Source organism: Lycium ferocissimum, chromosome 7 (assembly GCF_029784015.1).
Source record: "Lycium ferocissimum isolate CSIRO_LF1 chromosome 7, AGI_CSIRO_Lferr_CH_V1, whole genome shotgun sequence".
Classification (NCBI taxonomy): domain Eukaryota; kingdom Viridiplantae; phylum Streptophyta; class Magnoliopsida; order Solanales; family Solanaceae; genus Lycium; species Lycium ferocissimum.
In genome coordinates, this window is record NC_081348.1 from 35,619,099 (window position 1) to 35,684,694 (window position 65,596).

General features: G+C 33.2%; 5 protein-coding genes and 5 pseudogenes across 5 annotated transcripts in view; 3 read left to right on the top strand and 7 right to left on the bottom strand.

Annotated features, from left to right (window-relative positions):
- Positions 1–1,304, bottom strand: part of LOC132062162 (uncharacterized) — a 1,470-nt gene extending 166 nt beyond the window's left edge. The window contains exons 1-2 of the mRNA XM_059454792.1: positions 865–1,304; positions 1–744 (exon numbers count right to left, since the gene is read on the bottom strand). The exon at positions 1–744 is cut by the window's left edge and continues 45 nt beyond it. Coding sequence (XP_059310775.1) covers positions 1–744; positions 865–1,093 — 973 coding nt within the window. The 5' untranslated portion in view covers positions 1,094–1,304. The remainder of the gene's footprint in view (positions 745–864) is intronic.
- Positions 1,305–6,259: 4,955 nt separating this feature from the next.
- Positions 6,260–7,615, top strand: LOC132064658 (chlorophyll a-b binding protein CP24 10A, chloroplastic). Its single transcript, XM_059457721.1, has 2 exons — positions 6,260–6,594; positions 6,955–7,615. The coding sequence occupies exons 1-2, from the start codon at positions 6,374–6,376 to the stop codon at positions 7,502–7,504; spliced, it is 771 nt and encodes a 256-aa protein (XP_059313704.1). The 5' UTR covers positions 6,260–6,373; the 3' UTR covers positions 7,505–7,615.
- Positions 7,616–10,192: 2,577 nt separating this feature from the next.
- Positions 10,193–16,745, bottom strand: LOC132064659 (protein WHAT'S THIS FACTOR 9, mitochondrial-like; annotated as a pseudogene).
- Positions 16,746–17,464: 719 nt separating this feature from the next.
- On the top strand, positions 17,465–18,875 carry LOC132064660 (chlorophyll a-b binding protein CP24 10A, chloroplastic-like). Its single transcript, XM_059457723.1, has 2 exons — positions 17,465–17,760; positions 18,207–18,875. The coding sequence occupies exons 1-2, from the start codon at positions 17,534–17,536 to the stop codon at positions 18,754–18,756; spliced, it is 777 nt and encodes a 258-aa protein (XP_059313706.1). The 5' UTR covers positions 17,465–17,533; the 3' UTR covers positions 18,757–18,875.
- Positions 18,656–23,178, bottom strand: LOC132064661 (uncharacterized). The gene is made up of 4 exons (XM_059457724.1): positions 22,765–23,178; positions 22,602–22,662; positions 22,262–22,406; positions 18,656–19,684 (listed from the first exon to the last, which is right to left on the bottom strand). The coding sequence occupies exons 1-4, from the start codon at positions 22,982–22,984 to the stop codon at positions 19,433–19,435; spliced, it is 678 nt and encodes a 225-aa protein (XP_059313707.1). The 5' UTR covers positions 22,985–23,178; the 3' UTR covers positions 18,656–19,432.
- A 2,038-nt stretch (positions 23,179–25,216) lies between these two features.
- Positions 25,217–25,971, bottom strand: LOC132062163 (cationic peroxidase 2-like; annotated as a pseudogene).
- A 52-nt stretch (positions 25,972–26,023) lies between these two features.
- LOC132062164 (peroxidase N1-like) lies at positions 26,024–26,775 on the bottom strand (annotated as a pseudogene).
- Positions 26,776–26,827: 52 nt separating this feature from the next.
- LOC132062165 (cationic peroxidase 2-like) lies at positions 26,828–27,537 on the bottom strand (annotated as a pseudogene).
- Positions 27,538–29,167: 1,630 nt separating this feature from the next.
- On the bottom strand, positions 29,168–30,943 carry LOC132062778 (peroxidase N1-like). Its single transcript, XM_059455275.1, has 3 exons — positions 30,417–30,943; positions 29,971–30,136; positions 29,168–29,824 (listed from the first exon to the last, which is right to left on the bottom strand). The coding sequence occupies exons 1-3, from the start codon at positions 30,819–30,821 to the stop codon at positions 29,406–29,408; spliced, it is 990 nt and encodes a 329-aa protein (XP_059311258.1). The 5' UTR covers positions 30,822–30,943; the 3' UTR covers positions 29,168–29,405.
- A 14,191-nt stretch (positions 30,944–45,134) lies between these two features.
- Positions 45,135–46,605, top strand: LOC132062779 (putative EG45-like domain containing protein 1; annotated as a pseudogene).
- The last annotated feature ends 18,991 nt before the right edge of the window (positions 46,606–65,596 follow it).

Genomic DNA, 65,596 nt, shown 5'->3' on the forward strand with positions numbered 1-65,596 from the left:
GTTCCGTCTGTTGGACAATCTCAATATCATCTTCCGCTGCCTCAATTTCACTCGAAACCTCAACATGAGTTGAATCATCATGGAAATCCTTGTCATCATCATTCTCTATCAATTGACTTGAACCTGCTTCCTCAGATTCTTCAATTTCCTTAGTGTTTACCAAGTCACAGTATTCAGGCATTGCTGCAGATGAACCTAAAAGAGGTGATTTGTCATCATTGTCTGATTCTTCAAATGATTCATCACTTGATTGACCCTTCATTTCTTCCTCAACTTCCAAAGAAGGATTAGAATTCTCTGGTGCTAGAATTGAAGCTTCACTATCATCTTTCTTTTCGAAAGTCTCCTCGACAAGTTCTGCATTCTCAATATAGACTTCATCTTCTGATTGATCTTGAATTCCTACAGCTGAAATTGAGCCAATTTCATCCGTCGAATCTCCTAGAAAATTTTCACTCAATCCAGTGTTTATTTCTACATAATCACTCTTTTGATTGCTAGTTATTACTGATTCAGAAATACCAGCATCAGTGGCCACCATCACAGCCTGACCCTTGGCTTCTCTATCTACTTTCTGGACAATGACTTCATTCTCATTATCACCATCAAAAACTTTCACCACACTAAATTCCTCTTCACCATCCCTTTCCACCTCTTCAACCCCCACATTGGATTCCTCCAATTCATCATCTTTTGCATCACTTGGGTCCCCAAACCGAAACAGTACAGTGCCATCAGAATTCTCTGCCAACAGCAAGATATCAAAACCTCACCAATTTGAAAAAGCAATAAATCTCAAATGACATGTAACAAAAGAGTTCAAACAACTTATCTTTATCAAGAAATGTATAAGAATAAACGTACCATGAGTGGAGATGATATCAAGATTTGAAGAAGTGGGTGTGGAACAGAAAGCAATGGGAAGTGATTTTCTTCTTCTTCTTCTTCTTCCTTTTCTTCTGACAAGACTTGGGTAGTGAAGGGAAACAAGTGGGAGTAAGAGGAAGGGCTTTTGGGCAGAAAAATAGGTGGCAAAGTATTGAGAACCTGTTACAGAACGAGCGTCAAAGAACTTGCATAGAGGATCAGCCATAACTATGACAACAAATGCTATTACAACTAAGATTATTTAGATTGAAGATGAGTTGTTTCTCTGTGGATAGAGGTTGATGTCTTTTCTTGGGAGAGGTGATGATCGTTATTTTCTGTTTGGTTTTACCCGGGAAAGGGCCTTTGGCTACCTGGGAACAGTCAAAGACCACCACTGATTCTCAATTTGCTATATGGGCCGCAAACCCATAGGAGATCTTCATTTTTTTGCACGGATTGCCCTTCTTTTGGGGTAGTGTTTTAAATTCTTTTCATATTCATGTTTTAAATTTACTTGCATTTCCGATTGGATACCGAGGTTCTGGGTTCGAACCCCCGCTTGCATAAAATAAAAAAATAATTTCGCAAGACGGGGGTGGGAGAGTGTATGCTTAGGATGCAAGCATACAATCCTTAAGGAAAACCAAAGTTATCTTGAATAAAGACTTTGCCTTGAGACATTTTTTTTTTTTTTTTTTTTAACTTTTCAAGGCACACTTTTAGTTAAGGCATACTTTTGGTTATGCGCTAATTAAAAGTATGCCCATAAGGCATAGTTCCTTAAGGAAAATTTTTGCCCCATAAGGCAAAACTAAATTATGCTTGAGGAAAGTTATGCCCCCTCCGCATAACTTTAGTTTTTACGTAAGGAGATTATCTTGGGAGGGCGGACTTTGCCTCGAGACTTTTTTTTTTTTTTTTTTTTTTTTAACTTTTCAAGGCACACTTTTAGTTAAGGCATACTTTTGGTTATCACCTTAATTAAAAAGTCTACCCCATAAGGCATAATTCCTTAAGGAAAAGTTTTGCCCAATAAGGCAAAACTAAATTATGCCTTGAGGAAAAAAGTTATGCCCTCCGCATAACTTTAGTTTTTCTTAAGGAAGTTATCTTGGGAGGGGCAGGACTTTGCCTTGAGACATTTTTTTTTTTTTTTTTTTTTAACTTTTCAAGCACACTTTTAGTTAAGGCATACTTTTGGTTATACCTTAATTAAAAGTCTCGCATAAGGCATAATTCTTAAGAAAAGTTTTACCCCACAAGGCAAAACTAAATTATGCCTTGAGGAAAAGTTATGCCCTCCGCATAACTTTAGTTTTTCCTTAAAGGAAGTTATCTTGGGCGTACTTTTCCCGAGACTTTTTTTTTTTTTTTTTTTTAAAACTTTTCAAGCCACGCATACTTTTGTTAAGCGTCTTAATTTTTTAGTCGCCACTTATACGCGCATAGGCCTTAAGGAAAAGTTTTGCTCATAAGGCATAACTAAACTATGTCTTGAAGAAAGTTATGTATCGCATAACTTTTTAGTTTTTCCTTAAGGAAGTTATCTTGGGAGGGCGAGACACCCCTCCACTGCGATTAAATTATTCTTTATTTTATGCTTGAGCGGGGTTCGAACCCAAAAACCTCGGTATCCAAGTAGGGCAAAACTTAAAGACCCGCAAATATGAGGGCGAAATTTAAAGACCCATAAATATGAGGGGCAAAATTTAAAGACCACCCCGAAAGAAGGGCGAATTCCGCGAATTGCAAAATGGGGCAATTGGCGAATGCCGCCAAATGCGCAGTGATGCTAATTTTTGCCCCGTAATGCGTGTCTTTTAATATTTCTTGCCTAAGCTAAAAGATAATAAGAAAAAGACTTTACTATCCCTACCCATAACATATAAAAATCTAAAAAGTCTGTAATGAACCCCAAACATCCAATTAAACCTATCCATCATTTCAACAACAAACCTTTCAATCGTTCCATCGTTCCAACATTTCACCCAGGAGAAATCTCCATTGATTTTCTTGCTACAACATCGAAAAAGATAAAATATATAATATATAGCGTTTCAATTGAATGTAATTCAACTCAATTTCATGCTTTATTAAGTTTAGATTTGTTAATATTTGAAAATAACAACAAATCATCTTCTATGAACTAAACAGCGATATATGCGGTTGAGATTCAACATTGCGAATCATAATTTTACTCAACAACATAAATTGATCAAATTTATTGCTTTGTTCGATTTTTATTAGTTTATACGTTCCATTTGATTAGTATACAATGCTCAATGACTTAGACTTGAAATTATAGTAACTTCGGTTGACAAAAAATAATCGAGCAAAGTTACGAACAAGTATGTCGGAGGAGGCGAAGTTTACTTTACAAAAGAACAAAGTATCTTTGTTAGAGGCAAATTTCATTTTCATAAGCAAAATAAAAAAAATACACAAGTATTAAGAATTAGACAAGTATGCGGAGGAGCGTGAAGTTTACATTAGAAAAGAACAAAGTATGCTGTTAGCGGCAAACTTTCATTTTTATGAGCAAAATAAAAATTTACGCAAGTGTTAAGAACTAGAAAAGTATGTCGGAGGAGGCAGAAGTTCACTTTACAAAAGAACAAAGTATGCTGTTATAGGCAACTTTCATTTTCATAAGCAAAATAAAAAATTACACAAGTGTTAAGAATTAGACAAGTATGCGGAGGAGGCGAATTTCACTTTACAAAAGAACAAAGTATCTTTGTTAGAGGCAAGTATCTTTGTTAGGCAAACTTTCATTTTCATGAGCAAAACAAAAATTTACGCAAGTGTTAAGAACTAGAAAAGTATGCCCGAGGCGAAGTTCACTTTACAAAAGAACAAAGTATCTTTGTTAGAGCAACTTTCATTTCATAAGCAAAATAAAAAAGTACACAAGTGTTAAGATTTAGACAAGTACGGAGGAGGCGAGAAGTTCTCTTTACAAAAGAACAAAGTATCTTTGTTAGCGGCAAACTTTCATTTTCATAAGCAAAATAAAAAAATACACGAAGTGTTAAGAATTAGACAAGTCTGTAGGGGGCGAGTTCACTTTAAAAAATTACAAAGTATGCGTGAGAGGCAAACTTTCATTTTTCATAACCAAACAAAAAAATACACAAGTGTTAAAATTAGACAAGTCTGCCGGAGGGCGGAAGTTCACTTTAAAAAATTACAAAGTATGCCGTGAGAGGCAAACTTTCATTTTTCATAACCAAAACAAAAAAATACACAAGTGTTAAGAATTAGACAAGTCTGCTTGGAGGCGAGAAGTTCACTTTAAAAAATTACAAAGTATCTTAGTGAGAGGCAAACTTTCATTTTTCATAACCAAAACAAAACATTATTAACAAAACAACACCAAAAACACATAAGATTGCATAAAAATCAAAATTATTAACAAGAAAACACCATAAAACCAAGCACACATAAATTAACTTAATTCATGAAGTTATGCGAACAAGCATAACTTTATGCTTAAACCGCATAACCAGGTTTCAAAAATCAATAACTTCTGCCGGACCAGGCATATGTTGCCTCAAACAAACACATTCTTCACAAAAACCGATTATTAAATAAAAAACGAGAAGACAACATAAAAATGGATTCACAAAAAACTTCATGATTCAACAAAGAGAAAACCAAAACGCATATCAAAATCAACTAAAACATATTACGACATTCATAATACGACATTCAAAAAACTAAAATATATACATGGGGAATGAAACTAAAGTTCAAAAAATCATACAGACACTATAACAAAACATTATCATTTTAAATAAAAAAGGATCAATTAAATATAAAAAGCGATGAAGACAAAGATATTAATTCAACAAATAACAATTTAACATAAAAACAAATATTGAAACGAGCAAAAGATCTCAAATTCGTACGTTTTAGAACATATGAGACAAACACAAAACGAGAGGAGGAAAGAAGGAAAAAAAAAAAAAAAAAAAAAGGGGGCAAATGACGAAATAAAAAGGATTTTAATGGGGTAAGGATAATTTCATCAAAAAACTTTCATTAAACGGTAAGCAAGAAATGCAAAATTTAAAGAAGACATAAATGAGGGGCAAAATATAAAGACCAGCCCAAAAGAAGGGCACTCCGCGCAAAAAAAAGAAATGGTACCATCTCTTTCTTTTCTTCCATTTTTGGAATAATCAATCTTTATAGAATTTACTAAGAGCCTGTTTGGATTGACTTATAAGTTGGTCAAACCAGCTTATAAACTATTTTTAACTAATTTAGATGTTTGATAAAAATAAATAATAACTTAAATTAAGTTAACAAGTGTTTAAAATAAGCCAAAATCAAGAAGTTATTCAACCCCAACTTATTTTTTTGGTGTAAAAGCAATTTTAGTTTGACCAACAACTTTACCTTCTTATCCCTTATATTTTTTGTTAATTTTAATATTACCCTTACTTCAAAAAATCCTTTAAGCACTTTTATCCAAATATGTCGCTATTTATAAAATAACTTTAAAGATTCTTAAAAAAGTCTTTAAGACTTATGCTTAAAAGCCACTTTTTTTCAGCTAATCCAAACGGGCTCTAAGACTCTATTTTAATGAGTTTGTTTAACTTAAATACGCTGATACTGTTAATAATTTTTACACTTTTCGATCACTTTTACCTGTTGTAGGACTTAATCTACCTTGATCCCAAAGTTACAAATCCCACTTTTTCTGAAGAACTACATGTAGATATTAGCATATATATAAGTTTAGCTCTATTTTGGGTGGATCTGCATTTGATGTTACGCACTTCCATATTTTTCATGGGCATTCTTTTGAAAATATAAATATTAAGTCGAACACAACTAAATTGGGATTGAAGTGTTGTAGTTGTTGCTAAACATTTGAAAAGGGAATATATAAATGCAAGCAAGGAGTCGAACCACATCCTTTTCTCTCCTAGAACTAGAATTACTAGCACTTGCCCCAAGACTTTCTAGATCGTAAGTTCATGGGCTGCATTTTGCAAGAGTCATCATGAGTAATGTTACTAAGTGTAGATATACTAATTATGAAAACTATGGCTTTTACCATAAGCAACCGCACGTCAGCTTTAAAGAACTTCGTAGAAGCTGAGATGTTCAATATCTTACAATCAACCCAACCTTTTAACGGCATTTGTTGCCACAAAAAAGAAAAAGATAATTACACACCATGTAGAGGCATACACTACAAGAATAACAGCTAAGACAAAAGAATCAAAACTAACGGAGAAGGAAGTGTCCACGTGGATGGTACAAATAAGGGACATAGAGATGTAAGTCAAGACCTCATTGGTCCGAAATCTATCCACCAGATATCTCAGATTTCATTTATCCTACTTGGCTCCTTCCAACGTCCCCTATTGATCTCATACCCTTATAACCAGGAATCTCATTTCTTCATTCAGAAAAAAACAGAACTATCTACAACTTTGCTTTGCACCTTAGAACTATCAGTCTATTCTACACATACAAAATAAGCATGGCTACAACATCCGCTGCAGTGTTGAATGGGTTGAGCTCCTCTTTCTTGACTGGTGGCAAGAAAAGTCAGGCCTTGTTGGCAGCCCCCGTCGCCGCCAGAGTCGGCGGTGCTGCCGCTCCCAAGAGGTTCATTGTGGTGGCTGCTGCTCCCAAGAAATCTTGGATTCCTGCTGTTAAAGGTGGTGGCAATTTGATTGACCCCGAGTGGCTCGATGGATCGTAAGTTCACTTTATATATCTCCGACACTCAACCCCCATCCCCTATAGATGAATCTAGGATTTAGAATTAGTGTGTTTAGCACATGTATATATGATTTAAGCAGAAAGCTTGAACCTTGAACATGCTCTAGATTCTCTCTTCTGCTCCCTCCCCCTCTCCTCCTGTTTCATTTTTTATCAAGTAACTTTTCCATCAAGGTTAGGACAGATCGGAAATAATCATGTAGTTTTTTTTGTCTCTGTTGGGATTTGAACCTGAGACCTTATAATTTTCAACCTACCTCATTGATCACTAGGCTGCACCCTTGAGTCCTACTGTTTCATTCTTTTGCAAAGGCTTAACCATATTTGTACCTACAGGCTCCCTGGGGACTATGGTTTTGACCCACTTGGTCTTGGCAAGGACCCAGCATTCTTGAAATGGTACAGAGAAGCTGAGCTCATTCATGGCAGATGGGCAATGGCTGCAGTAGTGGGCATCTTTGTTGGTCAAGCATGGAGTGGTATTCCATGGTTCGAGGCTGGTGCTGACCCTGGTGCTATTGCACCTTTCTCTTTTGGCTCACTTCTTGGAACTCAGCTTCTCCTCATGGGGTGGGTTGAGAGCAAAAGGTGGGTCGACTTCTTCAACCCTGAATCTCAATCTGTAGAATGGGCCACTCCATGGTCAAAGACTGCTGAGAACTTTGCCAACTTCACTGGCGAACAGGGTTACCCTGGTGGAAAATTCTTCGATCCTTTGGCACTAGCTGGTACACTCCAGGATGGTGTTTACATCCCTGACACAGAGAAGCTTGAGAGATTAAAGGTTGCTGAGATCAAGCATGCTAGACTTGCTATGTTAGCCATGTTAATTTTCTATTTTGAGGCTGGGCAAGGGAAGACACCCCTTGGAGCTCTTGGTTTGTAAGGAACTTCATATTAAACATGTCATTGTAAAGAGTCACTGGATGTAGAAAGTAGAAGCCAAAGCTTGGATTTAGGATTTATACCCTCGAGAAAATTCAAATTCTTCCCTTGAGACAGTTCATCACTTACATTAATCTAATTTATGACAACGTTTAAGATTGCTCTGGCCCAAGTAGAACAGTAAAACAAGTGCAACGATGCAGAGGCAGAGAAATGGAGTCCGGAACCAAAATGACCTAAAAAAAAAAACTTTTTGAACCAAAATACTCCAATAAAAAAAAAAAGTGACAAAAGTACCTTTAGCGCAGTAAAGGATTTAATCGTAACGGCACGGTTAAGTCCTTTAACATAGTAAAATACTGCGTTATAGAATCAGTTAAAAAAAAAAATCTATAACGCAATATTTTACTGCGTTATAGAAACAGTACCAAAAAAAAAAAAAATTGGCCAACTTTATTTTTTACAACAATTAGTGTTTTTTTTTCATAATTTGATCAATGATTAGTCGTGTGTCAAGATTCCAAAACGTCAATATTTTATATAGAACCTGCTATTTTTTTAAATATAATAATGTAGGCTCAATACATCAAGGATACGTAAACGTTCGGATCGTCATTTTAGGAATTGAAAAGGTGTCTGAAGTAAGTTTTGTTTGAAAACTTTAGGTTTAAGTGTTGTATATACATAAACGTCTATTTTTGTTTGAAGAATTGTTGTCATTAGCTTAAAGTTTTTTATGTTTAGGGTTTGGATTTAAATGTGTTATTTTTTAAAGCGTAACATTATTTCGAATATAGGCGATTTTTTGCGCTCGAACGTCCGATTTAAGCGTTTTTTTTTTGCAACATATTCGAAATAAAGTTACGCATTAAAAAATAACACACTTAAGGAACACTTAGTTTTTTTTTCCATAAAAAGATCGCAACGTCTTATTTTAATAAATCTTTTCTTTGCAACGCTTAGAGTTTTTTTCATACTTTGACTAACGATTAGTCGTGTGTCAAGATTCTGAAACGTCAATATTTTATATAGAACCTGATATTTTTTTTTGCATACTATAATGCAGGCTCAATACATCATGGATACGTAAACGTTTGGATCGTCGTTTTAGGGGTTGAAAAGGCACCCGAAGTAAGTTTTGTTTGAAAATTTTAGGTTTAAGTGTTTTATTTTTTAAGGTTTTGATTTAAGCGTGTTATTTTTTAATCAAGATATAACTTTATTTTGAATATAAATCTAGTTCTAAAAAATATAAGGTGAAAAACTAGTTGTAAAGTAGTCAAACTTTAGTTGGGCATAACTTTGCGCTCGGACGTCCGTTTCATGCGGTTTTTTTTCATCTTGCGTATTTTTTCGAGATATATGAGGGCAAATAGCCATAAGGCGGTTTGGCCGAGCCGATTTTTAAAAAAACACCTGTTATCCTATTCAATTTCAATTTTCCCCCAAATTGCCGTGAAGTTTTTAGTTTTCTTTACTTATAATATGATGATCCGCAATAGATTTCAACGTAAAAATTCCGGAGCAATGTAGCTGTAAATGTCAATTTCACTTTTGTGGTTTCAATTTTCAAAAATAAAGCTGACTAATTTTCTCGACATATAAAGTTGACTAAAATAACCTTATAAAAATAGAACACTTAAATCTAAAGTTTCCAAATAAAACTTACTTCGGGTACCTTTTCAACCCCTAAAACGACGATCCGAACGTTTATGTATCCTTGAGCCTACATTATTGTACGCAGAAAAAAATATCAGGTTCTATATAAAATATTGACGTTTCGGAGTCTTGACACACGACTAATTGTTGGTCAAAGTATGGAAAAAACACTAACTGTTGCAAAGAAAAGATTTATTAAAATAAGATGTTGCGATTTTTTTATGGAAAAAAAATATTAAGTGTTCCTTAAGTGTGTTATTTTTTAATGTGTAACTTTATTTTGAATATGTTGCAAAAAAAAAAAAAAAATCGCGTAAATCGGACGTCCGAGGGCAAAAAATCGCGTATATTCGAAATAAAATTACGCTTTAAAAAATAACACACTTAAATTCAAACCCTAAACATAAAAAACTTTAAGCCAATAACAACAAGTCTTCAAACAAAAATGGACGTCTATGTATATAGAACACTTAAACCTAAAGTTTTCAAACAAAACTTACTTCGGGCATCTTTTCAACCCCTAAAATGTCGATCCGAACGTTTACGTATCCTTGATATATTGAGCCTATATTATTATACGCAAAAAAAAATATCAAATTCTATATAAAATATTGACGTTTCGGAATCTTGACACATGACTAATCATTGTCAAAATATGGAAAAAAAACACTAATTGTTGCAAAAAATAAAGTTGGCCAATTTTATTTTTTTTTGGTACTGTTTCTATAACGCAGTAAAATATTGTTGTCACTTTTTTTTTGTTAGGATATTTTGGTTCAAAAGATTTTTTTTTGGGGTCATTTTGGTTCCGGACTCCAGAGAAATGGTAGTAAAAATTCCAATCAAATGATCCAAGAATCATGACTTAACATATGGAGAACTAGTTCAATAGTGAGCATAATTTGCACTCACAAATGAAAATTTGATCAAAATGCAGAAGAAACCTTCAAGACAACATAATTCAACCAGCAGGGCAACATTGTCATTGAGTTGCTGCCTTACTGGTTTATAAGTCCAAAAACTCATAGTATAATCAGAATAAGGATTGTCATACCAATCCACGAAAGGACAAAAAGCCCTTTGCTCACAGATATAGGAAATTTGCATTCATCCTGAAGGTAACAAACTACTTCATTTAGCCTTTTTGAATAGGTTATTATTTATTTATTTTTGGCAAGGAAAGCAACCAAAAGCTCATAGTACTACTCTACAGATGATCTTTTTTTTTTCTTTTTTTTTTTTTTAAACAAAAAAAGTTCCCTGGTTTAACATTAATGGGATCAGATGGAGGGAGAAAACTGATCAAGGTGCCAGAAAAGTTCCTAGTAATAGACTAATAGCTGCAAAACATTACTCACTGCCTGTAGCCATCAAGAACTCTCCCTAACAAACCACATCCCCTACTACGCATGCCATTCCTTCCATGTTTGCTAGTCCAAATTGCTTTTGCAGCTTGATCAGTGTCATTCTCATTGCCAAAATATCTCCAGCCACCACTGACTTCCTGAACCTTTGTCTAATTACAGCAAAAAGAAGTTCTCTCTGGAGCCTGCCACTTCAGGTTACAAGGATAGCCAAGCCAGCAACTTGGATAAGAGTAACTCTTGAAAATCAAGTACTTCGTCTATCTGTTCAGTAATGACATGAACCAACATGCTACATGGAAAAAGTTCAAAATGATCATCAGTTAAATTAGCATTGGCGTTAAATTCTGAAGTTGGTAGTAAGACACCAAATTTATCCAATTACTTAGAATTTGAAAAGAGGAACTCTAATATATGCCACACTCAATAAGGAAAGACCATCGAACCAACACAAATGCACATTCAGTCTTCAGTCATGGAACGAGGAAACTAATCATATACCTCAAGAAGTTATCTTTGATAATCACAGCTGACACTCCTAGATTCTATTCAATCACTCTATCCACTAGGAAGAAATGGAAAACTGAAAATAATGCATCCCTCCTCACTAATCCCATCAAATTACTGAAACAAATGAATCGACCAACTACGCCTTCATCCCAAACTCGTTGGGGTGTGTATGTAAGTCCTACATATACTTTCCACTCTATTCGAGTCCATTTCATTCCAATACTAAATAATTTGTCATTTTAAGTCATTAATGAAAGAAACAAAACACATGTTTTCACAAAGAGATAAGAAATGCATACCGGTGGGGCAAAATCTCGCAAATCTGATTGATATCCATCACAGTAGGAAATGCAGGGTATGCTAGAAACAAATCAAGATTCCAGACATTTGAAGGAGCTAAAGCAAATAATATAAAAAGAGAAGGGAGTAATTTCACTAATGCATATTCAATTCAATTGGGGTTTCAGTTTTGGGCATCATTCTGGAGAAGCACAGTTGGTGATGAAACTTTTCCGGGCCTTCTTGAAATGGGTTGGCAACGAATGATATCCGGAGACAGCAACTGTGACATCGAAGCCCAATGTGAAGGTGTAAGAGAGATTTGTGACAGGTAAAAGCACTTGCAAAAAGAAAGGGTAGTCGGAGAAGGATTCTAAATTCAAACGTATATTTTACTCATGAGAATTTGATCTTAGCAGATGTTACCACTTCAGAAAAGAAAATATATATATTTTAATCTTAGTATACCAGAAAGTACAAGGTGTAGATATCTTATAATTTTTCCCAGGGGTATCACTTATAGTCAACAGTTCCACTTCTTGTTCTGGAAATGTGGGATATCTTTGCATCCTAATCCACTTAATAGGGTACCGAGCATTACATAAAATGCTTACTCCTGTAATTTAGAAGAAACCCAAATAAGACTTTATCCCAAAGAAAAAGGAGAGAAAGAAAGAAACAAACAAACAAACAAAAAACAGTATTCAACATTCCAACGGATATATGTTCCTCCTTAAACAGCCGTAAGAACCATGTTTCTGACAATCTTGGAATACGGGATCAAGCTAAATGAAATACCTTATACCTGAGAGTTATACATCAACAAAAAGCACACAAATCATACAAATTTAAAAGGCAATTAAATGGCTAAGAAAACTGTTATAGCAGCTTAATGGTTGAGTCCATGTAGAATTGTGCTCTATGTATTATACATAGACTAGGAAGATATTTGCTATTAATTTCTTTATCAAAAAACGATATTTGCTACATCCATCTTTTCTCTTCTTTCGTTGCATGATATGTTTATAATTGTCAATGTTATGTAACTGAAATATCCTTCCTTTGTTGTACCAATTCTCAAAATTTACCATGTCCATGATTGATCATTTATTGCCTACATCACACCCCCTCCTCTGGACCTTGCTAACGCGGGATGCTTTGTGCACCAGGCTGCCCTGCCCACATCCATCTTCCTGCTTTCTAAATTACTAGATGGCGTAGCACGGGCCCAACACTTTGGATTATAGTGTATCTATGTGTATGTAGTTGTGTTTGGGTAGTGATAATATATATATATATATAATATTCAAAAAACGATTAATATAACATTATAGTTTGTGCTCCGTATCCAAAACTTTATTATATTTGTGTTTGCTATGAATACAAAGTTTGCAAAAATTTATTAATACTTTTTAAAAGAGAAGACTTGTTTATTAATACTTTATTATATTCTATTGTTAATGTACGTAGATTGGACCTAAACAATACTTATTATTTTTTATCAAATTTTGATTTGGATAATTCTAGTTCAAATTATTAAATTAATTTTACATGTTTAAAACGAAACAAAGTAGAAATTTGATTTTCTATTTAAATGAAGAACTACTATTTTTTAATTTTTAGTGAATGTTCTTGGTTTAGCTTATTTTACTTGTCGTGTTGTCCTTTGCACATTTTTTTTAAGGAAACGTCAATTAGAATTATAATTTGACTAATTTACCTTATTTATTATTTGATCTCCATTTAATTTTTTTTTTTTTTTACTACATTAATCTCTTTTCACATTTATTAGAGTAAGAAATATATATATGTATGTATGTACATATATATATATACATATATACATATCTACATATATACATATATACATATACATATATATATATATATATACATATATATGTATATATCTATTTTAGTAAACATAACAAATAAATGACATGGCGGAATAACAAATATAACAGTTAAATATCTAGATTAGATCTCAGGCTAATATACGAAAAGAAAGGAAATTGTATGGTTTGGCTAATTAACCTTTTGAAGAAAAGCAATAATATGGAGTCCACGTTTTTTGCTGTACAATAATTTCATTTTCTCCCACTAATGGGTTGATACGCATGTGGCAATGAATCCACCATTATTGACTTAATGAGGATACTTTGGGAATTACATGGATATTTCTTGATTTTTTAATATGGGTCCACGTTTTTTTTTAAATATTGCTTGTTTTTTAATATGGGGTCCACTTTTTTTTTTTTTTTAATAACATGAGTTGGAGGTGGACGACGAAACCACCTCCACTCATGCTTCTAATATAGTAAAAAAAATGGATAGAGGAACTCTCATTGTATGAACTGCAATATAACTGTACCCTCTACAGACGTTATATGTAGAAGTAAAAACTTCCATAGCGACAACGATTATTCAGTGAACGCAAAAGAGTTGCCAATTTTCAATATTGATCCATCATATGCCACTGGAGATCTTCAAGTAGAGATTCCATTTTGACATATATATATATATATATATATATATATATCCAATTCAATATAACCACTCAAGAGAGACAATAACAGAAGTCAAGGTACCTCAAGAGCTTGAAATTCTCTATGTTGAGGGGATGCTAGTCTTCATCACTACCTGTCTCTGCATCAAAAGTTCCATCAGTCAATTCAATCTCTTCTTCATCAGTCAATTCAGTCTCTTCTTCATCAAGCACATTGTCCAGCTGCGGCAAAATGTTCACTCCTTTGCTTCGGTAAATTAACCCCGTCCTCATAACATGATGAAACTTATCCCTGTGGTGTGTCAGAGGATGTGGATTTACAAGTCTCCCACGACGGTACCCCTCTCTCAACGCCACAGTTGTTGTCTTGCACTTGAGTGAGAGGTAAAATATTCCTGGATACCTAGTAAATATCCGAGTAAATCTATCTGGAAGATATAAATCCTCTCTCAGGCTCCTCAAGTAATTTCTCTTTGTTTTCTTGTATAGTGTCAAGCTCAAGAACTCATGTAAAACCCCAACTAATCTCTTTTCCGTAAGATCACTATTGAGGTCGATTCCCCTTGAATCCCCATAAGGTGAGATGTAAGGCAGCTTCTGAAACTCATCCATCCACACTTTGACCTTCTTCTGTGCCCCATATCCCTTGGGAAACTCATCGGGAATTCTAATGCAGCTTTGCCCCTTTTAAATTCCCTATACCCCAGCGCTGGAGGACTGCTAATGCTATCATCATTCATCTTTTGCAGCTCAGACACAGCATATTTTTCTGGCCACTGAACAAGCTTTAAGCAAGCCAACCCATTTGTTCCCTTAACTATCCTAAAATGATCTGGAAACTTCTTAACTAATTTCTTGTCAAAATCATCAGGCAATCCTAAATCCCATTTCAAAGGATGTAAGGATTGCAGCGCCACCTGCAAATATTAAAGTCAAATTTGACAAAAACAGCTCCGCATAGAGAAGAAAAAGAGCAGTACTGGTACTGTATTTTGAAATTCACAAAATGGCATTTTATCTTGATACCTAAAAGCTACATCAGCAAAGTCTTTACAACTAAGCCAAATTAATCCACCAACAACTATCACATACCAAAACCACGATTCGCAGATATTAAGCATTTTCGAATTAAATAGAAATCCACCAGCTCCTCCACGTTGGGTACATGATAGGTAAAATGCAGTGACACAAGTATACTTACATTGGCAATAATCCCAAGAAAAGCTCCATTCGTCATATAATAATTACTCCCTCCGTCCCAATTTATGTGATATAGTTTGACTGGGCACGAAGTTTAAGAAATAAATAAAGTCTTTTGAATCTTGTGGTCTAAAATAAGCCAAAGATATTTGTGTGTTTATAGATCATCTCGTTAAGCGTAAAAAATAATGTTTAAAATTAAATTGTTGTCAAATAAGGAAAAATACTATTCTTTTTTGGACAGAATAAAAAGAAAAATGTATCGCATAAATTGGGACACAGAGAGTACTACTTATTTAAAAATAAAAAAAATAAAAAAAAAGATCCTCAAGAAAATTTCGAATCTTCTTCCTAGTTTTGCTTCTTTTTTTTTTTTTTCTTGTTGGATATGCTATGACATTCACAACCATCACCAAATATAAGAAGAGCTGCAATATCTATGTTGGACACAAATCCATCCTTTTTTTGCTAAGTGCAGCAACAATCTATGGAACCAAATGATTAAACAAAAGTGTACCATTCTGTTGGTTGTCATCATAAGAAGTTTTGAAAGCCTTTCAACCAAATCAGTTTGGTTATCTTCAAACACCTTCAATTCTTGATCATGAAGAATCTTGGCAATATGGGTAAGCTTAAAACAAGGCAAAGAAGGGTACTGTGGGTGAGGAAACTCTTCCAAAAGAGTTGGGTATCTTCTAATAAACCTAAGTGTAGGAACTGTAAGCCCAAGTAGTTTTTGGGAATCAGCAAGTGACTTAGCAGTCAGATAACCAACTGGTGAAGGCAAAATAGCGTCTTTTAATAAACAAGTTGCTTTAAGATCCGTTTGAACATCAATAATATGGTCTAAGCCTCTGTTTTTCACCCATTTCAAACGTACTTTTACTATGGTTCTATGTTGCTGAAGATTGTGACAAAGGTTTTGGGTGGCTATGGATTTTAGGGTTGAGAATACGGATTTTTCTAACAAATTCATATGTAGGTTTTGGGTGGCTATGGAACTAAGCAGTGGGTTTTGCAGAAGGGAAGGAAACAAGAACTGAGGAAAGAAAAGGATTAATTACACTAAGCACTAGTACCTTATGTAATATAGGAATCTACACTTAACCTTTATGAGGGGTATATTCATAACTAAATATAATAATTAAAAATTAAATTAAAATTATAACTAACAAAATTTTTATGTATTGAAGCAAAAAGTATAAAAAGAGAAGGGAATAATTTCAGTAATGCATATTCAATTCAAATGGGGTCTCAGTTTTGGGCATCATTTTCTGGAGAAGCACAGTTGGTGATGAAACTTTCCCTGGTTTTCTTGAAATGGATCGACAACGAGTTATACCTAGAGACAGCAACTGTGACATAGAAGCCATTGGTGAAGGTATAATAACAGATTTGTGACAGGTAAAAGCACTTGTAAGAAGAAAGGTTATTTGGAAAAGAATTGAGTTCGACAGATACAATGTGTGTTTTAGGCTTTAAGGTGAATGTTCGACTGGGAGTTGAGATTTGAAGACAAGTATGGAGTGGAGTCGAATCTAGCAACGTTGCTGACACGGAAAGAACTGAACAAGTTAAACAACGTATCATAAATTTCATGGAGAGTTTACTGTTTGATAACATTAACAATTTGTTTAAGCTGGATCCATCTAGCTTGAAATTAAGGCATAGTGATTGTTGATAAATATACTTTTAAAGTAAAGATACACTACAGATTAAAATGTGGAATTATGACCGTTTACTTGAGTTGGCCTAAGAGTTCGACGTCATAAGTTCATGGGTCGCACTTTGCAAGTGTTGCCATGAGTAATGTTGATTAAGTTTGACACAATAATTATGAGAAGGGGTTCTATCTATTGATGGTGTAATATTTACACAAGTCAATTATAAGCTAATATAACATTAGTCTAATAACCTAGTGAAAATGACAAAATAAACCTAGTATGGCGAGTATTTTTTATCATGTTTGTCATAAATCGAATGCAAATTATTAACTATGGTTCATAAATTTCACCATAATGCCATTTATAATACTTGTTTTCCATACTTTCATTGAAGAAATTATTTTCTTGATGTTTTAAGAAAGTTGTTTTTCGAGAAAAAGCATTTTTCAAAAGATTTTGACCAATCAAACATGTAAAAATTGGAAAAATATTTTCTAGATTATGTACCAAACACACCCAGTATCTTCTTATCAAAAACTCACATCAAGCATTTGAGAGGTTGGAGAGTGGGGCATTACAAACCATATAGAGGCATGTACTGAGTGTCCACGTGGATGGTTACAACTTGCAAATAAGGGAGACAGAGATGGAGCTCAACACCTTATTGGTCCGAAATCTATCCACTAGAGATCATAGATTTCATCTGCAGATTTCATTTATCCTACTTGGCTCCTTCCAAGGTCCCCTTTTGATCTCATGACCATATAACTAGGAATCTCACTTCAATATTCAAAGAAGAAACAACCATCCACAACTTTGCATTGCAGCTTACCACATACAAAATAAACATGACCACCACATCTGCTGCAGTGCTCAATGGCTTGAGCTCCTCTTTCTTGACCGGTGGCAAGAAAAGTCAGGCCTTGTTAGGTGTTCCAGTTGCCGCCAGAGTTGGTGGTGCTGCCACTCCCAAGAGGTCCATTGTGGCAGCTGCTGCTGCTGCTCCCAAGAAATCTTGGATTCCTGCTGTTAAAGGTGGTGGCAATTTGGTTGACCCCGAGTGGCTCGATGGCTCGTAAGTTTACTTCATATCTCCTATCCTTGAACCCGTTCCACTGGAGATGAATCTAGGATTTAGAATGTGCATTCTGAATATGTAGTTGGAGGACTTCTTTATAACAGTTATCCTTTATAACAATACTTCACTATAATAGCCATGTTTTCTGTGAAACTGACCTTTCATGTTATGATATATTATATGTTCTCTATAACAACATGATATAACAACCAAAAAATATCGGATCAAACGACGTTGTTATAGAGAGGCTTGACTGTATATGGTTCAAGAGGAAAACACTAAGTTCAACCGAACTTGTAGAACCCGCTCAATAACCGAACCTGTAGAGCCCGCTCAATAACCGAACTTGTAGAGCCCGCTCAATATCCGTCTCTGCTCCTTGCCTCTCTCCTTTTCCGGTTTCATTCTTTTGCAAAGGCTTAACATCATATTTGTACCTGCAGGCTCCCTGGTGACTACGGTTTTGACCCACTTGGTCTTGGCAAGGACCCAGCATTCTTGAAGTGGTACAGAGAAGCTGAGCTCATTCATGGCAGATGGGCAATGGCTGCAGTATTGGGCATCTTTGTTGGTCAAGCATGGAGTGGCATTCCATGGTTTGAGGCTGGTGCTGACCCTGGTGCTATTGCACCTTTCTCCTTTGGCTCACTTCTTGGCACTCAGCTTCTCCTCATGGGGTGGGTTGAGAGCAAAAGGTGGGTCGACTTCTTCGACCAAGACTCTCAGTCTATAGAATGGGCTACTCCATGGTCAAAAACTGCTGAGAACTTTGCCAACTTCACTGGCGAACAGGGTTACCCTGGTGGCAAATTCTTCGATCCTTTGGCATTGGCTGGTACACTTAACAATGGAGTGTACATCCCTGACACAGAGAAGCTTGAGAGACTAAAGGTTGCTGAGATCAAGCATGCTAGACTTGCTATGTTAGCCATGTTAATTTTCTATTTTGAGGCCGGACAAGGGAAGACACCCCTTGGAGCTCTTGGTTTGTAAGGAATTTCATGTTAAACATTTCACTGTAAAGAGTCATTGGATGTAGAAAGAAGAAACCAAAGCTTGGATTTGTCACTTCAAGCTTTTTCACCTTGAGAGTATCCAAGTTCTTCCCTTGAGATAGTTATCTCTTACAAAATCTGTATGCTCTGGCCCAAGTGGGACAGTATATTAATTGTAACAATGCAGAGGCAGCAATATGGTAGTGGAGGTTCCAATTAAGTGTTCAAGAATCATGACTTAAACTGAAGAACCTAGTTCAAGAATGAGTATAATTTGCAGTCACAAATGTAAATTTAATAAAATGCTGCACAAACCTTCACCAACTAAATAATTCAACCAGGATGGCAGAATTGTCAGTGATTTTCTGCCTCCTGGGTTATAAGATTAAGAAAATCATACAATCAAAGTCAGGATTGTCATATCAATGCACGCAAGGACAAAGGGACCCTTGTCAAAGATACAGAAAGTTGACATTCATCCTGAATGTTACATACCATTTGGTTCAGCTTTAGCAAGGAAGAAACCAGCAGGTCATAAATTGCAACTATTCCAACTATTCTTTAGACAAAAAAGAAGTTTATGAGATTCCCTAGTTTTAACATTAATGGGGGCAGATGGACCCAAAAAAACTGATCTAGGTGCCAGAAAGTTTACTAGTAATAGATTGAGAGCATTACTCACTGCCTGTAGCCATCAAGAATTCACCCTCGCAGACCACTTCCCCTCCTACATATGCCTTTCCTTCCATCTTTGCTATTCCAAACCGTTTTTGCAGCTTGGTTAGTGTCATTCTCATTACCAAAGTATCTCCAGCCACCACCGGCTTCCTGAACCTTACTTTGTCTATTCCAGCAAAGAAGAAGTTCTGTTTGGACCCTCCAACTTCAGGTTGTAGCATGACCAAGCCACCAACTTGGGCCATTGCCTGCATTGACAGAAATAGACACCCATAAGAGTTTGATAAAATTAAAATCTTACAGCAACAAAGGTAAGATACCACAGAACTAAAAATTTAGACAATTTCTTCATCTTAATAACTTAAAAGAAGAAGAAAACGGGTGATCAGCTTTGCACCCAATGTTGCATGATTCTGCAACAACAACTTTTCCTACCTACACATCCCTAACTTCCCTCCCTTTCCTCGTGAAAATTGTTATAATATTCTTTCATTCTAGAAATTCCTTTCAAAAAAGAAAGATTTACACTTGTAGTTCTGCCTGTATTTAGTATACCTGAATCCTGATAAATCTAATACACTAGGGTCTGGGATAGACTGACGTGTTAGAAACAAATCTGAAAACAAGTTAAAGGCATTTGACAAGAGGAAAAAGAGTGTAAAAAATTCAGAATAGCCGGTATAGTGCTAGCATTATTACACATAATCTTCCCTGTTATAATGGCATTAGGTCCAGAAGCTCCAGTAAAGAAGATTTCCAAAAAGGATAGATCATAATAGTTGTCAAAGGAGGAATCTTGGGTCCATGTAACAATTAGTTTTCCCACCAAAATGGCAGGCACACAATTTTCATTGTTTAACAAATCTTGGGAAGCAGGCATTACATTGTAGAACATAGCTTAGAATTTTATGGTAAGTATTAAAACTCGAAAACTATCTCCACATTAGCAGTGATATCTTCCATGCTTGGACAACATTAAGTTTATGAATCACCATCCAGGAAGGGTAACATATAATAATAACCCATGGAGGAAATATGTATCAGTCAACCGCTATTTTCTCTCAATAATCACAGATGTTTTACAAAAGGCCAAATTGGAAGCTATGCTTATGACAAGGAATTCTAAAGGTTTCAAATGGCAAACAAATGTCTGAGCCATATATACTTTTTTACTACTTATCAAAAAGAGCCATCACTTGAAAAGTATTAACAGGGACTCTTTTTCGAGCAATGAATTGATATTGTTCAAAATCTTCTTGAACTTCATTAAGTTTCTATTATAATGTACTTCCAATCACCATTCTTATACAAAAGACCGTGCACTATCATTTGTAAACTACTGCAATGTGATCTCAGTATTTGTCAAGCCTGAAGATCTCTTATCATTGACTCTTTATTGCAACTCTTTCCCCATTCCTTTAGTTTCTGGGCGAGCTATAAGTAACAGTCCCGCAAGTTTTATCCATCTCATTCTCTCTCTCTCTGTCTCTATATGTATATATATGTGTGTGTGTGTGTGTGTGTGTGTGTGTGTTTATAAACTTGAAATATCCTCAGCCCTAAATCCCACTTCTGCATGTCCTGGGGACGACAATTGACAATGAGTTCGGCCTAAAACTGACACCCTGGAAGATATAATGAATCAGTGCACATGGCTCTTAAGCACTCTGTTATGGACATCACAAATACCTTGTCTTTTTCAAATTTGAGATAAAGATTGGTGTGATTACACTACTATATGATTTAATTTTGAACTATGGTAAGAGTTTGGTTTTTTCAAATCTGTTGTGACCTAAAGATAGGTGTGCTCTGCATGATCACAGTCGAAAGACGAGAAAGAAAAAGGGAAATGAGCAAAAGGTTAAGGCGAAGGACATAATATGTCATGTTTTTGTTTTCTGATTAGACATAGTATGTGGTGTTTTAAAGCTTGCCTTAAAAATCTACTATTGTAAATAGCATTTCACTCAAGTTCCAATCTCACAAAAATGACAGGAGATCCTTACTAAGAACTATTTGGTCATAGTGAAAATTCAGTTAAAAATTCATTATTTGTAAGAAGAAACTTCGCTCAGCAGAGCATAAAATCCTATTGGCTTTCAATTTCCTATTAAATTGAGGATTAACTTAGTTATCTTCTGGCTCCCAAGGTAGGGGTAAGGTCTGCACAGACACTCTACCCCCAGACCCCACTTGTGGGATTATACTGGGTATGTTATTGTTGTATCTTCTGGCTCACACAATTTTACTTGGACGAGAAAACCAAGTGGAGAAAATAGCTAATTACTTCAGGAAGAAGAGAATTCTGAAATGATAAAAAATCTTTAAGTGGATACCTAAGCGATCAAAGAAAAATCCGATTTAATGAATATGTCAAAAACTCTAAGTCCAATTCAGCCAGTTAGCCCCACTTTCTGAATAGATTTATCCAAAGATTTGCTTATTATCTTAAGTGCGGAACACTAGTAATCAGTTGTTGGACAAGTTTCCAAGACGAGTCAATTATCTCATGTACTTCATAACTGAATAGACGCACTTTTCGAAGAAATATTGAAAACCAAGCCACAATAAGAGTAATTCTTGAAAGAACAAGAACCAACATGCTATATGGAAAAGTTCAGAACAATCATCAGTTATTAATATCAGCATTGACATGAAAATCTGAAGTAGGTGATAAGAAACTAAATTTATCCAATTTTACAGTTTTGAAAAGAGGATTCTATTCTATGCCACATCCAATAAGAAACCAAAAAGGTAGAACCTTTAACTAACGCAAATGCAAATTCAGTCTGTTTCACCGAACAAAATACGAGTCATACACATACCTCAACCATGAGGACACCAGGCATGATTGGCCTCTCAGGGAAATGCCCAGGAAAGAAGTTATCATTGATGGTCACATTCTTGATAGCCACAACTGACACTCCTGGATTGTATTCAATCACTCTATCCACTAGAAGAAACGGAAAACTGAAAAAAATACAGCCCTCATCAATAATCCCATCAGATTACTGAAAGAAATAAAAAAATTCAATCAACTATGCCTCAATCCTAAACTAGTAGGTGCAATTCGCGTCCATTTCATTCCAATACTAAAACTTTGACTTTTTAAGCCATTAAAGAAACAATTACACAATTGTTTATCAAAAGATAACAAATGCATACCGATGGGGCAAAATCTCGCGAATCTGATTGATATCCATCACAGTAGGAAATGCCGGGTAACCTATAAACAAATCAAGATCCCAAACATTAGAAGGACCTAAAACAAAAAAAAAAACAAAAAAACATAACAACAAAGAAGAAAGTTAAATGCACTAATACATACTCAATTCAATTGGGGTTTCAGTGTTGGTAACATTTTCTGGACTAGCACAATTGATGATGAAACTATTCCGGGTTTTCTTGAAATGGGTCGACAAGGAATGAGATCTGGAGACACTAACAGATTGTTTGAGCATTGAGCTTGGCAAAGGGAAGGAAACATTCTCAAATCTTTGAGAATTAAGAATAGAGAGGATAGATTGAGATAAAGCCATAGAAGCCATTGATTAAAAAAAAAAAAAAAAGACTTGTAAAAAAGGGTTCTTTTAACTTGTAAAGATTTGAGGCTTTAAGATGAATATTTGACTGAGTGTTCAAGATTTGAAGGACAAGAATGGAGTGGAGGCGGAGCTAACGACGTTACTGACACAGGAGAACTGAAGGAAGTTACAACAACCTTATTAATGTGACCAATGCTATGCAAGCAAGTGCAACTACTACAGAGTTGTTTTGGTCCTGGTACTATTCGAAACTAATGATTCTTTTTTTTAATATATAATAATTAATTGGGAGTAATAGCTTAGATCAAGCTCATCAATTTATCATACTATAATTTAAAGGGGAATTTGCACTTTTAGTCTTTGAAATATGGATAAACTCTAATTATGGTCCTTGTAATGTCTGCTTTAGAAAATTTAATCTTCAATTAATTAAGGGGAAATTTCAGTAATGTACAATTCAACATATAAAATTACATTTGCATAGCCATATTTTTAAATTACACCCGGCTAGCCACTTTTTGACGATATACAACATTATACAACTTTATACACCTACTGTAGAAAATGTATAAACCTTTTATAAAAGTGTATAATAATGTATAAGACTATTATACAGTATTGTACAAACTTATACAAGAGGTGTTTATACATAAAAAGGGTTTATACATAAGTATAGGGGGTGTTTATAGGCCGTACAGTGGTGGCTCGTGGTGGAGGAGTTGATCGGGCTTGGAGCTCGCGGAGATGGCAGAGGAAGGAAAAAACTGAAGAGTGAAAATTGGCTATAGCTGGTAATAAAATAAAGATGGGCTAAACCGGATAAATATTTTGTCATAATTGGCATACAGTGTTATTTTTCCATTAGTTAAAGCACTTTTGATCTTGTAAATCTTCATAAATTTAATGAACTATTTACTGTTAACCAATTTAATTACTCATATGTTAGGTATAATTTCGTATTGTTGTTCCATATTTAAGACTAATGTAATTGTAAAGATAATCTATGTATTACATAATTCCTAGTAAACAAAAACATGCACATTTAATGGATTCAGCTTTAAATATGTTTAATATCATGATGATTAAGATCATAGTTTATCAAAATTAAGGAATCAAAAGTGAACTTAACCCTGATTTAAATTATTATAATTAATAACCAGAGTGCTCCTTTGGAGAGTTAAATGAATGATTTGATTAGCTTTTCCCTGAATAATTTCAATGTTTACATAGTTATGTCTATTATAAATTATCTTTTTTCTTCCCAACTTATTAGGTTATATAAAATTTTACAAATACTACGATATATTTATTATTTCAGACTGGGTACAATTCAAGGTCATCATTCCCTTTGATTTTCACAACCAAAAATAATTCTGAAGATTTACAAGAAGATCAAAAAATAAGAAATTGTATCAAGAAACACAAACAATATCCACAACTGTATACCATATGGCAAGAGCGCAATCAGAGAATGTTACAAGCCAAACAAAGGAACCAGGAAATAGTCTTGAGATTGATCCAGTATGTAGTTTTCAGAGCAAGTTTGAGGCCAAAAGCTAGCTAGAGATTAAGGGACCTAAAGTTTTATACTTAGCTCTAGTATGTAGTAGATTGAGTAGAACTGGTTCAGTTAGTTTACTAAAACCTGGGACTGTGTCCCGAGTGATCAGAATTTGAGAGATTTTTAACATCATCTTAAATCAACTTTCAGTATACATATTGATTCAGAACCGGTGCAGACTTAGGGTAAAGCTGATAAAGCAAATGTCTTAGGCCCCAAAAATTTTGGGGCCCCATTTTCACTATTATAGGTTTATAAATTAGTTTTTGAAAAAAAAAAATGAGTATTTTAAATTAAAAAATATAATTTTTAATTCAAAAATAAACGTAGACTTTAAAATAGATTTGAACAATTCGAAGCATATGAAAAAATTATAACGAGTGATATCCAGAAACCGATTGATAAAAACAACGATGTGTACTTTTCATGAGAAATCATACTGGCCATATTCCAACTAAGTTTATTTCATGGGATGCACATGCGGTGCACAAGATGCACGTGCATGAGCTAATTTTATTGAATAAACTAGAGACCTCTTGTTAAGATTTTGCTTTAGACCACCAATTTTATTGAACCGCTCCCGTTCAGAGCATAAGCTAATAGTACAGACTACTGGACACATAGATTTATCACCAACACTACTCTAATAAGTATTGCTCATTTAATAGTCTTCATCAATTGAATGCAGCGCAAACTTTTTGAACTTCACCCTTAGTCCCAGTCTTAACTTCAATGTTGCTCATTTTAACCATGGACCTTCCAAATTCCACAGCAAATATCAGTCCAAGCAATCCCCTAACACCCAAAAACCTTTGGACCAAAGGATTGGTGGAATTATCGCTCCACAGGAATTAGCCTGATAACAGAATCCCACGTTGATCCTTCAAATATTTTTAAAAAGAGTTTTCAAAACTCTTTTCACTGCCATCGTTTAGTGCTACTTACTTCAAGGCATCGTCATCTTCTGGGCACAGTGATTGAAGCCGAGGAAGGAAGGTTGCGTCTATCGAAGGGTCAGGACGACTAGTGTTGTTGAATTTGTATAGCCTGTCATTAAAGAATCTACAAGTTGTTGTTCCTATTGTGTGTGCCCCTGCCCACACAATGCATTAGGTCATTTTGTTCAAGAAAAAAAGGAAGCGCGAATTTTACTATAACGGAAACGTTCATGGAAAAACAATTAGTAATTTAGAGAAATACTGATGAAAATATATGTGATGCTTACTAGCAAGGGTGACAAGATCTTGAGTGTTGAGTCCCTTAGCAGCAAATTTTTGCTTCTGATCATTGATGGAATCAGAAGGACTTGGAAGGTTACTGACATCAAAGGCTGATGAAACAGACCATCTTTGCGTCCCAAGTGATCAACTTCCAGTATACATATTGATTCAAAGCATAAGCTAGCAGTACGTTTGACTACTGGAAACATAGATTTATCACCAACACAACTCTATTAAATATTGCTCATTTTATAGTCTTCATCAATTGACTGCAAAGCAAACTTTGCAAATTTTACCCTTAGTCCCCGTCTTAACTTCAATGTTGCTCTTTTTAACCATGGATCTTCCAAATTCCAGAGCAAATGTCAGTCCCAGTAATCCTTTAACACCCATAAACCTTTGGACCAGAGGATTGGTGGAATTATCGCTCCACATGAATGGGTCTGATAACAGAATCCCATGTCAAGCCTTCAGATTTTTAAAAAAAAAAGTTGTCAAAACTCTTTGCGTCGTCTCGTGCCACTCGCTTCAAGGCATCGCCATCTTCTAGGCACAATGATTGAAGCTGAGGAAGGAAGGCTACATCTATCGAAGGGTCAGGGTGACCAATGCCGTTGAATTTATATAGCCTATCGCTAAAGAATCCGCAAGCTGTTGTTCCTATTATGTGGGCCCCTGCCCACACAATGCATTAAGTCTTTTGTTCAAGAAAAGATTGGAGTACGAAAAGAATTTTACTATAATGGAAACGTTCATGGAAAAACAATTAGTAACTTAGAGAAGTACTAATGAAAACATGTAATGCTTACCAGCAAGGGTGACAAGATCTTGAGTGTTGAGTCGTATAGCAACAAATTTTTGCTTCTGATCATTGACGGAATCAGAAGGACTTTCAAGGTTACTAACATCTGAGGCTGATGAAACCGACCATCTCTGCGTCCCGAGTGATCAACTTCCAGTATACATATTGATTCAAAGCATAAGCTAGCATTACGTGTGACTACTGGACACATAGATTTATCACCAACACTACTTTATTAAATATTGCTCATTTTATAGTCTTCATCAATTGAATGCAGAGTAAACTTTGCGAATTACACCCTTAGTCCCCGTTTTAACTTCAATGTTGCTCATTTTAACCATGGATCTTCCAAATTCCATAGCAAATGTCAGTCCCAGCAATCCCCTAATACCCATAAACCTTTGGACCAAAGGATTGGTGGAATTATTACTCCACATGAACAGAATCCCACGTCAATCCTTCAGATTTTTGAAAAAAGAGTTGTTGAAACTTTTTTCACTGCCATCGTCTAGTGCTACTCGCTTCAAGACATCGTCATCTTCTGGGTACAATGGTTGAAGCCGAGGAAGGAAGGTTGGGTCTATCAAAGGGTTAAGGCGACCAATGCCGTTGAATTTATATAGCCTATCGCTAAAGAATCTGCAATTGTTGTTCCTATTATGTGTGCATCTGCCCACACAATGCATAAAGTCTTTTGTTCAAGAAAATAAGGGAGTACGAAAAGAATTTTACTATAACAGAAATGTTCATTGAAAAAACAATTAGTAATTTAGAGAAGTACTAATGAAAACATGTAATACTTACCAGCAAGGGTGACAAGATCTTGAGTGTTGAGTCCCTTAGCAGCAAATTTTTGCTTCTGATCATTGACGGAATCAGAAGGACTTGGTAGGTTATTGACATCTGAGGCTGATAAAACCAGACCATCTCTACGTCCCGTAGATACAACCAAGCTTGCTCTATTGGTCTGCATCAACCATACTCAAAACCCCAAAATTAGTGTAAGCATCAAGATTTACTAGACCACTACAATTATGAAAGCTAGAATTATTTACTAAATCATATAAACTATTCATGAACATTCAAGCCATAAAGCTACTGCTACCATTTGTCCTTCGACCACATAATCCTCTTAATTAGGTACTAAGAGCGCAACTTCTTTTATATTTTTATTTCTTATATGTGTTTTTTTTTCTCTATTTTATTTTAATTGTAGCACCAAATAATAATTTATTTTAAAATATACATATATATAACTTTATTTTCCATGAAGGATTCACAAAATTAAATTAATTGTAATTATACAAAGCCACCATTAATGAATAGACTCAAGAGAAATATTCAACAATTGAAATCCTTTAACAACCCCATAAAACTGGAAGTGTCTGTTCAAATAATAATAAGCTAAATAAAAATTTGTGATTTACATTTAACAAAAGTGAGAAACTTATAAAGTAAACAGAAAGCTGAGGAGAATAATTATTTGTGTTTTCGCGGTGTTTATGCTTTATAATATGGATATGTGTGATTTTTAAAAGATTTTACTAATCGACACAAATGCACGTACGAGCACGGGATGCACGTACGACGCACAGGATGCGCGTGTGTCACATGAGATCCGCAATAGAATGATAGAAGTGCACAAAACATTTTTTACATTGGTAATGCCATTAACAACAATTTGGAATAGCATTTTACTACTTAATAAAATCCTAAACATCTACGGTCTTTGTCAGTTGAAAGCAGAACAATTTTTATGAATTTCACAATTTTTATGATAACTAATAACTAGATTGCGCCTTTGGAGAGTTAAAGGAATTATCTGATTAACTTTTTCATGAATATTTTCAATTTTTACACAGTTAATATCTATTTACTTACCCTAATTTTCTATTGTAAATGTACTCTTTTTCTTTCCAACTTATTTGGTTTTTTTTAAATGACATTCTACTAATACTACATTATTATTTAACACATACAATATCCATGACTGTATTGTGTGTTTTCTGTAACTCAATAATTTTCTTAAAACTTTAAACTAGTTACCTCACAAAAAAAAATTTTGCGTCGCACAAAAGTTTGTTGTTTTACCAAAGGCAAAAAGTAAAACAATGCTTCTCTCCTTCCTTGTATTTTGGATAGTTTTCCGGAAATATCTTGCAAAATATTTACAGGAGAAGCTTTTGAAAAAGCAAATTTACAAGCTATCCTTCACCTTGCTATACTATCCTCCTCGACTTATTTGGTACTCATTCTTTGTCTAGAAATATTTGACCTACTAAGTTTAATTTGTTTTTGCTATAAGCTTTTTTTTTTCCTTCATTTTTGTAGCTATTGTGCAGCGGTTGAGACAGTTGTTTCATTAATGAATTTATGTAATTTGAAACAACTTTTACAGTATCGATTTACTGTAATAAAAGTTTAGTCAATTTGTACGACCAAATGATCGAATTTGTTGTATAGTAAATACTTTAGTTTCAGAAATTGATAAATCCATTTTAGTTAGCACATTTGCTACATAAGGTTAGACCAAAAAAAAAAAAAGGGGGGGGGGGGGGGGTGGTGGTGGTATTTCTGATAATTGGATTCATATTGTCTTCATTGGGATGCTTGAACGCTGTGTAAAGTAACATCATTTTAATTCAACCTTCAGTATACATAATTGGTTCAAAGCATAAGCAAGGAATACATTTGACTACTTGACCTTTAGAATCATCTCCAAGCACCACTAAGTTCTCTAATAATTTTTTTTAAACTGGTACAGCCATTAACAACAATTTGGAATAGCAATTTACTACAAAGTACATAGAATCCTAAACACATATATATGTATAGTCTACATCAGTTGAAAGCAGAGCAATGTTTACGAATTTCGCCATCAGAATCAGTCTTAACACCAATGTTACTCATTTTAACCATGGACTTGCCAAACTCCACACTGAATGTCAATCCAAGCAATCCCCTAATACCCAAAAACCTTCGGACCAAAGTATTGGTGGTATTGTCGGTCCACAACAACTGGTCTGATAACATAATCCCACGTTTATCCTTCAGATTTTTGAAAAATGAGTTGTCGAATCTTTTTTCGCTGCCATCGTCTAGTGCCACTCGCTTCGAGCCATCGCCATCTTCTGGGCACTGTGCTTGAAGCTGAGTAAGGAAGGTTGCATCTATAGAAGGGTCAGGGCGACCAGTGTCGTTGAAGTTGTACAGCCTGTCTCTAAACACTATGCAAGATGTTGTTCCAATAGTGTGTCCCCCTACCCACATAATGCATTAGTCCTTTTGTTCAAGAATAACTCTATCGTTTCAATTGTTTAGCTCTATATCTTTTTTGTTTGTTTTAAAACAGGTGCTTAGGAATTAATTTAGAGAAATAATGAAAATATATGTAATGTGCACTTACCAATAAGAGTGACAAAATCCTGAGTGCTGAGACCCTTTTCTGCAAATTTTTGCTTCTGCTCATCAATGGATTCAAAAGGACTTGGAAGGTTACTTATAACATCTGATGCTGATGAAACTCGCCCATCTCTACGTCCCATAGGTACAACCCAGCTTGCTCCATTGCTCTGACATCCAAAATTTAAAATTAGTATATATCAGCTCGCTCCAATTTTTTTATGTGTAAGTGAATTATTACACTCTCAAGTAATCACCTAAAATACGATAAATCTACATATCTGCCCATAATGATTGAAACTAGCTAGTAAACTGAAACTAAGTTAAGATAACTAGATATGTACGACATGTTAAATTATACTAAAAGTGTAACCTGATATAACATGTTAAATTATACTGATAGTGTAGCAATCCAGATTGAGAAGATTTATTAGGAAGATAATGATTTACCAAGGCAACGGAATCACGGGCAGCAAGAGCAAGAATGTCAGCACAAGAGACAACTCCAGGACAAACGTCTTCAAGTTGCTTCTTAGCATCATCAATAACTTCATATCCTCTTAAGTTACCATTTGGGCCAGCACTTTTCTCTGTGTCTGAACCATCAATAAGGATAGAACCATCACAACCTTGTACAAAACAATCATGAAAGTGCATTCTCAGTAATCCTGGCGCCACCGTTGGATCAGATTGAAAATGAGATTTCACCGTTGATTGAACAATAGATTCGACTCTAGGACATGTGCTAGAATAAAATCCAACACGAGTCCCTTGGCCTCGTACCATGGTTGTTGCCATGGCTAGCATGACAAGAACCATTATCATGGTTAGTTTGCTTGGGAAATTATAACTCATAATGCTAATTTAATTATGGTCTTCGAGTACGTAAATTTTGTATAGCTATTGTGGTGCTTAAGGTAGAAAATGCTTAAGTCTCTGCGTATATTTATAGGCAATGGGAAATGACTAGCTAGTAAGCAAGGCTGACCGCGCGCGACTTCGAGAAATTTCGCAATGGGCAATGGGGAATGTTTCTTTCTTTCTTTTTTTTGTTTCTTTTCTTGGCTTCGGTGGGTGAGGCAGGAAAATAATTTAAAAATTAAAGAATTTAAATTGTCTATAGTAGTTTAAAGAATTTTTGAACTTTAATGTATTTTAAATAATTTTTTGTAGCCGGTAAACTGTCCTACTTTCCGGATTACTAATTCCCTTATTAGTGATGACGATTACATGTTGTTGAGACGTATTATATTTAAGTACTCCATGCGTTCCATTTTGTTTAGTATTAAACCGTTTAAAAGAGAATGACTTAATCCTATATTTTTTTAATGAGAAGTTTTTATAGTACATAAATACAATGACATTTTTAAGAACACAAATTTCAAAAGTTTTATAGCTACACAAAATATTATGACATATTTAAGCTGTAAATTTTAAAAGTTTTCATAATATTCTAGTGAACGTTTTGACAAGTCAAAATATATAACAAGCAAAATGAAACAGAGGGATTAATTAAAAATATGATCTCTCTAACAACTCAATTTTTTAGAGGAGATGACCATACACCTAATATGGCATCAGAGCATGGTAAGAGGTCCTGAATTCAAGTCTTATTGTCACTCAAAAAGCAAGAAAAAAAATCATTTGTTAGACCTATGAAAAAAAAAAAAAGGGTTGCATGTGAGGGGATGTGTTGAGACATATTATTATTAAGTTATTAAAAGTATACATCCTAACAACTTAAACTTTTAGATGAGATGGTCACATTTCAATACTTATACCCTGTAGGTACTCTGATCGTGTAAATATACTTTACTTGTATCAAAATTAAACTCAGTAAAAAAAAAAAAATTGTTTGAGGAGGATGACTGGGAATGTAATTACAGCTAGCAGCCTGATCAATTAGTTAGATGCATTTATTTTTTTGTTTATGAGGAATTAAAATTTAGAGGAGGATAACATTTGTGTTTTTTATTCCAATAATAGGAAGTTTTTATATTGGAAGACGCTCTGAAATCATAACTGCTAGGGGTTGTTATTCATTTGTTTGCATATACTAGGATAATTTTATCATATACAATTAGCTAGGTGACCTTTTGGATGGATCTCATACAGTTTGAGAAATTATGATGACCTGGCAATTCTAGTATTCATTTATAGATTTGATTAAGGTTAAGATCTCAATCTAATAATAATAATTTCAAATGGAACATAATTATAAAGAATTTTGACATCCATTAATGGAAATATAATTGGCTTAATACGCTAATTATAGTAGCGGCACTGCAACTATTATTTGCTACATTTGTGGTTTCAAAACTTCAAATGTATGGATTTTGTGTTTATACATGATCTACTAGTACAATCCATTTGAATTGAGGCATTTGAGCAATTTAAATTTTAACGGAGGATTTCAAATAAAATTTTAAGATTTGACCTTTCATTCTTCCAGAATTATGTTACTTGAGTTTGCATTTCAAATCCACATGTACTTTTGACATACTCAAACGGGTTCGACTACGTTACCTTGGAAATTGGGATAAAAGAAAACTTAGTTCCTCTTCCAGAAAATTATTCTCTACCCTTTCCCTCTTAATTTCAAGAAAGTAAAATGGAAAACTATTCTTTATTATTAAAAGCATACAAAGAGTTGCATCCCATGCATGGTGCTGTTTGTATTAAGAATTTTTTAAAAAAAAATTCTCAGAGCGCTATCTTTTTGTTTTTACATTTACTTTTTTGTTGCTATTTCCATGCAAGGTAATTTTCGGTGGAGGTTGGTGGGATTTTTTTTTTTTTTTTTTTGAAGTTGAATTTGTGTATGTGCGACAAAGAATGATTAACAGAATAATGTAAAACTTTGACTAAGGTAGGTTCGAGAAGAAACGTGCAGTAACGTATTACTTTCAGGTTAATATATTTACAAGCAATTGCACATACACGTAGATTCACTAATAATCCAATAAAATTAGAAAAATAGTATAACTTGTATAGTTGCAATAGATATTTAAATAAAGTATAGTTATTTGAGATATTAGATCCTAATACCTTAATTAATTCACATCTCACCTTTGTCACTTTGGCGAATATTCGTTGGAGGCTAAGAGACTAGAGAATAACTGGGCCTTTTCTCCTTATATATTAATCTTCATTCCTTGAATTCAGAACTTCTCCTTGTATATATCCTATATTTCAAATTAAACAGTGGATTCATAACAGTTTTGACCTAACTTTCCAGTTCCATTGAAAACCCCACTATCTGGAAAGTGGTGTTGGTAATATTGCAAAAAGGTTTTGTGGTAATTGTAATATTTCAGAACAAGTCATACCTCATAGTAATAAAATACAACTTATGGTAATGTTTCAGAACAAGTCATAACTCATAGTAATAAAATACAACTAGTAGTTAATTTGATTTTTTTAGAGATTGCTACATTCACCAATAATACATTCTTTCCTTTTCGGGTCATAGGTCACTATGTGAAACATAGCACTTATATATTCAAAATTACAACTTGTATACATTTTGCTTTTTATTCACGAATAGGTACTCCCTCCCTTCCAAAATAAGTGTCCTTTTAGGCTTTTTATTTTGTTCTAAAATAAGTGACACTTTAGGATTTCAAGAAGAAATTAATTCTATTCTTTCAAACTTACCCTTATTTATTATCAAGAATCATTAAATAACTTTTCTTTTTCTAAGCATTAATTAGGGGTAAGTTAGTAAAACACTCTTAATTTTCTAGGTGAGTGAAGAATTTCTTTATCGATTTGCGTGAAATTTAAAGAACACTTATTTTGAAATGGAGGGAGTATTATACAGAACCAAAACCAACAAATGCGCATTGGTATCGCCTTGCATATACTTAACTTCTAGGATATACTAATTGGGCGAATCCCGATAGAGATAATAATTAGAAGTATCGATACTTTCTACCTTATATCAATAGGGAAGAAACTGGAAATTCACACTTATACGAGAATTTGAAGCGGAGACTTCACGATCTTAACACTTGCACCAAGTTATAGATAGTTATTAATTAGAGGTATCGATACTTTCTAGCTTATATCAATAGGGAAGAACCTGGAAATTCACATTTATACGCGAATTTGAATTTGAGATTTCACGATCTCAACACTTCCACCAAGTTATAGATAGTTACCTCACTGGCTACTAAGAAAATACGGATTTCCACCTGACTATATTTCTGATAGCGTTAGGACAATAAGTTCTCAAAAGTTTAGTTCGTTTAGTTTAAGTAGTTTCGTTTAGTTTAAGTAGTGCCTTTAATTGGTGTTTAGTGACTTAATGTTGTAAAAATAATATATTAAAATTAATGTAAGAAATTAGAATTATCTATCCTTTGTATTCATTATGTTTTTTCTTAACTAAGTTTGCATAGATTTCTATGAGATAGAATACATTTCTTTAAGTAATTTTTCTCCGTGTGATTTTTATTAATTTATCTCACCTTCTTTCCGCATCTTTAAGTCATAATACTCTAATTGTGATTTGTGAACCGGCTCATGCAACATATCATTTTGCGTGCGTAAAGTATTTGTCACCTTTTCTTTTGGCACAAGCTAAATAATGTAATTATTTACATCAACTAGGAGTGTCAAATGGCGAGTTTAATTGAATTTGCACGAGTTAAAATGAATGGAGCAAATAAATGAGATGGCTAACTTAAAAAAATTGGGGCAAATTGCACGATTGTCCTTTGTTGGGGGTGGTCTTTAGTTTTTGCCCCTCAAATTGCTAGTCTTTAAATTTTTCCCTTCGCCTAAAATATCCCGAGGTTCTGGGTTCGAACCCCGGCTTAATCATAAAAATAAAAAAAAAATCGCAAGGCAAGGCTTTGCAAAAAGTTCTGTCTTATGCGGCAAACTTTGCCTTAAGGCATAACTAAAAATCTGCCGAAGAGGCTAAAACTTTGCCTTATGATGCAAACTTTTAGTTATAAGGCAAACTTTTAGTTATAAGGCAAAGTCTATGCCCTAAGGAAAAGTTCTGCCGTATGAGGCAGATTTTTAGTTATGCCTTAAGACAAATTATGCTGCATAAGGCAGAACTTTTTGCAAAGCCTTGCCTTGCGACTTTTTTTTTTTTTTTTTTTTTTACTGAGCGGGAGTTCGTACCCAGAACCTCAGGGTATTTTCGGCCACCTTTTCAAGCAAAGGCCAAAACTTAAAGACCAGCAATTTAAGGGACAAAATTTAAAGACCACCCCAGAAGGACAATCCGCGCAAAAAAATGAAAAAAAATTGGGTCGTCAAAGCCCAACATGCGAAACTCTTAACAAGTTTTAATTTCATTATTTATTATATATTTTATTACCTAACAAAAAAAATTCTTTCTTTACTATGGCTAGATATAATTTCTTAAAATAGTCTTTTTAAAATATATTAACAAGATTTTGCATGGGTCAATTTTGGCTACATATTTTTAGCCCAAATCAATCCAACTTTCAAAGGAGTTGAATTGGGCCAGTCGGAATAATGGATTAATAAAGGGGAACTTACAAAAATACTAGTAAATATACAACTATTTACAATACCTACAACTATTTTTTAATTTACAAAACCTACAAAATATACCCCATAAATGATAAAAGGAATTTTTTTTTAGATATGGTCAATAAATATGGTAACAAATTTATGCAGGTTATATTTTTTCCTTAATTTGTCCTGACAAATTCTCCTTTCCTACGTATCATTAATAATATAATTAATAATATGATGAAGGCAATAATATTAAGTATAAGTGACATAAATAATATACATAAATTTTTAGATATGGACAATTTAGTATAAATATGGTAACCCATTTATACAGGTTATATTTTTTTCTTTATTTGTCCCTACAATCTTCTTTCCTACCTACCATTAATAATATGATGAAGGAAATAATATTAAGTATACTTGACATATACCATATATACTGAACATGTACCTTTAAGTCATCTTTTGAAGGTTTTTCCGCTTTCACCTTGAACTTAGCCTTCAAACATAGATAGTGTTAATATAACATATATTAAAAACAATATACTACATACTATATTTATGCATATATGTGCATGAGTGCATCGATATCTCCATATACCATATACTATATCAGGTATATTTTCATATACCATATACCATATCAGGTATATTTTCATGTACTTTCTTATACCATATACCATATCTTTTAATGTACTTTTCTTAATATTAATATACTTAAATAAATTTCTTTAAGTCCCAAATTAACAATTACATTCATCAAGTGAAAATAAAAAAAGAAGAATAAAGAGGAGGAAATGAAAGAAAAAAAATATTTTTAAAACGGTTTGAAAGAAAGAGAATGTAAAAAGTGAATATATGCATTAATGGTAGTAACTCTTAAAATTGAGTATTATTGATATTTTAGGAATGTACAAAGTTGTATTTTTGTAATTAAAAAGTTAAATTTTTGAATAAGTTATATTTATGTAATTTTTATAAAGTAGTTGTAATCTTTTAATTACCATTTTAAAAAATTGTATTTATGTGAGTTTTCCATTAATAAATAAACAGGTTAACTGAATATTTGACTGACCATATTTTCATAGCCTAATTTTATCATCCATAATTGATATAATCTACCCTTTATAAAGTGGTAATAGTACCCCTAAGTAATATGTAATTCTTATCAGATTATGTCCATTAATGATAATGTTTGATCATAGACTACGATATCGTTAATGTTAAATTTATTAATCTAGTATACCTTATAAATAATTTTAACACTGCTGGAGTTCTAAATCTGGAGTTCTAGCTAAATCTGTGTGTTTGTGTATAGTGTCATCAGATATTTTGTTTATTTTTTCTACAATCGAAGCCCTTACCTCATAAATGTCTTAGCATACTTGTCTGAACTTCAGGCACATGTACTTGAAGTTTATGCAAAAATGTATGATATTTCCGTCATATGTTCCTTAAATTCGTTCAAAAATATCTAAACTTCTGCCATTTGTGTCTTAAATTAGTCATGTGTTAGATCTCCCAATTTCAGATGAAATTTTCGCAACTTCAGGCCTCTATATTTGAAGTTCTTAAAATGGTAAGCTTGCAAATTTTTATACACTATAAATGACTTAAATGATGGTCTCAATATCGATTATTCGTGCACTTTGCACCTAACTTCATTTCTTCGAATCCATTAGAATTAGACGCAAGTTTGATGCTAATTTGCAATCTCTGACCATCTACAATTTAAAGAAATAGAGTAAGCAAAGTAGGATTTGGTTATTCCAACCTAATATTTATTGGGAAAAGGACATTACCCTAGCCATTAGGAATTTGTTTGGCCCACATTAGATCTTATTACCGCGATTTGGCCTTTCCACCCAAACTATTCCCAGGCGCTAGCTCAGCAGCCCAACCACTACAAAAGAATCAGACGTTTTGTGGCGACTAAAGTCGCAACGGAAGATCAAAAAGTCGCCACTAAAGGTTCATTACAAAAATATCGGACTTCTCTAGCGACTTTAATATCAAAAAGTCGTCACTAAAGGTTCACTACAAAAAGATCAGACTTGATCAAAAAGTCGTCACTAAAGGTCAACGAAAATAATTCTTACTGAGCCTTCAAAAAATATCCCAAAACATGTACAATATGTGTATAATTAGAAAGTATACGTTGATTGAGCCTTCAGAAAATATCTCAAAACATGTATAATATGTGAATAATTAGTAAGTATACATTGATTGAGCCTTCAGAAAATATCTCAAAACATGTATAATATGTGTATAATTAGTAAGTATACGTTGATTGAGCCTTCAAAACATATCCCAAACACATGTATAATATGTGTATAATTAGTAAGTATACGTTGATTATACATTTATTAAACTGAAATTATACAACAATGATACATTTCCTAAACACGTACTGTATGGATACATATTCTATACGATAATGATACGGTTTCTATACATATGATAGATTTCTATATATAATAGATTTCTATATATAACAATGATACAATTTCTATACATATGCTGAAATTTTAGTAGAAAAAAGACTAAAACTGGAATTTTTTTAAAAAGGCTAAAAAATATCTTTTACGCTTTTTGGGTCATTCGGTTGGCAATAGTTTGGGCGGGATCGTCATTTGTGTCCTTTTCCCATATTTATTTGCTTGAAATCTTTTAAGTGCAATATGTTCTACTTCCACTAGATTTATTTTGGGAAAATTTCAATAATGTACAATTTAGCATACAAAATTACATTTGCGTAGCCGTATTTTTAAATTACACCCCACATAGCCACTTTTTTCACAATATACAATTTTATACATCTGGAGTAGACAATTTTCTACCTTGTATAAAAGTATATAATAATGTATATAGTGTATAATAATGTATAAGAGGTGTTTATATCCAAGAAAATTCAATTGTATACAACAATATTGATGGATATAAATTATTCATGATATTTTGTATATAAAACTGAGTTTTTAAATAACATGAATAAATATATTCTATTCTCGCATATTTTCTGACAAATTCTACGGAAGAAAGTCTTTGCCCAGGAAGAATATAGAAGAAACAAATTGTCAAAAAGTAAGCAAAGAATTCAATAGAAAACCACGAATTCATAAGTCATAACCGTGGAGTTTTACATGTGGGAATTACAAAAGACAACATTGGGAGAAGTTGCAAAATCCACAGGTGTCGCCGCTTCATACTCACAACCATCAAGTGTTGAAATCGACGGGTGTTACTGCTTCATACTCACACCCATCAAGTATTGAAATCTACGGGTGTCACCGCTTCATACTCACACCCGTCAACTGTGGGCATCAAGAAAAGAGTTGCAAAAATCCACGGTGTCAAGCCTTCCATACTCACACCCGTCAAGTGTTGAAATCCACGGGTGACACCGCTTCATACTCACAGTCGTCAAGTGTTGAAATTCACGGGTGTCGCCGCTTTATACTCACACCCGTCAATTGTGGGCATCAAGAAAAGAGTTACAAAATTCACGGGTGCGACTACAGTTGTCATACTCTCACCCGTCAAGTAAGGTCACGGATGTGAACACCAACTTTAAAGAATGCATTCGTAGGGGGAGACACTACATGCTCCTATAAATTGAAGCATCACCTTGCTTACAAATCATCCAATAATTTACAAGACAAAGTGTTAATCTTGATCTATTCTCTTTTCTTTCTCTTATAGTAAAAATATTTCTCCAAGTCTTTTAATATTTCTAGCTTCTTAAATTCATATTTTCTTTTTTCTAACTCCATAATGGAGTAATCTCTTTTTGTTGGGATAGTTGAAGAAACTTGGTGTAATGATATATTATCTTATTTTAGTTATTCCTCGTCTTAATATTAGTTAAGTGTCATACTTTGTGTTGGAATGATATGTTCTACTAATCATTATCGTTACTTAGTATATTTTGTGTTATGATTATAGTTATATTAATCTGTACTTCTAACAAGAAGGGAAATTAATATACTATAATAATCACATAAAATATATATGTAATAATAATTTTTAGAGAACTCAATGTGTTCTTGAAGGAATGGACTGTCAACCCTGTATGATACCATGTCAGTATATGATATACCATGTGTGTATCACTGAAGACTGAGTAGTATTTTTTGAAGGAATGGTCCAACGTTCGATGATACCTTATCTGTATATAATATATATCATGTGGATATCATAGAGGACTGAGTGTTTTTCTTGAAGGAATGAACTGACAGTCCCCTATCTTACCATGTTAGTATATGGTATATACCACGTGGGTATCACAGTATACTGCAATAGTATACTTCAATTGCTACTGGTTTGGTATACTAAATGCTAAAATATGTTGTATGTTGAGATATAGAATAAATAAATAAAAAATATATCAATTATCCTTCTTATTGATATATAAAAAAAATAAAAAATAAAAAGGAGCCAAAAGATATAATTAGATTATGAAAAAAAAAAAAAGGAACTAAACAAAAAAAAAAATTGAAAAAAATGAAATTAAAAAAAAGAGAAAAAATAAATAAAAATCACCAGAAATTAAAAAAAGAATAATAAATAAAACTAACAAAAAAGGTGAATGAAATTAGATTATGGAGATAAAAAATAAATAGATGAAAATAAAAAGGAACAAGAAATTAAAAAAATAGAGAAAACAATAAAAACAAAGGAGCTAGTATTAAATATGGAATCAAACTATGGTGAAAAAGAAAATAAAAAATAGTATGATTTGGGAAAGAAATAAATGAACAAAAAAGGAGAAAAAGAAAAAAATCGAGAAAAAAAAGATAAGAAGTAGAGAAATAAAAAAGAAAAAAAAAAGACAGTTAGCTACAAAAAGTACAATACGTGGGAAGGGTAAATAGTTTTGGGGGTATGAAAGTAAGGGGGCATGCACCCCCTCCCTCTTCCCCTTTTTTAGGTATAGCTACATTTTTGCTAATTACATTTAGTAGCTACAGTAATGTATATTCAACTTCGGCTGTATTTCGCTATAGTCAATTCGAATGTATTCATTCGTAGCTTCTTTTACACTGTATTCAACTTATTGTATTTAAATTCGGTTGTATTCAAACAACATAAATGAAAAAAAAATGCAGGGATATTCAGTTGTATTCAAATTCACTGTATTCATTTGTATGCAAAAAAATCTCCTTCGAACTATAGGCAAAAAAATATATGAAGACACACTCTGTTTTACACTAAAAAAATAACGAATACACTCAGATTTGAGATACAAAAAATAAAATACATTTAGATCTGAGATACAAGAAATAAAATACATTAAGATTTGAGATATAAGAAAATAAAATACACTCAAATCTGAGATATAAAAAATAAAATACGCTTAGATATGAGAAAATATACTCAATGTTGAAGAAGGTGACCAGATTTTTAAGCTTAGAAATAATGATTGCATGGGCACGTACCAGGTCCAAAAATATTTTACTAGTGGAAAGGCAAAATTGAAAAAACTAGAAGTGGTAATAGGGATGAAAGAGAACAAGTGATGAGAATTGTGATAAAGTTGAATACGAAAGTTTAGATTAAAAAAGAAAATAACGGAAGAGGAAAAACCTAAGTTGTCTAGTAGATTTATTAATCGAGTTTTTTTCGTGGGGGGTGGGGGGTTGGTGATGTAGCTATCAGATGTAATTAAAGTAAAGTGTAGTTACTAAATATAAATAACTCTTATATGTTCTCTACACCACATAAATTTCCCCATATATATGATGTAAGACAAATCCATGTCTTAACTTGTAAAATTGCATTTTTTTTGTCCGGATTGCCCTTCAAAGGCATTGGCCTTTAATTTTTGTTCCTCAAATTGGTGGTCTTTAATTTTTGTCCTTCGCCTACCTATATGAGGTTACTGGTTGAACCCTAATTCGGTAAAAAAAAAAAAAATTCCAAGGGCGAGTTTGTAGCAAAGTTAGGCCTATTCGGGCAAAAATTAGGCCTTAAGGCAAACTATTACCCAAAATTAGGTCTTAAAGCAAATCTCTGCCTTAAGGCCTAACTTTTGCCCAAAATTTTAGGCCTATTCAGGCAAAAGTTAGGCCTTAAGGCAGAGATTTGTAAAATTTCAATTAAGTAAAAAAAAAAAAAAAAGAATGAATTGCATGTTATTCCTGAAGGCACAATTCTGCCTTAAGGAAGCAGACCGATTCTTAATTGGTTCAATTTCATAGTGATTTCAGTCTACAATTTTTTATTTTATCGTGTCTTGAGTTGAAACGTATGAATCAAGTATCATGAACAAAAAAAATTCGAGAAGTTGAGAACAAATCTATATATTCACTAGTTTCTTCTGTCGCCTCTCTCTATTTTGCTTAGTCCATAGCTTAATTAGCCGTTGTAAAATCCATGTAGATGAATTTTTTCGTCCCTCTCTCGCCTCTAAGAAGGTGGTTTACACACACTTGCCATCTGTCAAGCTAGAGATTTTTAGCATCTGAAAGTTATAGTTCAGGCTGGTAATGTAAACTAAGCACAATTTCAGTATAGAATTAATAAGAACGTGATAGTATATTGGGTGGGGTGGGGGGGGGGGGGGAGGACTAGACATAATTTCAGTATGAAACTAATAAAATCGTGATAGTTTAAGGAGATTTTGATCCATTATCTCTTGATACGAGGTTGAAGTATTTTCAGATAATTTTTGTTTTATTTGATTTGTATAATTGTATCAAAGTTTGGCTGTACTATTAAATTGTCAAAATGAGAATTTAGGCATATAATAATAATAATATTAAAAGCTTTTCATATCTTTAAAGTGCGTAAAGCTTTTCAAAACGTGTGCCGTGAAAGTGCGTAGACTTGGAGGTTCATTAAGGAGCTGTCGAGTTTGTTCCAAATGTTAAGAATTCTACTTAAAAATTTGTCCATTCGGGTAGGGTTAGGCATAAATAACGAAAACTGAAAAATTGGACCGAACTAAATTAATTTAGTTTTTCGGTTTTTGTTTTTTATATTCGGTTTCGGTTTACGTTTTCAGAAACTTCGATGTTCGATTCAGTGTTCAGTTTTTAGAGTTCGGTTCTTCGGTGTTTCGGTTTAAACCAAAATTTAATACATTACCCAAAAAAATTAAAATAGTCCAGGCCCATTAAGTTTAAGCTAAAAAATAACCCAATTGTAACAAGCCCCAAAAAAACCAATTGTAATATCCTTAACAAAAGAAGGTGACTAGGATGTGTCATTAGGATTAATGTATGTCCTTTATGTGCTTTCTTAATTATTTTTACTGTATGTGTATAACACCTAGTAATCCTATATCATGGTTATGATTTTCTGTTCTTGTGTATCCTGTTTGTTTGATTTTGATCTCAATTTATCAGTTTTATATTTTATTGCTTTTGAGAATATGAATTAGTGTAAATGGAATTGCTTCTAATATTATATTAAAAAAACCGAATTGAAAAAACCGAAACCGAAACCGAAAGAACCGAACTGAACTAGTTTGGTTCGCTTTTCGGTGTCTACCTTCAAAAAACCAAAACCGAAATAGCCGAATCGAAGTTTGAAAAAATTGAACCGAAGAACCGAACGCTCACCCCTACATACGGGTACTATGTATACTTAGAGCCTGTTTGGATTGGCTTATTTTAGATGCTTTAAGCCAAATTAGTTTTTAAGTATTTTTTCTAGTGTTTGGAAAAAATGAAAAAGTGCTTTTAAGCACTTGTTTTTAAGCCAAAAAAACAAAAATAAATAAAAAATCATAAGATAGGATTTTTAACTAATGACTTTGGGCTTATAAGTCAAAATATATAAGCCACTACTGGTGCAAAAATTAGTAGCGCACTATACTAGTAGACATCGTTTGGACAAGGGAAATGATAAGTAGATTTATCCCAATATTAATCAAAATAGAATTACTTTGGTCTTTGTTATACGTCGGCTCTAGTTTTCTTTTCATAGTTAGATTTTTTTTTTTCCTTCGACACCTGAGGCAACGCCAATGTGAGAGTTTTAGCCAAAAGGGACAAAGCTGAATTTGAACTTTTTCTTCTTGAAGTACTTTGATACAGAGCACTCCACCCATCGCACATTGGAGTTTCTTTAGTGACAAGTCTAAATATGAGATGATTTACTAATAAAAATGGTATGAATTACATACCTCAAAATATAAGGAAAAAAAATAACTAGGCAATATTTAAAAATTAATTGCACAATTATATCAGCATTAATTAGTTACTCCCTCCGTCTCCAATTATTTGTGGTGGTTACTAAAAATAGATGTCTTAAATTATTTGTCATTTTAGGAGTTCAAGACATAATTGATTATTTTTTCCTATTTTTCCCTTAGTAGAATTTTGTTATTAATGATGATGACACATAAATAGAATAAAATTTAATGGAGAGAGATTATAACTTCGACATAAATAAGGATAAAGCTAGTCAAACGCCCCTCCTAATTAATATTTCTTAGGGGCCTTTAGAATTAAAAAACGACAAATAATTTGAGACGGAGGAAGTATCATTCCATTTCATAGAAACTAAATAGTAAAAATCATAACAACTTCCAAATAAAATCCCTATTGTTCATCTAAACGAGAATCAATCTCAACCGAAACAGTTTTTTCTATTTCGGACATAATATTTAGTTTCCATAACTGATAGTACAACCCTTCAATTCTTTTGAACATACAACATTCTTCTTTTCGTTCCTTTCTTTTGAATTTAACTTTGGATATTTATATATTATTTTAACATAGTACAACTTTGGTTGGTGATCATATTTATTTATTTATTTATTTTCTATTTCAATTGTATATGTGACAAAACAGATATTCGTATATATCAAGTGTAATGCACTTCTATAAATAAAATGTATGGTATATTTTATTTATTTACATGTATTATAATGTAAATATACAATTCATATATCTGGTATAATATAACAACAACAACATACCCTGCGTAATGCCACAAATGGAGTTTGGGGTGGGTGCTGTGTACTGTGTGCATAGCCTTATCCTATCTGGTATGGTATACATACAAATAATATATATATATATATATATATAATTTATTGACAGAATATTTATATATATATATATATACTGTTATACTCTACAACAACAACATACCCAGTGTAATCCCACCGTTATAGTCTAATATATTTGAAATATATTGTAGGTATTTATAGAAAAAATAAAATTGTCCTGAATTTTATGTGTGTGTATTTAGTATAATAAAGACACATATGGTCTAATAATGATATCTGTACACGATATAATATATCAAATTGAAATGAGAATCATTAGCCGTAAACTAATTCCTAGCAGAGAAAATGATGACGATGAAAGAGAAAGGGATATATATTAATTAGGATCATTAGCCATAAAGTAATTCCTCAAATAGTGGAGAAAATAATGATGAAAGAGACAGGATAGCTATGTAATTAGAATGCAAACTAATTTCATTAATTTCTCAATTAATGATCCTTCATTAATGGTAGATAATCTTAGAATATGCTATAATAGTTTATTTTACAATAAAATTTTTTTTACCTAATATTATGAATTTCCTTAGTTCTCTTAACTAGTTACCATATTTTAGCCATTGGTCACCTAGAAACACACAATAAAAGGTAGTGATTACTAGTTGGAAAGATATATCAGTGAAATAAAAAAAAGTTCTAGAAAAGAAATGGCAATTCCTCAAAATATTCTTCTTCTCATTATTGGTTTTGTGCCAACTTTGTTCTCTATAGTTTTGGCTACTTACTGTGGACAATGAGAATTTTATACGAGCTATGTGTTCCGTAAGTGTGTTTTTTCTTTCATTTTGCTCCTCTTTTTATATTTTATTACAAAAAGAATTTAATAACTATATTAAATCTCATTGTTATTGACCTTTAAATTTTAATGCACAACTACCCTATGAAATTGGAGGAAATAAGATTTCTTCGCCTCTTACAATTTGAATAGAAGAAAATGACGTAAGTTGATTGGCTACCTGAGGTTTTAGTTTTCACCTTGTTTGTGAGGGTTCGAATCCCCACGTTGTAATCTCCTCCCCCATTTTCCCTTCCCATACTCCCAATATAATAATAATAATAATAATAAAAAATAAAAAAATAGTCGCAAGTTTATCACTAAGTAGCCATAGCTAACAAGAGTTTTTGATAATCCATTGTTAGTTCGTCATTAAATGGTAGTAGTGATGGAATTTTACTGTTTAACGGTAAAAGTTGTTCACCGCTAATTCTTGATTTTTTAATGATGGAAGAGCCTATAACGACAGGTACAGCTAGATTTATCATCACTAGTGACTTTTAAGAACCAGATTTAGACATTAAGGGACCAATTTTCCGTCATAAATGTTTAATAGCCATTTTTCTTGTAGATTTCGCTTTTAAAGTCAAATGATTGATGTTTGACCAAGAACTTTCATGTATTTTTTTTGCTAAACTTCTTATATATTTCACTTCAAGTACGTATGTTAAAACTATTTTTTTACCAAAACACGATTAATTTTAATCTGATTGACTTATTCGAGAAAACTAAGCTAAAGATAAATAAAATCAAATATTCTTTTATTGTTTGAAACCTCGATTCAAACATTAATTAGCAAATTCAGCTCAACTTATTTTCTTATTCTTTATTTTGACGGTTATGTTTTGGGACGGAACTATTCGAACCGCCGAATAACTAGGGTTGGTTATGTTTTGGAAGGGAAAATTGGACCCATCTAATAGTTCTTCCAAAAAATACATTCTGTTACCATTTTCGCCTATTTAGATATCTATTCGATACTATACTACAATATTCTCATTCATTTATTTGCTCGAATTCGACTGATATATACACTGATGCTGTAATTTTTTTCTGATCGACAGCCTCGGCGTGTTACGGAAGCACACCACAAGGTGCCATGATAGCATCAGCCAGTGATTCCCTATGGGATGGTGGTGCAATTTGTGGGAAAACTTTCAATGTGACATGTACTGGAGAAACAAGTCCATACTTTCCACACCCTTGCACTGGCAAGAGTGTTGTGGTGAAGATTGTTGATCATTGTCCTGGATGTAGCAGTGCAACCCTACATCTCTCTAAGAAGCTTTTCAACTATTGCTAATCTGTTGCTTTTGTTATTAGAGATCGATTATGTCCGGTAAATACTTTGGTATATACGAGAGACGAATTTAGGATTTAAATTTTAATGCTTCTAGTCTCACTAGTAAAAATCAGTCAATGAGAGTTTCTTTCCATGACAATCTGCCACTGAATCAGCTGCACGGACGTATCTTAAAAAATTGGGAATATTCTGATGGGAAGTCCATCAGAAACATCTCCGCCCAGTGCTTTTCGGATGGACTTCCATCGGAAGTCTAGTTTTCCGACGGATTTTCGGCGGACACGTTCATAAACAATTTGATTTATTTCTAGTAGTGAGTCTATATCATTGCTTTCTTGACGGATTTTTAACGGAAAATTCATTGGAAAATGACTGATTTCTAGTAGTGATTGTGCTACAAAATTGAGTTAATTAAACCCTTTAACTATATGCTACATCCGCGTTAGTGAATATATTTATCCTTCTTTATTTTAAGCATTAAGGAACTTTTAACATTTATTTTTTTGTTATTGTTGCAGTAAATATACTTTATCACTTGCAGTTTATGATTTATTTTTGTTCTAATTTTTAGGACTTCATGAGGGTGTCAAGATGTCTCAATGACGTTTCTTTATTGAAGACGGAGCTTGTGATTTCAGTTTATACTATAGTATATCTAGTACCATCTACCTTAGTGAGGTTGATTTGATCAATATATATTTCACATATGAATACATGTACTTGATCAATTCTAAGAATAAAAGTTCATTGATATTCTCATTTTTATTATTTTTGTTCAATGTTGGAAATCATTTTTATTATAGCATAAATTCTGAGTAAATACGTAAAACTAAAGAATAATAAAAGTTAAAAGTAAATAGGGATTAAAAGTTAAAAGGGAAATAAACAAAAAAGTCAAGAGAAAAACATAAGAGACACCACTTTTGTCCCATTTCGCTGAGGGCTTTCTAGCCGTAGAGAAATGGAAGCAGACTAGCTCTTAATGGTTCAATTTCACAGCGATTTCAGTCTACAATTTTTTATTTTATCGTGTCTTGAGTTGAAAGGTATGATCAAGTATCATGAACAAAAAAACTTTGAGAAGTTGAGAACAAATCTATATATTCACTAGTTTTTTATGTCGCCTCTCTCTATTTTGCTTAGTCCATAGCTTAATTAGCCGTTGTAAAATCCATGTAGATGAATTTTTTGGTCCCTCTCTCGCCTCTAAGAAGGTGGTTTACACACACTTGCCATCTGTCAAGCCAGAGATTTTTAGCTCCTGAAAGTTATAGTTCAGGCGTAAACTAAGCACAATTTGAGTTGTCGAGTTTGTTCTAAATGTTAAGAATTCCACTTACAAATTTGTCCATACGGGTAATATGTATACTTAAAGCCTGTTTGGATTGGCTTATTTTAGGTGCTTTAAGCCAAATTAGTTTTTAAGTATTTTTGTAGTATTTGGGTAAAACGAAAAAGTGCTTTTAAGCACTTGTTTTTAAGCCAAAACAACATAAATAAGCCAAAAATCATAAGCTAGAATTTCTAACTTAAGACTTTTAGCTTATAAGTCAAAATCTATAAGCCACTACTGGTGCAAAAAATAGTTGCGCACTATACTAGTTGACATCGTTTGGACAAGGGAAATGATAAGTAGATTTATCCCAATATCTATATATATAAAATAGGAGAAGTACAAGCAATGTGGTTAAGCCAAGTGACAAGCTAATAACAAGCCAGTTGGCAAATTTTAGACAAAGTTAACAAATTTTGTAATAGAAAATTTGAATTTGAATTGAAAGATTAAATCATTTGAATTCAAATGAGGAAATATTGAATTTGAGTTTAACTTTTCATCCATAATTTCAAAGGATAAGGCATTTTTTTTTAAAAAATAAATAAATATTCAACTTAGATCAGTTTTTTCTCTTTAAAATGTGCCAAAAAAAAAAAAAAAAAAAGATTAGGAGAAACGGCTAAATTGTGGAGACTTAGTGAATAAGGTGAGCAAAATAAATTTGGAAAAAAACGAAAAATCAAACTAAATTAGTATTTAATAAAAATGAAAATAATAATAATAATAATAATAATAATAATAATAATAACAACAACAACAACAACAACAACAACGACAACAACGACAACAACAATAATCATATTATTATTATTATTATTATTATTATTATTATTATTATTATTATTATCAATAATAATAATAATAATAATAATAATAATAATAATAATATATAGTAATTAACAAATATTTCTAAACTATATCACCAATAGTTGATTATGTTCACAAAATAATCTGTATAAGTTTAAATAATAAAGTTTCAACAGAATCTGTAAAACACTTAGTAAAAACAGATTACACAGTATAAAATATTTAAAACCAGTAAACTACAGAAACTGGAAAGTGAACAGAAACAGTGTTGGAAAATAAAAAAAAATTCAGAATATAATCGAGCCCACCTAGTTCAAAGTGTGTCCTTAAGGAAATTATTCCCCTCACAGTACTCGAGATTGATGGAATATCCCCTCCCGGGATAGAACGATTATCTTACCAGAATAGTAGTACTCCAAATTCTGGTAGCGGCGAACCACTCAACGGTAGTGTATCACACAGAATAAAGTTTCTGAGAGAAAGGTTATTCGTTTTTTTGTTTTGAGCGCAGGAACATTCGTACTAAATTCTGGAAAAATGAAGGAATTTATAGCAGTTGGAGGTACTGATTCTGAATGTTTGCAACCATTCAGATCAGTCACCAGGTTTTTTTTTTTAGGGAAATTCGAAAATATCCGGAAAGAGAAAAACGGACCGGGTCGGTCACAAGTCGCGAGTCAGGGTCGATTTTCTATTTAATTAATTAATTAATTAAATAAATAAATAAATAAATAATTAAATAATTAAAGAAAAGTTTGTCCAAAAAGATAATCAATAAAATGTTGACAAATCCAAAGCCAAAGCCGAAGCCGAAGCCGAGCCGAGCGAGCGACGACGACGGCGCGAGGGGTCCTTGCCCCCTCAACCCTTTTAGCAACTAGAGAATGTGTAATGTAATATGCACATCTCTCTTTTCCTCTCTTTTTCTTATGTGGGATAAATGCTTTAACCAAAGTAAAAAGAGACCTTTTACATTCCCTTCACTTTTCATCCCATCATTTCCCATTCACCAATATCAAAACCCAACAGATTAGCCATGAATTTGAATTGTAGTTAAATCTTTCAAAGTAATCCAAGATTCTTATCCCAAAACTCAACTCAATTTACTATCTATTTTTAAACTCTTTTAGTTTTTTTTGATTATGTTCATTTATTTATTAACTGACATATTAGATTATAAAGTTTCAAATTTAAAAACTGTAAGCTTCAGGTCCATCCTATGATATCTCAAAAATTTCCATTACGTGTTTTTTTTTTTTTTGATATTGTAATTTACGTTCTAAAATTTAAATTGAAAGGTATCCAAATTCAATTTACTTATGAGTGATACGACCTTATAAATTAAAAGATTCAATCGTTATGTTTATATAAATTGTTTTATTCGATTGTCTACTAACGATAATGATAAAAGTAATCACAGAAAATTATTTTTAAATATATTTTATCTACTGGAGTCTTATCTATCTAACAAGATAAGGATAAATATGATTTTTAGAATCATATCTTTTGAAATATACATTATTTATATTTTAACAAGTTAATAATATTTTAGCTAGCATGATTCTTGAATTTAAATTTAAATGAAATTGAGTTTGAATGAAATTCCAATTCCTAAATCTTCTTATATATATCCCTCTAGACTCTAATGATACATAAATGGAGGTAAGTTATTCTTCTCATCTATTAAGGTAGATTTTTATAAATGATCATACAATGCTATGTGTGTGTGTGTATATATATATATATATATATATATATATATATATATATATATATATATATATATATATATATATATAGTTTGCATTTTTGGAGACCTTCACGTAAAGAAACGAAGTGCCAAACGTCAAGGTACTCTCACGTAAGTTTTGATTCCCATATATTTTTTATCAACTTCTTTGTTTTAATTAGTTTTTGTTTTTTCATATATATTAAATATTTAATGTGGAATTTTGCATCAATATATCACCTTTTCACAACAATTTCATCAAGTTAATATTTTTTCCGTTGTGCTTCATGATCAAGGTAGGTACTTTTTTTTATCATTAATATACCTTTTTGGTTACATAATTAAATTATTTGTGCTTAAAATATGTTCTCACTATAAAATGACTTTACTCATAATTTTGCAATTGCAGAAATAAAAAGATCATAAATAAAAGATTAGTTACTATTGATTGGTTTTAATTTGTATTAAAATTCAATAATTTTTTTTTTTGTTTTCGTTTATATTATTTGTTCTAATTCATATTTAGGGTGTGTTTGATATGAAAGACTTGCAGTTGATGATTGAAAAATATTCATAAAGAAAAACAGTATAAGTTCAGTAACAACAAAAAAGATATAAAAAATAATGGTCGAAACTTTGAATACGTAGAAAGCATTAGAACATTGGAAAGATAGTAATACCAATATATTCAACTGTCTCTGTCACATGCAAGAAAACTAATTAAATATCAATTTAAATTTGACATGTAAAGATTCTTTATGAATTTGAATTAAATCTAAATATTTTAAAGATAAAAGCTATATTCCAATGAAAGAATTAGCATTAAAACACAAACAAGAATCTTTTTTTGCGTATGAGTAGGAAAGGGATTGGTCTAAATAAAGAAGTGTCAAGGCTTAAAAATAAAGGTAGAAAAATGGCTAATTGTCAATAATTAACCATTTTTCTTGCAATTTAAATCAATGCCAATTATTCAAAAATTAAAATTTAGACACACACATATAATCAGCTTTGAGAGTAAGTCACTTGACAAGTTTAGGACAATGTTTACTGTGAACAATAAACATATCCTTTAATTGAAATATAAGGATTAAATTTGAAGTGCATACAATTTTATTTTTTTTGGAAGATGATAGTATATTTCTTTTAAGTTTTACCTCTAAATTATAAGGTTTAGGATAATATCTCCACTTAAATCATGAAGATACATAGACACATACAAATAAATTGCAAGAATTTTAAATAAATTTATCACATGGTTTTTTTTCTTCTGAAAAACATGAAATTTAAACTAAAAAAAAAAGAGTAAAACTCAAAATGGTATATTAAAAATGAAACAGAGAATCAAAGTATAAAATAATTACATATAAATTAAGCTACATGTTCTAATTTATGAGTTAGTTTGATAGATAAATCAGATGTGTAAATAATACTATTAGAATTAGAATATAAAATTAGTTTGGTAGGATAATTCATACCACCTGGATAAGATACAACTCTATACTTTTATACTCTTGAGAGTTTGGATACAATTTGAATTTATATTAAGACTCCCCCTCATGAATACAAACGAAAATTAAAAGATTTTCATTTTTAATTTTCATTTTTGAATCCTAACCGTAGTGTTTTACCAGTTGTGATAAACTTACCTTTTGAATCCTTCTCCTCTCTATAATATATACTAGCTTACAATCCTGAAAAGTTGATAAAAAAAATTCAAAATGCTATATCAACCATCATTGCAAAAGTTTGCAGAAAAGAAAAGTATATTTACATATATAAAGAAAATTATTACAAAATCACATGTAGTTTATGACAAAACTAATTTGAAAGATAAAAAAAATAAAACTGAATTTGAATTAAAATGTTATTTTTAAATTAAAAAATAAAAAATAACCACACTAAATCCAAAATGAATTTAACCACACTCAACTTTAATTGGAAATTATAAAGTGAAATTTTTAAAAGAAAATATTGAGTAAAAATTTAACATGATAGATTTTTTCTTTTAAAAAGAAATAACAGCAAGGGATGAGGGGGTTAGCAAGCATGGAATAAAAGGGCGAACCAAAAAGAGTTGATAATTATGCCGCCTAAGATGAGGAAGACGGTTAACGTTAAATTAAATATATATTAATTGTCTTTCAAAAATTAAAAAAAAAAAGTAATAGCTTTGACGATAATTCATAATTTAAACATCAAAATATAAATATATAAGTCTATATCATATTTGAAATAATATGTTAAAATTTGAGTTTATCTCCTTTTTTGGAGATTTGAATTTGAATCTCAATCTTCTAGATTTCTATCTATTATTTATATTCATACCAGTTTTTTTCTTTATTTAATGCCTTCAACCCACTGTGGGAGCCAACATTCACAAAACTCAGCTGATTTTTTGTTTGGTATAATATGAGAATTTTAATTCTTATTGGCTTATTGTTTTTATTACATAGACTATTTGATTTTACTCTTGATCATGGATTTTATTTTTGTTTTAGCGTGTTACAATGCTTTTAGTTTCCTAATTTATTTGTTGGGTTTGTTTGTAGTAGGAAGTCCCAATATGCATTAGTTTCTGTCGTCTATAAGGATTAATTAGCATTGTTGCTTCATATCTCAAGTTCATTACTTTGAAAGATTCAATTTTGATTAACAATTGACAAGGTTTAAGATATCATAATGTTATAAAAATAGCTTATTTTAAAAAGTATTTTTTTTAAAAGTACTTTTGAAAAAAGTATTTTTAGCTAAAAGCAGTTTGTGTTTGGCCAATTAATTTAAAAAGTACTTTTGAGCAGTAATTAGTATTTGACTAAGCTTTTAAAAAGTGATTATATGTGTATTTTTCTCAAAAGTACTTTTCAAAAAAGTGCTTTTGGGCAAAAATATTTTTTAGGCTTTTGAAAAGCTGCTTTCTACTCCCCAAAAGCATTTATTTTCTCTCAAAAGCTTGGCCAAACACCTCACTTTTTTTAAAATAAGCACTTATTAAAAAAATAAGTACTTTTGGGGGAAAAATAAGCTTGGCCAAATAGGTTATAAGAGAAGCTATTGATGGTTAATTTAAGCACAGGATCCATGCTTAGAGAGAGTCGTGCATAAAGTTGTGTAACGAAAACGTACATATTACTTGAGACCCTGATTATAATAGAATTTATAGGTTTCTTTGTACGTATTCAACATTTCTCATTCAATAAAATTCATTATGTTGGCTACATTTAAAAAAAAAAACTAATCTGAACCTAATATTAGGGAGAGAGAGAGAGAAAAAGATTTTGCAATTTTCATTTAGAAAATTAATTGATATATTTTCTTAAGATGTGTTAAAGTTTGCATTTTATCACCATTATATCATTCTATTGGATGACATTTTTCTTTTAGCTATATAGCTTTCTTTGTTCCATACTGCAACATTCTTTTTTTAAAATTCTTCAAATATTATTTGAATATTTTGAACATTAAAATGAAGGTTAGTGTCATAAAGAATCAAGAGAGATAAATATTCTATTGCAAACCACAAGACATATTATGTTACGAAGGAAATTGAAAAGTGTTCTTTTTGAATTATCACAATATTAAAAAGAGAACAGTGAGCAAAAATATTAAGTCGAAGGTGATATAACAATTTTGACAATATATATGTACGTAAATTTTATTAATCACCAAAAAAGAAAATATTACATGTTTTCACAATATTAATAGGTGATATTGTAAAATTAAGTGAGGTTAGTGGAATAGGTAGTTTACTAAATTGAGTTGCATAGAGTTCTTTTCCTATTGTTTTGTGTTTGGAGAATCGTATATCTTTAGTCCAAAGAGTAGGTTGTGTGCAAATTTTAGTTTTGACCCAGAAAAAAAAAATGATGTTAGTTTTCGAATTGTAATTAAAAGATAAAGTTTTAAAATTAAGTATGATTTTTTTCGAAATTTGAATTGAAAGATTTTTTTAAATTTGCATTAGAAGATAAAAGTTATGTTCTCACATCTTAACAGATTAAAAAAAAATATATATAGAAGTCAACTAATTAGCAATTTTATTTTAGTATCATAACTTTTAAAACAGGGCAATGGGATATGATAAGATTTTTTATTTTATTTTTGTATCAAAATGTCTAAAGCAATTACAATCATGATTTGAGAGCAAACGTCAATTTAAATTTTCAATATAATTTTTTTATTTAAGTATAAATCATTGATGATGTTAAATTTAGTAGGTCTATAGTTATATTTTAATAATTCACAAATTTTTACGATTAATTTTCTTTAATACCGACCGCGCGGCGCGCGAGTACGAATACTGGTTAATCAAAATAGAGTTACTTTGGTCTTTGTTATACGTCGTCTCTAGTTTTTTTCCCTTCGACACCTGGGGCAACGCCAATGTGAGAGTCATAGCCAAAAGTGAAAGAGCTGAATCTGAACTTTTTCTTCTTGAAGTACTTTGATACAGTGCACTCCAGCCATTGCACATTGGAGTTTCTTTAATGACAAGTCTAAATATGAGATGATTTACTAATAAAAATGGTATGAATTACATACCCCAAAATATAAGGAAAAAAAATAACTAGGCAATATTTAAAAATTAATTGCACAATTATATCAGCATTAATTAGTTACTCCCTCCGTCTCAAATTATTTATCGTGGTTACTAAAAATAGTTGTCTTAAATTATTTGTCATTTTTGGAGTTCAAGACATAATTGATTACTTTTTCCTATTTTTCCCTTGATAGAATTTTGTCATTAATGAAGATGACACATAAATAGAATAAAATTTAATGGAGAGAGATTATAACTTCGACATAAATAAGGATAAAGCTAGTCAAACGCCCCTCCTAATTAATATTTCTTAGGGTCTTTAGAATTAAAAAACGACAAATAATTTGAGACGGAGGAAGTATCATTCCATTTCATAGAAACTAAATAGTAAAAATCATAACAACTTCCAAATAAAATCCCTATTGTTCATCCGAACGAGAATCAATCTCAACCGAAACAGTTCTTATATTTCGGACATAATATTTAGTTTCCATAACTGAAGGGTATCCTTCAATTCTTTTGAACATGCAACATTCTTCTTTTCGTTCCTTTCTTTTGAATTTGACTTTGGATATTTATATATTATTTTAACATATTACAACTTTGGTTGGTGATCATATTTATTTATTTTCTATTTCAATTGTATATGTGACAAAACAGATATTCGTATATATCAAGTGTAATGCACTTCTATGAATAAAATGTATGGTATATTTATTTATTTACATGTATTATAACGTAAATATACAATTTATATATCTGGTATAATATAACAACAACAACATACCCTGCGTAATTGTAATAACCCGATATTTTTTAGTGAAATTTAGAGTTACTTCCTTAATTATAACTTATTAAATTTAACGAGTTTCGTATTAAAATGGGTGTTGATTATATCCATATTGCATGTATGTATATATTTAGTATTGAAAGTATTAATTATGTGATATAATATTAGATGGTAAATCTGTCAAGGGTAAGTTAGTGGGCTAGGCCCACCACTTTAGTACTGGTCACGTTTAAGTGAATTTGGAGGGACAGAAAAATCATTGTCTTATTTCTAGTAAAAAAAAAAAAGAAGAACAAGGGAAGGAGAACCGCATAGGGTTTGCAGTTGCTTCCAAAATATAGCAGTGAAGTGACAATTCTCCTTGAGTTAAAAGAAAGAGATTGCTAAATAGCCGCATCAATTTGATCTAAATTTGACCACACTTGTGTAAAAATTACCAAATTCTCTATTGTACAATTTTAAATTAAGATAAACTTTGAGAAGAAAAGATAGAAATGACATTAAATAAGCATAAATTATTAAATTTGACCTAAGTAGTCATATAAATTTACTTTATTTGGATCATTATGGTCAAAATAGTTTGGCCAAAAAAACCTTATTGTAAAAAAAAAAAAGCATCAGGTATTTATGTCATTAACTTTTAGGATATAAGTTACTACGTTGCAATGATGTGTTGTCTAGTGTGATAGGAATGACAAGAATCTATTGGGAGTAATGATTAAGGGGTCCACATAATGGTGGTAATATGAAGAATTGTAGAATTAAGCATAAAAAGTTGGTTTCAAAAGTGTAAAAGTAGCTATTCTCTTCAGCGTATGTCGTACAGTGCTTTTTTTTTTTTTTTGGGGGGGTTTCGTCCCTTTCTTCTTTTTTCCTTTCTTTATTTTTCTTTCTTTATCTTATAATTATTTCCCTAATAATGACAAAAGGGTATACCCATTATTACTAGCTACACATACATCATTCAAATTATTTATTAAATTTTGCATATAGGAAAAGTTAACGTGAGGAGTACAGTGTGCAATTAACTGTATCTTTAATTTAATATATATATATTATGTTTATATACAACTGCTTATTAATGGCATTGAATTACAGTTTCTACCTTTTTAAAAGAATTATGGAGTCAAGGTTGAGGATGTTGGGATTTAGTTCTAAACCTAAAATTATAGAATTAGTTTTCCTAGACTAATTTGGACCATTTATTTATGGTATTGAATAGATTGAGGCTATTGGAGATTGTTTGAAGGAAATTTGGCACTTTCGGAGAGGTTGCGTTCCGGTTATAAAGCAAGTGAGGCTTAAACTCTTAGTTTACTTGCTTTTCATAAAAAGCATATGGTTTGTGCTGTATGTTTGCATTTAAACAATTTAATTTGTGTGAGTGGACAAGTATGATCTAAATTGGATAATTTTCAAGTTTCTAAAGTAATGACTGTATGAGTCCTTTAGCGTAATTTCGCTTAAATAGATACTATTTATATAAATATAAAGTTTAGAAGTGGTATTAATTGGACGTATGTTCCACTTATCATATCTTCAGAGGGGCATACTTCCACATGTCTCATTGATGTTCGGTGAGAGATTGATGCTAGAATTTTAAGTAACCCGGGTAAGATAGGGGTAAATAATGCCCTCTCTGGAAAACAGGGTAAGACATAGACAAATACGCACTATGTCCCGTGAGCATAGATTCAGATTCAGTGTAGTGTATGTATTGCTTGTCGGGGTAAGATGAGGGTAAATAATGCCTTCTCCGAAAGACGGGGTAAGACATAGATAAATACGTACTATGTCCCGTGAGCATAGATTCAGATTTAGAGTATTTCATGTTTTGCTTGTTTATGCTTCATGATTTTGGCTTTAGCTTTAGTGTTTGTATATATTTAACATACCTGTACTGTGCAATTGCTTTTATGCATTATCGGGGATTTCAAAGACTTGCCCCAGGGGTAAGCTGAGAGTGTCGATGTTCTTGCTGAGTCTTTTAGACTCACGCTTGTTGATGTTGTATGTGTGCAGGTGTGGTTAACGGTGACCAGGTAGCCGATACTTGATTTATTCCAGCTTCATTCAGTCCAGTTCAGTCGAGGTGAGCCACCATTAGATCATGGCGACCTCTTCTTCTTTAGTTGACTTAGTAGTATTCCGAGCTACGTCTCGTACTTTTATATTCAGACTATTAGTTCCATAACTTAGAGATTTTATGGGGTTTATGGGCAAGACTCAGTATTTGTATTTCGCTTCCGCACTTTTCTCTATATTATGAGACTTTGGGTATTATTCATTTTATTCGTTAATTTTCGCATGATTAGCTTAGAGGGTTCGCCTTATGGGTAGAAGCTCGACAGGTGCCCGGTCACTGCCTGAGTGTCAGATTTGGGTCGTGACAGTAATGCCACAAATGGAGTCTGGGGTGGGTGGTGTGTACTGTGTGCGTAGCCTTATCCTATCTTGTCACGCCCCGAACCATGGCCTGGGCGAAACACGGCACTCGGTGCCATACTGCATGTGACCGAGCGAACCACATGGCTTGCTGAATCATCATGATATATACATGAGCGTAAATATACAGAACGTGATGAGCTTTTATAAAACATGAGATGTCATAATAATTTAATGAAATACTTGTTTAAATCATGAAAGCGGAAATAACATGAGTTGAGCCAAAGATGGCTAAACACCTTGCATGTCTAACATAACTAAACTGACTAGTCTATGAAACCTCTAATCGTGAATCTTGACTGGAAGACGTACTTGCTAGGACAAGGCCCCCCAGCATACCTTTAAATGCATGACTAGCAAAATAAAGATAACTGACTAAACCCCGAATGAGATGGGGCTCACTAATGAGCTGATACGAATGCCGGCCCCACCGAGCGTACGTGTGTCGTCCCGTATACGTACCTGCATCGTGAAATGCAGCCCCGGCAATAAAGGGGACGTCGACATTGAATGTCTTGGTATGTCGGCAATCGAAAGAAATAACATGGGACATGAAATAACATGATAAAGGGCGAACCGAAAACCTGGACATGAGTACGAGCATGAGTACATGTATATATATATAAGTAAATACATGATAAGTATAAGGAGAGCATTTCGTAAACCGACATGTGATATCACCACGTGGGTACGTGGAGTCCGGTCCGCGCGCGACCAGCAGAGCCCTCATATCTTGCCAGGGTATAAGATGGTATCGTGCCTGATGGATCCATTCAGTGTAAAATTAAGGTATTGTCCTATCTGGGCGGAGCGATCCTTGTCCTATGGTGGCTACGTAGTTTCAGGCTATCTGAGCCTTCTCGGTAATTCGTGCAACTCCCAAACCATGAACATAATATAGTTGGCTAAGCCCATGATTTTCGTGAATTAACTTGTACTTGTCTTGTAATCATGATTTCACGAAATAACTTGTAAACATGGTTTCATGAAATAACTTGTAAATAACATGTATGTATCTCGAGTCATGGCATGAACATAGTTATATAATACAATTGCATGAAAACTTGTAGACATGTAGGATATTCATAAAATAAGCATTTTTATTTAAAACATACATGCAAGAACCCATGGAATACAAGATATGGGTTTTCATGGATTACGGACGATTCTCAATAATCATAAAGAAATATTAAGAACTCAATGATGGAATTATAACAATTCATACATAATATAATTATGGACATGGACCTAGGGTTATCATGAGCATGGTATAGAATATAAACCCTAGTTTTGTAAAGTTTCATACTTTATGGATTAGGAGGCGTGGGGAAGAACAATGATGTTCCCACACGTAGATAGTAACTCTACATACCTTAGTCGCTCCAAAAACTTGAATTAAAGACTTGAGCTTTGAAGAAGATTTTCAAAATCTTGAATTCTTGAACCTTGAGATGGGTTTTCTTGAAAACCCTAGTTTTAGGAATGATGATTTCTTGTTTAGATTACAAGGATATGTATTAGAATTGACTTGGAATAATTAGAGTAGGCTTACCTCGGTGTTCTTGATGATGGAGGGTAGGAGGTCGTTCTAGGGCTTGAAGGAATGAAAAATAGTGATTTGAACTGATAGGGACGAATATATACTGTTCTGGAAAATTGCAGTTTACGTCCGGCCAAAGACAAGATTGGCCGTATTTTGAAATACTGGCCGTATTTTGAAATACGGCCCGTATTCCGAAAGGACTGCACTGCGTCTCTTCAGTAAAATGGCCATAACTCTTTGTACAGACATCCGTTTGACCCCTATAATATACCGTTGGAAAGGTATTTCAAAGCTCTATAACTTTTATGCAGGAAGTTTTCCCAAATTCCAAATAAGTTTTGAAATACGGGCCGTATTTTGAAATACGGTCCGTTTTTAACAATGTAACAAACAAATGTCAAATTCCAGAATGCTAAAAAATCCTTGGTATCAATTTACGTTTTGAAATACGGGTCGTATACTGAAATACGGTCCGTATTTAACAATGTAACACCCAAATGTTAAATTCCAGAATGTCCAGAAATCTGTGGTAACGGTTTACGACTTGATTTATGACCCGTAAACTGAAATACGGTCAACGTTCCGTGCTTAAACTCCCATCTTACAACCGAACAGAAAATTCCAATCCTCATATCCTTTATCTACTTCTCTAAGTCTAGATCATGGTCAAAGCTTAGGTTAAAGGTACGAGGTGTTACAATATTCTCCTCGGGGATCATTCGTCCTCGAATGATGGGTCATGTTTAAGAACATGGCCGACATGGCTTGAATACATGAACATGAAAGAAACATGACGTAAAACGTACGAGCTTGACATGGTTACGTGGGAACATGGTCATGAATCATGAGAACTGAATATGTGATTACATGGAAACATGTACATGGGGAACATGAAACTGAGTAGCACCTACATGAATGAGAATCATGAAACATTTGTCCTCGATTTATGAATAGTGGTTAAGAATCGCTACTGACTTTGGAATCTATAAAATTTATGGGCAGACTTCCTTTATAATTCGGACCCTCACGACATTTCTCAAATGCTTGGCAGCTAACTAACGTACCAACACACAACTCACGTAGTATCTTAATACGCATGATGTGACATAACGTGATTACTGTATCTTGTATGTAGCAAACATAAATACCAGGTGGCTTGAATACGTACATTGGGTGAATGATTACATGATTACTATACACGTGGTTTGGAAGAAAATCCGTAGGTATGAGTGACATGAGTATCGGAAATAGGCACGAACATGACATGATTATCCGGGCATGAGACGCATGACGTGGGACATAAATACATGAAACTGGATGACAGAATACATGAGTGCTAAATCGTCATGAGATACGAATACGTGTAAAAATGGATATCGTAACATGGGATGCGAATGTCGAAAACATGATTGTTACAACATGAGGGTTGAATACTAAGCGCGGGTAGGATTTGGATACTTAGAGACTTGATCATAGATGTTCGTATGTCACCATGGTAATATGAGATAGGAGTATGACTTAGGCTTTGAATGTAAGTACAACTCGATGCGAATGCGACCAACGTGAGTCGTATAACAAGAATATGATCCTAACATAGGTATTCATAAATCTCTAGCATAGGCATGACATGAATACGTCGAATCTGAGTAGAATACTCCTGAGATAAGTACCACAGGGTATATGAAAAGATATCTATTTGAATATAGGAATGCACCTTACTTACATTATCTTGCTAGTTGTTAATCATAATTATGAATACCTTAGATAATCTTGCTCATTCCCGTGAGCGAATTATAGAGGACTGAGAGAAAAGAAATTATTGATACTATTCATATAAGATACTTTGCTTTAGAGAACAGACATGACATGGTGCATTGTACATGGAGGACGTAACGTGGAACATGCGTACATGGGAACGTGATTTATATGGCATGAAACGTGAATAGCATGACATGAGGCATGGGACCATGAAAAATATGGCGTTTATATGAGTACCTACATACCATGGCGTACGGACTTGAGTTCATGAGTATTGAAGTAAGACTAAGGCATAAGTGTGACTTGCGTGGAGTACAATTGTAGGCTAACTCTTGGGGTACTCAGAGACGTAAGGCATGGATAAAACATTACCTTTAGAATTTAGATATACCGAAAGAATAGGACATGGTTCAACATAGCTTACTTTTATCACCGTGAGTAAACGCCCTTGTTATAAATAAGGCTCATGAAAGAATGGATTATAGGCATGTATAATTTGCTCCTCGAGCATCTAAGACATAAGTAGAAAGTCACCTTGAACATAACGAGGCCTAGATACTTAGCGAAAGGAAAAGGAATCATGTCACCATGATCGTAAAACATTTGCTAAAGGAACATAAGCACGAATTACATAGAATCATGGGTAGGACATCCATCTTGGTTCACCTTCATTATTATCTCACAAAATCATTGTTACGATACCGCTATAAGTGGAATGCATAGCAAAATGAATTGGGGCACGAGTATGTGGTAACAGGGATATAACATAATCATAGGGGTCAAGATCATCATCAGATTTGAAAAGCACTTAGATGTTAGAACATGGACATGAGTATAAAAGCATGATAGATACGTGAGACCTGAATGTGGTTTTTAACTTTAGACATGAGCACACCTGATGTGCGAAACATGAAAGGACATTTCCTTGCATAGCTTACTATCGTATGAAGTCTAAATTCTCGTATCTGAAACGTGGAGTGTAAAGCTTCTAACAAGGGCATAAGATAGGTATGCTATGCATGTGTAGAGTACGTTTGGGAATTGGTACTACATAGTGCATGAATTATTCTGAAATTGGAAACGTTACACTCTTAAACCTTTTATTCGCCCTAAAACTTGATCTCAGCGACATGACAAAAAAAACGAATTCCACACACTTTATATTAGCTACATGAAACTGTGATCCTTTGACATAATCTCCCTAACACCTATCAACTTACAAAACACATAGTTTATATCGGCACCTTATCGCACGATCTCCCCCTTAGTTCAAAAGCTGACGTTTAAAGCCTGTGGATCCCTTGAGTTAGCGATAAGTGGTTATCTAGTGGTTCTGCTAATTTCCTCTAAAGTACTGAAAACTCATTTCTTCTGCTTACTTAAAGCAAGCCTTACTTACTGGGAAAACTGTATTACTTAAATGAACGGATTTTTAATGTACATAACTGGCATACTAGCTATGTCAGTCTTAAAAAAAACTCTTTTCTGGTAACCCTTAAAGGCTCTTCTTCTGTAGCTTGCTCTCTTATTGCTTAGATGATTTTTCTTCTTTCACTAATTTCTATACCTCAAATTTAACTTACACCCTTTGGGTTCTAACACGCCTTCGGTGTATTCAGACAGTTACCCACTTAGTAGTGCTAACTTGACTAAGTACTCAAATCGTACTTCTACTAACTCTGCCGAAATTTTTTAATTCATCGCATCTATTCAAACTTACTTACTATGGTTCTGTTAACCACTTGCTAGCATCACATTATCTAATTCTTCTCTGAGTACTAAAGTGAAGCATAAGGTTATTTCTAAATTTTCCTCCTTATCTGACTCTATTCTGGGGTTGTATTCTATCCTTCTGAACTATAGACATGGATCACACTCTAGGGAAATTTCATCTGTCTCAAACAAGGAATTGGAACAACTAACCCCAAACTCCCCATACACTTTCAAAATTATATCATACTATACACATTAGGGATAAATACTTAATCACATAACCTAAGAGGGAATTGTCATATCTTTTATCTCATAGTAATATCTCATTTTGTAGTAACTTACTAACATCATCTCTCTAGGTCTGATCTGAAAAAGCTTAAATAATTTAAAACTAACCCTAAAAAAATTCAATATCGTCTGCTCGTGGTTTTCTTATCGCATCAGTCCCTTCCTAGTCATGTACATAGATCATATGGCAAGAATATATATATATCCTAAAAAAAGTCGAGACTTTCTAGTATTACAGGTGGTTGGCTCTTAGGCTATTTCCTGCTTAAAACTACCATGGACAATTTATGCCTGCTGCAGTTAACTTCCTAACATGTTACCTTGTAGGGTCTTAAATCGAACTATCAATCGCACAATAACCACATAAGACATAATAGATTTAGGGCATAATATCTCATATGTGACAAGGAGGGAAAATTATTGGCATACCTATGACACATGTGACGGATATCGAGTCACTCGCGATCTACCGTATCATGATAACGTGCTTGATCCCCACTTAATCCTAATACTTCATCCCTATCAGTGCCTTGGTCTGCTAGTGCCCGAGTACTACGGGCTGCAAACGGTGTTGTTGAATTGGCTATGCCTGGTCTGGGGGAACGAATTGCACCACCACCCTTAGTGTTACTATTGTACTTGACTGAAGGGCATTCTCTTTGCATGTGGCCTTGAGACCACAATTATAACACACATCCGAACCCATCCTACACACTCCTGCATGTCTTTTTCCACACGTACCGCAAATGGGGCGAAAAACCTTGTTATCCCGTTTCACTTGTGGGCAATCTTTCGTATAGTGACCTCGCCGCCACACCCAAAACATCCATACGGGTGCCATAGCGGCACACCCCCTGATGCTTCTTATTACACACTTGCAAAGAAATAGGATTATGAAAACCCCTCTTCCTCACATTGGTCTGAGCTGGGACATTAGTGGTACTTGAAGCAGGTTCTGATGACCTACAGTCGCAGAATTGAAAAATTAGAATTCTCGGAGTCTGAGAGTTCGTCTTTAGGGTCGCATCAATGGTAGCCCTCGGGCCCGAAGTTGCCTTTCTCTTAGTAGACATTTTCTCGAAAGAATGCAATGCGCGCGAGTCGAATAACTCCCGATAACTCTATCCGAAAGCAACACATCGATAATGATTAGTTTCACATCTTCCTCATCCACTGAGATGAGGCGTATTTGGTAGAATGGGGAGCAACACACGAGTTCAAGTGATTTCTGAGAACACAGCTCTATTGCACGATCTAGAGTTGAAAGAAGTGAGACAATCTTAAATGTCTTGGTGGTCAACTGTTTATATGTGTGGCGCGCACACACATATAAAAGTGATCCCACTGGACATGGTTTCATAGACTCCCTAAGACACCTAAACCTGGCTCTGATACCAAGTTTTGTCACGCCCCGAACCATGGCCTGGGCGAAACACGGCACTCGGTGCCATACTGCATGTGACCGAGCGAACCACATGGCTTGCTGAATCATCATGAGGCATACATGAGCATAAATATAGCATGAACGTGATGAGCTTTTATAAAACATGAGATGTCATAATAATTTAATGAAATACTTGTTTAAATCATGAAAGTGGAAATAACATGAGTTGAGCCAAAGATGGCTAAACACCTTGCATGTCTAACATAACTAAACTGACTAGTCTATGAAACCTTTAATCGTGAATCTTGACTGGAAGACGACTGCCGGGACAAGGCCCTCCGACATACCTTTAAATGCATGACTAGTAAAATAAAGATAACCGACTAAACCCCGAATGAGATGGGGCTCACCAATGAGCCGATACGAATGCGCGTCCTACCGAGCAGTGTGTCGTCCCGTATATCGCACGCATCGTGAAACGCAGCCCCGGCACAAAAGGACATCGGACATTGAATGTACCGGTATGTACAAGAATCGAAAGAAATAACATGGGACATGAAATAACATGATAAGAACCGAACCAAAACCCGGACATGAGCATGAGCATATATATATATATATAACATAAGTAAAACATGATAAGTAGGGAGAGCATTTCGTAAACCGACATGTGATATCACCACGTGGGTACGTGGAGT

Coding starts and splice junctions, on each gene's coding strand:
- LOC132064658 (XM_059457721.1), top strand. CDS start 6,374: ATGGCTACAACATCCGCTGCAGTGTTGAATGGGTTGAGCTCCTCTTTC. Junction 6,595..6,954: donor CCCGAGTGGCTCGATGGATC/GTAAGTTCACTT, acceptor TTGTACCTACAG/GCTCCCTGGGGACTATGGTT.
- LOC132064660 (XM_059457723.1), top strand. CDS start 17,534: ATGACCACCACATCTGCTGCAGTGCTCAATGGCTTGAGCTCCTCTTTC. Junction 17,761..18,206: donor CCCGAGTGGCTCGATGGCTC/GTAAGTTTACTT, acceptor TTGTACCTGCAG/GCTCCCTGGTGACTACGGTT.
- LOC132064661 (XM_059457724.1), bottom strand. CDS start 22,984: ATGGCTTCTATGGCTTTATCTCAATCTATCCTCTCTATTCTTAATTCT. Junction 22,663..22,764: donor TGAAACCCCAATTGAATTGA/GTATGTATTAGT, acceptor ATTTGTTTATAG/GTTACCCGGCATTTCCTACT. Junction 19,685..22,261: donor CTGGTGTCCTCATGGTTGAG/GTATGTGTATGA, acceptor CTGTCAATGCAG/GCAATGGCCCAAGTTGGTGG.
- LOC132062778 (XM_059455275.1), bottom strand. CDS start 30,821: ATGAGTTATAATTTCCCAAGCAAACTAACCATGATAATGGTTCTTGTC. Junction 30,137..30,416: donor CCCGTGATTCCGTTGCCTTG/GTAAATCATTAT, acceptor TTTGGATGTCAG/AGCAATGGAGCAAGCTGGGT. Junction 29,825..29,970: donor GGATTTTGTCACTCTTATTG/GTAAGTGCACAT, acceptor TTATGTGGGTAG/GGGGACACACTATTGGAACA.